At 44.4% G+C, this 72089-nt stretch overlaps 1 protein-coding gene across 1 annotated transcript; it reads right to left on the bottom strand.

The window, feature by feature from the left end:
* Positions 1–13868: 13868 nt before the first annotated feature.
* On the bottom strand, positions 13869–33723 carry LOC147976457 (PRA1 family protein B4-like). Its single transcript, XM_087520865.1, has 2 exons — positions 33621–33723; positions 13869–14521 (listed from the first exon to the last, which is right to left on the bottom strand). The coding sequence occupies exons 1-2, from the start codon at positions 33721–33723 to the stop codon at positions 13869–13871; spliced, it is 756 nt and encodes a 251-aa protein (XP_087376991.1).
* Between the last annotated feature and the right edge of the window lie 38366 nt (positions 33724–72089).

Consider the following 72089-nt stretch of genomic DNA (forward strand, 5'->3'; position numbering starts at 1 on the left):
CAGCGCGAGTCTCCCGTTGTTCCGTGTTGCGTGTAGAAGAAAATACGAGGCTAGAAGAGGGAGCGATTATCGTTAGGCCCACAAGGGGACACATTTCCCTATCGAAACCACGAGGGTTCTTGCGACCGGCTCCGGTTTTTAATAAAGCTTGGCCCAAATTGGCACTGTTTTTACCACGACATATATGTGCCATGACATGACACCATGCCACCTTTGATGACTTTCTGGTGAGATTTGGATTTATGGGGATTTAAAAACCGAGATTCGAAATGTTTGAGGACGAGCCAGGACACCGGTACGGTTGTAATTTGTTCCCATTCCTGGCATGGGACCTAAACATGCACCCATGGACACATGTATAATTTTTCTAGCCATTTCGGTGAACTGGAGCATCTATTTGTAGTTCAGATTTGAATTATGGACATTAAATGCCTAGGAAACTCAATTAGTGTATAAAAAGGCCAAACGGACCCTGAATAAGTTTAAATTTTAGCACGGATATCATGTCGTTCCATGTTGCCCATGGAAGAAAATACAAGGCGAAAACAGGCAGTGATTACGTTTCGCCCACAAGGGGAACATGTTTCCCTATCGGAACCACGAGGCTTCTTTGAGAGAAGCTTTGGTTTGTAAGAGGTTTGTAATAAAGCTTGGCCCAAATTGGATAGTGTTTTTACCATGACATATATGTGCCATGACGTAACACCATGCCACCTTTGATGACTTTCTGGTGAGTTTAGGATTTACGGAGATTTAAAAACCGAGATTCCAAATGTTTGAGGACAATCCAGGACGCGGGTACGATTGTACGTAATTCGTTCCCATTCCTGGCATGGGACCTAAACATGCACCCAAGGACACATGTATAAATTTTCAAGCCATTTTGGTGAACTGGAGCATGTATTTGAAGTTCAAATTGGAATTATGGACATTAAATGCCTAGGAAACTCAATTAGTGTATAAAAAGGCCAAGCGAACCCTGAATAAGTTTAAACTCCAGTACGGATATCCTGTCGTTCCATGTTTCCCATAGAAGAAAATACAAGGCGAAAAGAGGCAGTGATTACGTTTCGCCCACAAGAGGGACATGTTTTCCTATCGGAACCACGAGGCTTCTTTGAGAGAAGCTCCGGTTTGTAAGAGGCTTGTAAAAAACTTGCGCCAAAATGGACGAAAAAAATTCATCGACATATATGTGCCATGTCATGACACCATGCCCCGTTTCACGATTTTCGGGTGAGTTTTGGATTTACGGGGATTTAAAAACCGAGATTCTTCTCAGGAAATGTTTTCAAATAGCACACAGTTCACTCACGAAAGCCATGTGCCTACCAAACCGTGGCTGATGCCCCCCTCCCCCTGCTGTGCGTGCGATCTAAGTCGTGTGTTCTGACTGGCCAGAACCCAAACCCCACGGATCGTATGTGTGCACCGTTGGATGCTCCTAGATCGAGCGACAACCCTGCGCCCTTTCGACAGCACATGCAGTACATGGCTAAGCACTGTGCGCATGCGTCGTGCTAGCTCACGCTTCCTTCTCTACTAGGTTTTCTAAACAGGCTACCGTTTCTCGCCACTCCTCTCACCAGTTTCCCGCCTCTTCTCCCATTGTTTTCCCGCTACCAGTGTCAGTGCTCATTGAAGCCTAACGGCGACACACTGGCCATGTAAATATCCCACACAATTTCTAGAAGCACAAATGTGTGTGATAGGAGGGAGTAGGTCCCATAGGGTGACCAGCGTGAAACGCCTTAAGGGTAAGGAGGCTATTCTTATCAGCAAGGGTCGGCTTCCCATTCGCTAGCCTAGTCTAATAGAACGTAGAAGTTAAGCGTGCTCGGGCTGGAGTAGTCCAAGGATGGGTGACCTGTTGGGAAGTTGCATATCTGAAGCTTCATTTAAATGCCATGACACGGTCATTATAGAGATATATTATATCTCTGTAGTGACCTATCATGGCAATTATACAAACCTTGTGATCCTTGTTTTGCTAATTTGTAGTCTATGTTTTTATGGGTTATTTTTTGCTCTCAAAAATTAAAGAATGATTGACTTGACCTGTCATGGTGATTATTAGAACCTACTAAGTTTTTATGGGTTATTGTTTGCTCTAAAAAATTAAAGAATGATTGACTTGACAGTCCTACCAATTATATAAACCTTTTTCAGAGTTGGATGTAGGGTATAAGGGGCAGGGTGTTCTTCTCGAGCATGTCTCCCTTGTGCGGCTTATAAACGCGGCACATATCTGTGGGCTCCCCGAGGTATATATACTATCCTTTACCGACAATTAGGGGCCCCACACAATTTATCCCTTTGACCCAACAAAGAGAAGGGTTTGACCATGATGGTTTCCAATACTAGTAAGGTATAGGTGCATTGCACGCATGAGATTTGGTAACCAAATTATGAATAAATACCACACTATAGCATGTAAGCTTTGAGTCATATATGCATGATGTAGAAGTTCGTTTAATTCTTATAGTTCATCTCATCCAAAATCAATTAGTTTTATAAAAAAATCTATTTTAAGATTCATGGAATTGTGCATTGTGAAGCATAAAGTAACAACAAAAAGTGACAATTCATTTAGACAAAAAAGTTTGGGCAATTAAGATATGGAAGATTCTAGAGAACAAAGGAGATGTGCTTGTGTTTTGAGGTTTGTGCATTATGCTTAAGTTCAACCATGGAGTCTTCTAGATTGTACATGTGGCAGAATTTGGTGGAATGTAGATGATATCCAACAGCCAGTAGTGCTTGGTTTGCCATCTATGTACTGTCAGATTGGCTTCATCCAACGACCAACTTTCAAAGTTAACACTATATAGGGTATAGATATAGATGTGTCCCATGCTATACCAAATAAAGTTTGAGCGCATGCGTGGGACGACCACCCCCCCCCCATCGTCGCCTCGAAGTTGGGAAACCGACATCGTACGTATTGAACTAGGCTTGGAGTCAGATACGGTGTTCGGTTTGTAATGTAGTTGGTGGCCCATCGAAGTTGTGCATTCGGTATTTAAACACATCACACACCACCGTACCCATACATGTTTTCGGGCCACATGCAGTGTATACGGGGTCTTCTGATCGACCACGTCTCCCTAACGCGGTTTTTTTGTGATGACACACATATTTGTGTGCTCCCCGAGTGTATATATATCATCCCTTTGACCGATAATGAGGGGTATGTGTTGGCCATCAATGGATTCCTCCTAGTTCGTGTTAGGGCATGTCATCGTCACATGTCGCTCAACCAAAGCTCGAGCTCATGCGTTGTCAGGATTCCCTCCCACATGCTTGGATTGCTGGGTTCGACCTACATCATACCATCGTATCTCGTCCTTAACTACCTTGCCTTCATGGTTGTTGTCTATATCGAGAGGTAGGCACCACGTCTAAATTGTACACTATTCTATATTGAAAACATACATCACCCCTTCCCAACGTACATCATTTTGGGCTGCATGCAAGAGGTGCTGGTTTTGTGGTCCCTCCCGTGCGATTTTTATGATGGTTCAATCTATTGGCCCAAGCGGTTTAACGACAACAACAGCTGTCGTTTGACCAAACGATAGATTCATTGGTCCGTTTTATGGTAGGTCATGGCGACATGCATGTATGACCAAAGTATCGATCATTAATTACGTGCATCTGCCCCGCTGACACAAAGTGGGAGGTGGTGGGCCAAGCATCCTAGCTAGGTACGGCATTATGTCATTATAGATATATATATATATATCCAAGGGTGCTTTCGGGTTTGTGAGGCAGGTGCCACCAAAGTTATGCATTGTGTATTTAAAGTTTTAAACATCCCCAATATTCCTACATATATTTGGCCACTTCCGGGTGGTTATTGACTTCTGGCCCCTCTCATCGATCTTTGACGACGCGCCCAGCCATGGGCCCGCGCGGTCAAAGTTGCGCATTGGAATTTTGAACATCACAGACCACCCTTTTCACTCATATATATTTGGGCACATGATGGTGTGGTTGTCTCCTGACCCTCTCTAACATTTTTTTGCTGCAAAGACTCTGATGATGCTCAATGGACATAGGTATAATATCTTAACCGTATGCGATACAAGTGCATTGTGAATCACCACGCCTGTGCAAGCGCGAGCGAAGGGTGGAGGTACTGGCTTAACCGTGTGCGATGCAAGTGCGTTGTAAAATCACCGCCTGTGCAAGCTAAAGGCGGGTATGTTTATTTGGAAATTAGGACGAACCGTGTGCGATAGACCAGCTAGCTAGAAATATATAAAAACTACCCTCCTTGAGCGTTGAAAAAATCGGCGGTTTCATGCCACTTTTCCTTATTATCATACACGCATATTGTTATTGGACTATGCGCGATCTTGGGCACTCCTGCCCTGCATCAATTCCTTTACCCAAATTTTAGTAGCTGTCGTACTTCAACCGTCGCCCACACTCCTCCAGCACCAATCTTATAGTAAAATTGTAGTAGCCGAGGCATTTGAACCGTAGCCCTCCCTCGTACACCACCATCTCCACCCACCATTACTAAAATTTTCAGTACCGTGGTGTATCCTCAAACAACACCCCCCCTCCATAGTCCCCCACCCTCCCCCTCCCCCACTCGAACCCTAGCTCGCCGCTGCCAACCCCTACTGGTCTGCCCGTTCCTCCTAGCTTAGATAATAAAGTTCAGGTTACCCAGCGATTCACATACCGTCGCCCCACTCCCCTAAGTTTTTAGAAGAGGCCTGCGGTGTCCCTCCACGCCAGATCCACATCCCCTGCTCGAGAATGTCGTAGCCTAAGCTCGACCATGTATCCCGGGGAGCTCGACGAGCATTCGGCCAAGAAGAGGTTTATCATGGCTTCTCCGGTGGACGTTGACGAGGTGGCCGCCATTTGCCCCGACCTGTCGATCCCGGAGCAACACGTCACCGCGGAAGCCGGAGAAGATGTTGACTACATTGCCATGCCGAAGGCTTCATGTCAGCGGGCTAGCATATTACTGTATCTCGGGAAAGCTGGCTACAACATCAAGCTCATTCACGGCGATGGCTTCACGCAGGCCATGTCACAGGTTAAGTGGTCCATCCCCAACCTCTCTGGTTCAACCGTCGACGATCTCTTCGACGGCCCTGCCACTGATCTCCTTCGCCAAGCGGTCAGGGAATTGCGATCTTTATACGCCATCGAGCCCATTTTGCCATTTTTGAGGGACATGTTCTTCGACGGCGGCTTGGGATCCTCAATTATCAAGTCCGATCTCATCGACCACGACCACGACCACGAGGAGGGCACCCCCGAAGGTTCTTCCAAGGTGAAACAACCCATCTATGACATCAGAGCGCGCACCATGGGTCTGTGCGCTTCCAACTGGAAGGATCTCGTCCATGAAATGTGAGGCAACATTCTATCAGCAAATCTTACCTTTTCTAGCTTGCCAACCCGTACCCTTTGTTGTAGTAGCATTTGTCGTGTGGTGCTTTAACTGTGTCGTGTTTAATTATTTTAGTTATGCAAAAATGTATTGTTTAATAGGGTTATGTGATGTTTAAGTATGAATTGTCCACTTCAGTTTCACGAATGGCTATATTTGGTTGTTTATAGTGAGTAGATGCCTTGTTTATCTGCTCGGTTGTTAGGTTGGTTGGAGTGAGCATTTTTCCGGTTATCGAGCAGATGCCTTGTTTATATGTATTTGGTTCTTAGTTTGGTTGTAGTGAGCATTTGTCCAGTTATCAAGCAGATGCCTTGTTTATCTGTATTTGGTTGTTAGGTTGCTTTTTTATCATTTCTCCAGTTATCAAGCAGATGCCTTGTTTATCTGTATCTGCTTGTTAGGTTGGTTGCAGTGAGCATTTGTCTAGTTTTCAAGCATATGCCATGTTTATCTGTATTTGCCTGTTAGGTTGGTTGCAGTGAGACTCTTTCTAGTATTCAATCGCTATATTTGGTTGTTATACTGGTCATTTATGCCTTGTTTATTTTAGTCATTCACAATGTGATGTTCATTATGTCCAAGTCAGAACTGTGCCGCTCGACTACATCAATACCAGTTTGAGCAGCTATATTTGGTTCCAGTTATTCCTGGTGTAGTTAACACACACCCTTTATTTCAGTTTTACACATTTATCCAGTGTGATGTTTAAGCATTACCTACATTCTATTCATTTTCAACAATACGAGTTTGAATTGCAATATTTGATGGCTGTTAAGCCTGCTATCGGTAGCATTGCCTTCCATTTTATATCTGCTTTAATAGCATGCTGAAACCAACACATTCAAGCTATCATTTGGAGATGATGTTGTTTACCTTTACTATATTTGTTTGATGTTAAGGTTGTTGTACTTATCATGCCTTTCCACTACTTCTGCAGGACAACAACGGGAGTGGCCACCATTTTCCGTCGAGGTTAGCTTCATCCCTCAGCTTGTACTCCCCCATCATTCCATAATGTAGTGCATATAGATCCAGGCCTGGACACTTGTTAGCTTCTAATATTGAATTGTTGCTTGTAGGTACATATGCCCTTGGCAAGTATCCACGCATTGAACCTTTTTGCGTATGGGGCAATGAGATATTCATGAACAAGCATCATGTGAGGAAACTGATAAGGATTATTAGCAAAAAGATATGAATGGTGGCAAGCAAATTATTTGTTTATGCTCTATCCAACACAACAGTGAGCTGTAGGATGGTAACTACAAACTCTGCAGCCTTCTCTTTTTACTTCCCATAATGAGTTGTTAGACAACAATGTCTGAATCTTTTTCATTTGCAATGGTTCCCGAAGCAGTTCATTCAAGATTATCTGGAAAAGTACATGATTGGTGGACACGCAATGAAGGATAAAGTATTTCATCCAGACTACAATGAGCATCGAGAAATCGTAATGAAGACAGTGAAGGATGGACGGGTAGCCATCACAAGGGGTTGGCCTAGAGTCGTGCATGCATTACGCATGGAGGAGGGCACAATATGGGCATTCCGCTTAACCTTCTCCAGCAACCAGAATATATTTCGCCTCTCTCTTTACAGTCTTTAGTACAACTGTGGTTCATCATTCTTTACTTGGTGCTTCTGTAGTTCTTGAGTATATGTACTTGTGCATCGAAATATGCATTCATGGTTGAACCTATATTTGTAATAAACATGGTTGGATATGAAATAAGTGATTGCCTACTTTCAAATTCAAAACATGTGATTTTTAAATTAGGGATTAATTAGGGATTACAGGGCACACGGTTTGTGAAAGTGAAACGTTAGAGATAGACATGGAGATCAGAAACGTTTCTAGGATCCACTGCGTGTGCGATCAATCTCCACTGCACACACGACATCCTCTTGAAAACTCTTTGCATTAGGCCACCTTGCGCAAATGTTTACCACATAAAACTGTGTGTGATGGATAGCCTTTGCCACACAGTTCCTTCTACGCACCGTGTGTGATGCATTCAATAACGCAAACGATAAAATTGTTAATATCGTGTGCAATGGCAACGCTATCACAAATGATTTAAAGGGGAAAATTGTGTGTGATGTACCTGTGAACGGAAATGTTTTCCTTGGAGTGACTATGTAGGATGTACATATGAACGGAATCGTTTAGCGAGGACTGACTGTGTGGGATGTACTTGTGACCGGATACAATTTCGCCTACTGTGTGGGATGTACATATAATTGTATTTTTTAGCTCTACTGTACGTATTTCCGTATTTGAGCGCTCACCGATCGCACACGACCTCATTTTGCCAAGCGTGTGTGCCAAGAGGGCATATCCCCGATGGTTTCTAGGTTGTGTGGGAAGGACCCCCTATCTCCGTCACTCACTTGGTGAAGGTTCCCAACGCCATCGCGGAAAGGGGTCAAAAATCATTTGTATAGCACCGACGCGTACCAGTGATGGATAATATAATAGCATGGAACAATCAAAAATTATAGATACATTGGAGACGTATCACACGGCTGCCCCAATCACCTCTGATGGGGCCGTGAGGGCGCCTTGAGGAGCCTACATCACTCGCCATGGGAAGCTCTAGAGGATGGACTTGGGGACAAGGAGTGCTTATGCGGTTGGCTCGGAAGCGAGGAATTGGGTCGATGCAGTGAATTAACGCGAGCAATTCTATATATAAAGGGGGAAGACCGACGCTTCGACGTTTCGGCATAAGTTGATTCTCTTCCACGTAAAGGCGTGGTTGCCAAGGCCAGGGATTGGGGCTGCATGCGGCGGGTCAGGGTCCACCTGGCAGGACAGTTGGAATTCAAAGACTCCTTAGAGGGGAACTCGCCTGTCGAGCCGAAGACTCTAGATCCGAAGTCCTGTAAAGTTGTACTTGGCATTGAAGACCCGTTTAGGGGCTACTGGCGGTGTCCTAGATAAGGGGGTACTTACCCAGCAGGCCCGTTCTCCTCAGGTTGGGCCAGCAAGCCACCATTCGTGATCAAGATGGACACCGGAAACCGCACGTAGGAGGCGTAATCAAGACTTCCTCCCCCAAAGACTTGACGTATACACCAAGATCACCATCGTCGCTTAGCTCGTAGCCACGACCTTGCAACCCTAGCACCCTCCCTGGCGTGTATATAATCCATAGGGTTTAGCCCGTAGGGGGGACATCAACTCAAATCCTTCACCTAGCCCTAGAGTTAGACCACACATTACGATCTCGAGATAGATCAACTATGTACTTGATACATCTTCTTCAATATAAACAAGAGCAGGACGTAGGGTTTTACCTCCATCAAGAGGGCCCGAACCTAGGTAAACATCGTATCCTTTGTTCCTATTACCCTTGATCTGAGATCCACAGCTCGGGAACCCCTACCCCGAGGTCTACCGGTTTTGACACCAACACTCGGGTTCAGTTAGCAGCAAAGGGAATGATTGACTTCAGTATGTAGTGGGATGGATCGCTCGTGTTCAATATGTACCTAGTTTGACTTTGTTTTATGTCATGGATGGGCCAAAGAATGTCATGCGGGTGCATCTCCGGCCTGCCCAGGACGAAAAGCCCATTTTCTATCATAATGTTTTGTCATAGAAGTAGGAGCCCACCGCATCTATGATGATATGTGTTTTTGTCATAATTATCATCATGGAAGTGTCATATCTATGACAGAAAAAGTTTTTGTTCAGGCCATAATGTTATAGATGTATCTTTTTGTAGTGGATGGTTGACACGATTGTGTCACCGTAGGTCGGCGCCCTTGAGGATTCCCATGCCCAAGTCTTTCTTGTGGGAATATCCCCAGAGATCAATGGCAAAAGATAGTTGGTCGCTCTAGTGTTTCAAAGTAGTTTGGATTGTGTTTAATTACTAGAATCATGTGTATCATCCAACCCTCTAGGTCTAGTACTCTTTCTGTGTAAACTCTATATGAAGAATACAACTACTTTTGTTTCTCAGTGAATGATTCAAAACTGCACTGAGTATGAGTATGGTGCAAAAATAAATATATCCTCACGAGCTTTTTGATGTAATATGGCATATGGGGAGACATAGGTTTGGGGGTCTAGTTGATTGGAAATTTTCTATTTGGCCATGTTTGGGCTGTCACCCGAACATATGGGGACAAGAGGGGGTTCCGGTTGGAGATCCTATGACAAGCTCCTCTTATTTTTTTGGTTAAAGCCTCAAATGAATAGTGTGCCTTAGTCTTTCTCCTGATACCATTCATGGGATCTTCAAAGTGGTGTCAGCAATGGTATCGGGATAGCTCAATTACTGGTCCAGTCTACTTCGTGCAAAATTATATCATCTCTCTAGGTGGAGATGTGTAACAGATAGATGGGAAAAGGAAACAAGTTATGAAAATGCAACATCTGGCGCCAGATGGCTTTCTCTCTGCTCCTTTCCCCTGCCCCAACCCCTGTCCATATCCTCTCCACTGACCTCCCCACGGTCCTCAGTTCCCCTCTGTCATGCTAGCTCTGCTCTACAGGCACGGCTGTCTTTGCCCCCTTCTCCTTCGCCTTCCTCCTCTCCATCCTTGTTGCCATGCTTGCATCTCCGTTGTTTGTGTCATCTAATCATGTCTGGGCTCTTGATCCCTGTTTCAAAGCTTCTTATGTGGATGAGGTCGACTCGTCGGTGCCTCTTGTGTTGGCCATCGAAGCTGGTCCGTCGATCCTGGGTCGGGTGGTTGGTCGGGTGCATAAGTTTGCCAGGGGTGGGCGGGCAGTGACACGTGCCCCGGTGGTTCACTCAGTTATGGATCTTGGTGGGAAGGCCGTTCACTACAAGAAATATGTCAACTTGTGATCACCACTATTGGTCACTGAATGGTCACAAATTTCCACTTGTGACCTTTTTGTGACCAAAAACATAAGTTCAAAAGTTGGCCGTCATAAACTGACTATAGCGACCTTTCTTCTCGAATGGTCGAAGACGTTTATGACCAAAATACGTCTACTGTGGCGTTTTGGTCACTAGCAACCTCCCCAGGCCATGTAGGCATCCAGCGTGGCAATCTGACGTGGCACAAGATTCATCCCGGTCCAATTCGATTTTCTACATGGGCCTAGCCCAACAATTTAGCCTTTTTAATGTATTTTTTTCTATCAGTTTTTGATCAGCTTCATGGGCCAAGCCCAACATTGCAGCCTTTTTTTATTGTTGGGTTGTGGCCTTTTTGTCTAAACGAATTTAGTTTTTCTTTTTTTCCCAAAAGAAGGGTCCACTAGTCAGATGGGTCCCAGTTGTCAGGTTCTAGTAACATCATCAGTTGGCTGTAGCCTTTTCAGGCGCAGTACAAAGGAATACAATTTTGCCCATATATATTGTTGAGAAATTTTCATAATTTTGTTGTCAAAGCAGCATGTACACAGGAATACAATTTTGCTATCAAAGCAACATTTCAAACATACATCTTCATGACATCGTACATAAAAACCAGCAATAAAAATATTACAATATGCCATTTGGCTCAAATCACATAACATATGACATCCAGGTTCCAGCAACGACAAAAGATAACCACCACATCATACCATCTGCACATTCAAAGAGAACAAACTATATGTCAAAAGAGAACTGAGCAGAAAATTGCCAATAAAAGAAAGAAGATAATATACTCTATAATTACTACAGATTTGCTCACTGGATACACACACACACTTTGCATATACAGATTTGCTCCCCGCAAAAACAATTCTGAACAGTTGGCTATAATAATATATGGCAAAGAAATTCCCAAAACAGAGAATGATGACAAGTTGTGGCATTACTAGAGGATTTGATTAAACCAGCAAGTTGGAGTGTGTTGGATAGATAAAAGAAACTCAATTAATGGGGCAATGCAAATTCTTTACTCACTACCGCACGGCATTCACCTATGATTGAACCCTGCGGGCACATACAAATTATCACTTGACCCGGTTATGGAATGAGCTAGTGCAAGAATGAGGTAATTCCTACTTTACGTTGGACTAACCAAACAGTGTCCTTTAGTATGTAAAACCTTCTGTTCTTCCAAAAGATTCAGTAGTGGGCTAAATTCTTTACTCACTAAAGTTTCAACTATTCTATATGGAAAAAATTACCAGAAAATCTCTGCAGAGAACCATTACCACCAATCAGTTGCGACTCAATTCTTCTTTCTTGACCCAAATGCATTCTTTCAGGCCAAACAGAATTGAGCCTCCTAGTGAAATCTTCAACTTCCCTGTTTGTTCAGAAATGAAGCATGTCATTAATTCGCACGAGGGCTTTTGTACAGGAATATGAGCAGTAAATTCGTTATAGCATTTTCAGTATACATAATAATAGAATAATCAAATATAAACAGTAGTGAGCCCAAGTACTAGCAAATAGATCTTCTACTTAGAACACTACATCTTAGAAAAGAGAACTAGGGGTAGGAGAGGGAGCCGCTCACCGATGAGCTTGTGGTCGCTGCCATACATAGCCTCCGTCACGCCGGTCACCGTGCGCAAGAGCAAAGCACCGCTGCACCAGTGACACACACCGTGCGCAAGAGTAGAGCACCTGCTGCATCCAAATCCAAACCGAACAAAAATTAGGAATGGTTGCAGCCATGCTTTTTAAGGCACACAATACATCAGTTCAGATTGCTGTCATTGAGAGACACAGAGACCAGACAAAATAGTGGACTATTTAACCCTGTAATAAAGAAGCAAAATCTCACAAGATAGTGAAGTCACTAGCAAAAGGAAGAGTAACAGATGAAGAAAAAATCCTGACATACAAAGGTAAGTCATTGTGCATTTTCTTTTTCAATGTGATACACAATAAGCATAAGTAACCACCGGTCATTAACTAGACACGTTCCAACATAGGAAAAACAATTATAGAGGTGCAACTTCAGGTACAAACATAGCAAGGCCACAACAGCCACGCAGTCACTTAACTACAATGAGCTCCCGGAGTGTGGCATCCTTCCATGTGTAAATCCGAACTTCATCTTTTGGCTCCTTCCCTCTCTCAGAAAATTCTTCATTTAGGTGATGGCCACCAACCTAGAAAAAAAAATAACCAGGATCAGTTTTCTGTATTACTTTGTATTTATTCACAAATCTGCAGTCTGTGCTGAGAAGACATCGTTCAGAACTGTTACAGAAGATAAAAGTTGGAGAGTGTAAGGATCTCTACTTGTCTATTTTCTAGATCGCCCACAACAAAAAATTCTCAGATTTCTTAAGCACTACATGCTTACTGCAATTCTTTCTGGCAAGGATTAAGAATAGCCATAGCTGACTTGAAAATTAAAATGCAGAATCTAGTGACTACATGAATAGCATCCATCTTCCTAAAAAAATAATGTCCATTTTTTCAGCCAAAGATGGTGACCCAACATTGGCAGCTAAGTACTTCCCCTTAAATTGAGCTCACAGTTCCAACACCAACACATACTCCTTGAGCAATGAACATATGTGGTGTTTAAATTGTTGGGTTGAAAAATTGTATGACATGTAGTGACTTAAGAGTGCTAAAAAATAATGGAATTTGCAAACTGCACGTCTGTCAGCCATGATAAATAGGTTAGTGCTGAACTTCTGATGGCCTTCACCAAAATTTGTTAAGATTTAATGATTGCGACAGCCAAAGTGTGTGATTTATATGTTCAATCCTTAAGAGTTTATACAGTCAAAAAAATCCTTAAGAGTTTATTACGGATAAATGGGTCTAGCTATGTTTACACGCCCTTTGGCCCCTGATTAGCCAGGTTTCATGTTGAATTAAAACTATACATAAGGCCTATCAAACAAACCAACATTATGATAAATAAGTTTTGGGATCCTCCGTTGTATCACCAAGTCATGCTTGTTATTAGCCAAAACTAGAGTTAAACACCTAATCAAGTGCTGCTCAACTACAGGTGCCATACGGTCGAACCGACCTACACAGCACCATCAGGAACAGAACTTATACATCCTTAAAAAATGCAACAGTGTGAGCACAGTGGTAATGGACCATGTTTTAGTAGCATCATTCGGATAGCACCATACGTTTACGATTACTTCGCTACCGACCATCCATGGACCACAAGATCCAATCAAATATTGCACAAACCAAGCGAATTGAGGATATCATAATGCGCTCTCGACTGCAGGTGCGCTAAAAAGAAGACGAAAGAGTAGAAGAAAAGAGACAACTGGGCCTTACCTTGGTGAAAACTCGGAGCAGGAGGGGGCAGGTCTGCACAAGAAGAATTCAGTCAATCAGTCCTCGCAATCCTCTAAACGCAAAACCGAATAACATGCCTAAATACAGTGCTTACTTAACTGCACACTAGCATCTGCCCGCACGCTAGTATAACAAGTAAAAATGTTAGGGTTGCGGAGGCCTGGCTGACCTTCTCACGGTCGATGGGTTCGGGGCGGGGGCGCGCCATGGGAGGCGGGCCACGGTGCATCGGTGGGTCACCTGGACCAAGCTGGAGGAGTCGCGGAGGGTGAGGAAGGTGAGGCCAGCGTGGGAGCGGCGGAGGGCGACCCAGCCACAGAGCCGGACCCGGCGCCCGGCGTCGCCCGCCCCGAGCTCGCCGCAGAGAGCGTCCCTCTGGGGCCACTCCAGAGGCTGCATCCTCTCCAGCTTCGCCCCGGCCGCGGGGAGGCCGCCGCCTCCTTCGGCGGGGTCGCCGCATCGGTGGGGTCGGAGAAGGTACGGCCGAAGGCGTTGAGCGGGGCGGCGTCGGTGGGGCGGAGGAGGTAGAGGAAGCACCAGGCGGCGAGGAACGCGAGGAGGGCGACGAGGGAGAAGGGGTGCGCGAGGAGGGAGAGCACGGCGTAGTTGACGCGGAAGTAGGCGAGGTTCTTGCGGAGGCGGGCGGTGGCGTCGAAGAGGGAGTCCGGGCGCGAGAGCGCGGCACGGTCCAGGAGCTCGGGCCAGGGGCGGGCGCCTGAGAGGGAGCGCTTGGCCGAGTTGTAGAGGTGGCCCAGGAAGGTGCGCGTGGCGGTCGGGTCCGGGGAGGCGATGGAGGTGGCGGCGGCATCCGGGGCGGCGGGGAGGACAGTCACGGGCGTGGCGGCTGGGACGGTGGTGGGGAGGACGGTGGCCGAGACGGTTGTAGCACCTAGGGTTAGAGGACCTGGATCTGGATCAGGGATTGGGGAAGAGGGAGGCGGCGGAGGAGGGACCTGGATCTGGATGGGGGAGGAGGGGTAGAGACCTAGGGTTTCTCGAGAAGGAAGGGGATCGAGGGAGGAGAGGCGTTGGATCCGTAGGAGGTGGATGGCTTAGATCGACTATAATGGGGTGATCCGTGGGCAGCGTCCTGATTGGTTCAAAATATGGGCCATTAAAAATTACTCTATTTCTTAGTGCTAAAAACAAGGGGGTGTGAAGCAGCTTCCAAAAATATTTTGCAAAATGCCATCACTAAAATTTTCAATTAAGTTAGACCATATTTTATGGATGATCACCAATTTGATTGCATTTTCGATCTTTCTACCTACGAGCGGTCATGCCCGCCGTTTTGACCGCATTTTGAAACAGGTCATAAAAATTCAAAAAAAATGGAAAACCTTCGCATTGTGCCATTATATGTGGCCAAGTTACCGGGAAATGGAAAACAATGTTGCCTAAGGAAGTTTTCATTTTCTTTGGACGAAAAAACAATTTTCCATTTTTCGAGTGCCCAAAAGGAGGTTTTTTGTGAAGGACCTCCCAGATAATTGTTGCAAAATAGGACCAATCAATTTTATAAAATACTAGGACATATTTAATGCACAATTGACCATATGGTTGGGTGTAAAAAGTTTTGATCCACCTGACGTGAAAAAGACAAATTTCCGCCGATTCAGCTGGAAGCGGGTCAAATTTGAACTGTAGCTGCCTCGTAGTTTGCTCTTTATTTTTTCCAAAAATCATTTCTAGGTAATAAGTATATATTTAATCATAGAAACACCAAAAAAAATTGCAAGATTCGACCACTAGCTAGGAACGGTCATTCCCACCGTTTTGACCGCATTTTGAAACGGGCATAAAAAATTCAAAAAAAATCAAAAAATTGGGAAACCTTCGCATTATGTCATTATATGTGGCCAAGTTTCCAGGAAAAATAACAAACTTGTAATACGGCAATTATTTTAAAAAAGTGTTCTCAGAAACGAGCTATCACGTGTGGAGATCAATGGCTTTCAAGCCAAATGATCAATCTTATGGCCACATTCATGGCATATTTGTTCAAATGATCTCATATTGTGCACAAGGGTGCATATTGGAATGACAAAAAATATTGCCTAAGGAAGTTTTCATTTTCCTTGGACGGAAAAACCATTTTCAATTTTTCGAGTGTCCAAAAGGGGTTTTTTTGTGAAGAACCTACCAAATAATTGTTGCAAAATTGGACCAAATCATTTTTCTAAAATATTAGGCCATATTTAATGCAAAATTGACCAAATGGTTGGGTGTAAAAAGTTTTGATCCTCCTCTGGTGAAAAAGATAAATTTTCGCCGATTCAGTTGGAAGCGGGTCAAATTTGAACTGTAGCTGCCTTATAGTTTGCTCTTTATTTTTTCCAAAACTCATTTCTAGTTACATAAGTATCTATTTAATCAGAGAAACACCAAAAAAATTCCAAGATTCAACCACTAGCTAGGAACGGTCATTCCCGTCGTTTTGACCGCATTTTGAAACGGGCATAAAAAATTCAAAAAAAATCAAAAAATTGGAAACCTTCGCATTGTGTCATTATATGTGGCCAAGTTCCTAGGAAAAATAACAAACTTGTAATACGACAATTATTTTAAAAAAGTGTTCTCAGAAACAAGGTATCACGTGTGGAGATGAATGGCTTTCAAGCCAAATGATCAATCTTATGGCCACATTCATGGCATAGTTTGTTCAAATGATCTCATATTGTGCACAAGGGTGCATATTGGAATGGCAAACAATGTTGCCTAAGGAAGTTTTCATTTTCTTTGGACGAAAAAACCATTTTCCATTTTTCGAGTGCCCAAATGGAGGTTTTTTTGTGAAGGACCTCCCAAATAATTGTTGCAAAATTGGACCAAATCATTTTTCTAAAATACTAGGCCATATTTAATGCACAATTGACAAAATGGTTGGGTGTAAAAAGTTTTGATCCACCTCTCGTGAAAAAGACAAATTTCCGCCGATTTAGTAGGAAGCGGGTCAAATTTGAACTGTAGTTGTCTCATAGTTTGCTATTTATTTTTTCCAAAAATCTTTTCTAGGTACATAAGTACCTATTTAATCATAAATACATGGTTTGGTGGCGATACGTCGAGGTTTGGGCGGTGGCCGAGGGCCCCAACTCTAGAGCGCGTAAACTCGCATGCCCGCCGCGTGGTCACCGCATGACCCTGGCATTGCCATGTGTTCTGGGCGGCATAGGCATGTCTAGTGGGTTGGGCACTCCCCAGGTAGGTGCTAGGAAGAAAATTACAACATAAGATTCTCACGAGGAGACCGATCGATGCTCAAACATGAATAAGCAACCAAGTGTTTGATTAGCGGTACGGGAAATGCACATGGCCAATGGGCGTGAGTTTTGGCCGAGGATGATCATCTACTAAGGAGAATGTATTCACAAATTTTCAGCTCAAAAGGAGGATCCTAGGTGGTACTTGCTTTGCAAAGTACCACACTGGACAAAAATATGAATGTTGAAGCTGGGCTCAAAATAATGAATGGATTGAGCTGAAATTTGGTGGAGGATGGTTATTTGGGCATAGGAAAGCATTGTAGAAAATTGATATCATTTTGACATGCCAAAGTAGTACTTCCTTCACAATGCTCTTCTATGGACAAAAACTTGGGAAAACTAGTGAGAGAGATTGGATGAATGAAATGAGCTAAAAATTGGTGTAGGTAAGTTACATAGGTATGGTCATGCGCTGGTAAATTTTAAGATCATTTGGGTAAGCCTAGCTAGTACTTACTTCACAAAGCTTCTCTCGAGGTAGAAACTTTGGAAATTTCCTGAGAAAGATTTACTAGGAAAATTGAGCTGAATATTCTCATGTGGCAATGATTTGGGTATGGAAGAGTGCCCGAAAAGTTTGAGGGTAATAGGAGGGGTCTATATAACACTTGCTTTGCAACGTGCCAATTTGGCCAAAAAATATAAATTGAACCTGGGTTCACATAGATGATTTGACTGAGCTGCAATTTGGAGGAGGGTAATAATTTGGGCATATGAAGGAACTGTATAAATTTCATGTCATTTAGAGATATAAAAAAGGTACTTCCTTCACAATGCTTCTAGGTGGACAAAAACTTTGGAAATTTGCCGAGGAAGATTTGGTAGGCAAATGGAGCTGAATTTTGTCATGCGGTAATGATTTGGATTGGAAAGAGTGCCCAAAAGTTCCGAGGGCAATCAAGAATATATAAATAGCACTTCCTTCACAAAGTTCCGAGGGCAAGGAAGGATTTTTACATATTTGATGAAGATATGCCCCAAAGAATTTATGATATTTTTTGGGAATTTTGGGAATGATAGAAATATAGGTGGCTTCACAACCTAGGGCAAAAACTGCCACATGGACATGACACATAGGCAAAACTGATGAGATGGCGCCTAGTCATCACAACCCACCACAATCTACAAGGCTATGACCATCTATATTGGTCATTAACAACTATAAATAAGGCAGCGGACTAGCACTGTTTGCTTTGTGACCATTTCGTGTAAGGAAATTACGACCTTTCCGACCAAAATGGTCGCAATGGTTTAGGGTTTGGAGCCCCCTGAACAGCTTTTGACCAATTGGTCTAAAATGGTCATAAATTTATGACCAATTCTTCGAGGGTCACTGACAGAAGGTCATAAGTTGACATATTTCTTGTAGTGGTTCTTCCCCGATCTCGCCGCGCCCGCAAGGTGCTTCACCGTGCTCCTTTGCCTGGTCTGTTAGGTGCTTCTCCTCCCTCCTCTGGTGGCACCAAGTTCAGCCATCCCTCTCCCCTCCCCCGTGGTGACTTGCTGCCTAGTAACCCAAGATCCCTCGATGGGGATTTCGGGTTTGGACCACTCTAGGGCTGCTCTGGGTTCTGGGCTGGGTTGTGGCCAGGCCCGTGAGTTGCTTTTCGTCTCTCTTGAGTCATTCCCCCTTCCTTCCGGGCCTCATAGTTCTACCTAGGTCTGTGGCCCGGTTGGCTTTCTTGGCCAACCCAAGCATGGGGCTCAGGGTGGCCAGTATATTTGATTGCACCACGACTCACTTGACCTAAACCTAGGGTTACCCATTTCCTCCTTTGAGCGCCCTCAGATGCATTCGTGTCGTCTCCTTCCCCGCTCCTTTCTCCTCTCCCAATCCCCCACACCTCTATCTTGCTCCTTTGCCGAGGTCCTATCCATGGTGTCTTTGGGGGATCAGAATTCCAACAGGAAATGGCAGCTTGATGGCTCCGAGGAGGCGAGTGTTGACTCCACCGCATACGAGGTGGAGCTACGCGAGAAGCTGTAGCGTAGCGGGAGCATGCTGCTCGTCAGCGTGTAACCATCGACTGGGAGGCTTGGGGTTCATCTTCCTCCTTGTTGGGATATAACTATTAGGTATGAGCCACCTAGGAGGGGCCGGGTCATCCCTGTGAAGATTCATCACAATGAAGCCCAAGGTCACATGGCGATTCATAGATAGGCTTAGTAGAGGGGCCAGACCCGAAGGGGGTTTAAGGCCCATGAGTATAAACCGCCATGTACGTAAACTTGTATTGTAAGGCATATGTGAAAGGTCACCGAGCCGGATACGTTGTATAAGCCGGCCGGGCCTCTGAGGGCCGCAGGGCGTCAACCCGTGTATATAAGGGGATGACCTAGCGACGGCTTAGGACAGAAAACAACAGATCGAGAGCCGGGTCAAGCGTATTCGCTCCCTGCTCATCGAAACCCTAGCAATACCAACTACTAACTGGACTAGGCTTTTACCTTCATCGTAAGGGGCCGAACCAGTATAAACTCCCCATGTCCTTTGTCCTGATTAACCCCTTTAAGCTAACCTCAACGCGATGGCTCCACGACTAAGTCCACACACTAGGACATCTGCCGTGACGATTCCATGACAGTTGGCGCCCACAGTGGGGCTATCGCACGATGGTTTCGAGTTCTTAAAGGGCAACTTCAAAGGGATCAAGGGATACACCATGGGCCGGATGACCAAGAGTCGCCGCGGCAAACTCCACATCGATGACGCAGGCTGGGGCCCGGACACCAGCTCAATTGAGTACGGGTACCGGGTCCCCTTCGGCGGAATTCACGTCTTCATCGGCCAGATCGGCGAACCGGGCCCTGAGACGGACATCTGCACCGACATCATCGAGATGGCTTAGCGTGCGAGACCCGCCCAGGTTCGGCCCACCATGAATCGTGTCTTCGTGGGATGCATCCATGGAGTGGAACCTGAGGATAGATCGGCATCTGGTGGTGAGACCGTCGTTTGTTCTGATGACGAGTCATCTACTGGTGAGACCGAATCGTTGTATCAACTGTAAGAGGGCCGGCTTGGGGGCCGTTCCAATGGCGATAGTATTCCGGACCCCTCTGAGCCGTCGAATCGAGTTGCAATTTTTATGGCCGGTACACAGCCCGTGCAGCACTCATCAACTGCGGTGGAGCTGGTTTCCAGGTCAGGGGCGGCAGCGGCTACCGGGGCAGGAGGCCCTGAGCGCACGCCGGCTCAGGCTTTAACTGATTTGCTGGACAAATTGATGACGCTATTAACAATGGTGGTTAACCCGGCGGATCAAGATCAACATAACACGGTGATCACAAGACTGTGTGATGAGATAGCACAAGCTAAGGAGGAGCTAAATGTAGAAAGCGCTAAGATGGCTGAGGAACGGGCTGCTTTGGACGCCCAGTCACAACGGATTCAGGCAGAGTCTTACCGGCTCATGTTGGATCAGAATGCTTGAAACGATGTCATGAGGAGGAGGCATCAGACCCGTCTGTTGTCGGTTTACGAAGCTAGAAATCTTTTTAACACACAAGGAGCAGGAACCAGTAACCCACCGGGGGTAAACCGGGTCGAGGCACCTGGGACGGGTATGCCAGTTCAACCGCGTGTGGTGCATCCACCTCGTCAGAACAATAACCCGCCACAGCATGTGCCGACGCCGCCGGGTCATTATTCCAACCCATTGGATAACATGATCGCTGCAGCATCTCGATTGGCAGCTATCCCGGTTGAAGGTGAATCGCCAGTGGCAGTTGAGACACGGAGGGCTAGAGATCTTCTTCAGACAGTGATGGTTCAACAGCAGGCTTATTCCTATAGTCGCCATCGAGTTCATTCTACCCCTCATCTGAGCCGGAGTTATAGCAGGCATCTCGATGAGCCGGGCGTATCAAGCAGTGGGCGGAACCGTAACCCGCCTCATGGGCATGACCCAGCGGGCAGTGGTGCAAACGCTCAGGACGTGGTGGATCAAGGTAGAGCTCGTCGAGAGGCCGAGTTGGCGGCTCAGTATGCGGCTCGTCAACCAACTCTGGTCCGTCCGACCACCTATGTGGAGCCAGGTTTAACCTTTAGAAATTTGGGCGTACCATGCTTGGTATCGGATTTGCATAATGAGCGTCCGCCCAAAGATTTCAAAGGACCTCGTAAAGTGCCAAACTATACGGCCGATTTAAGTCCCGGGGCATGGATTGAGAGTTATGAGATGGCCATGGAGTTGCTGGATGTCAGCGAGGCTGCGTGTGCTGAGTATTTTCCCCTTATCCTAGAAGGAACGGCCCGCACCTAGTTGAAGGGGCTCCCTGCCAATTCCATCGGGTCATGGGCTGAGTTGAAAGCCTGGTTTATCCAGAACTTCAAAGATACGTGCAAACAGCCCATGTCGATTGTGGATCTGGCCGCCTGTGTTCAGGAAGAAGGTGAATCAACAACCCATTGGGTGTGCCGGGTCTCAACAATCTTTCACTCGCCGGATCGCATCAATGCCGACTCAGCGGTGTTGATGTTGGAGAACAACTACCGTTTCACGCCCTTGAAGCAGAAATTAGGGCGGCTTAAACGCCATTGCAATGACATGGGGACGCTCATGGTGGCTCTAGTTAAATATGCTGACTCTTATAGTACCAAAGACCCTAAGTCTAATGATGATAAGGCGGGGGAGGGGAAGAGGAGCAGCAATGCTAAGCGGCAGCAGTATAACCCGGGAGGCAATGGTCAGTGCAAAGCTGATAATAGTCTTGACTTTTGGCTAACACCAAAGCACAGAATAATGGTCAGCGCCGTAAGGGTAAACCGCCCCCACAAGCCAACGGATCCGGTATCAATCTTGAGCGTATGTTGAATCAGCCCTGCCCATGACATGGTACGAAAGAAAGACCATCCGAGCATCTATGGAAGGATTGTCACATCATGAAGGAGTACAAAAATTCGAATCTTTTCCATGATAGCCATGGGCTAGGTGGCGGTTCTAGGCCCGGCTCTCATGGTCCGGGTTATGGTGGTGGTAGTTCTAACTCTGGTTTCAAAGGAAATCATGGTAATCACAATAACCAGGGTGGTTACAACCAGCAGAGTAATCAAGGGGGTCAGCAACAGCAACAGTCTGGTTGCAAGAGCAACCCGAAGCAGTTGAATAGTGGGCAATATCATGTGTTTACTACTAGCTTGTGTAAGCAGGACCAGAAGCTTCATAAGAGATTAGTTAATGCTATTGAGGCGGCAGTTCCTCGCTATCTATGTTGGTCTGAGCAGCCCATCGTGTGGAGTCGGGAAGATCATCCACCCCGGATTGATAATCCGGGTCATTTGGCTTTGGTGGTTGCACCGCAGGTCGGAGAGTATAAGTTTACCAAGGTACTCATAAACGGAGGGAGCAGCATCAGTATCCTTTATTATGAAACTTTCCGACGCATGGGGTTGACTGATAAAAACCTTAAGCCGTCAAACACTGTTTTCCATGGCGTAGTGCCTGGTGAGTTGGCGTATCCAGTCAGTAAGATAGCTCTGGAAGTTGTTTTTGGAGATTACGTCATGGCGGGTTACAAGGTTTTTTGCAGCGGATATGGAAGGATTTTTCTAAGTCTTGAAGGTTGACATGAACAAGTCCAAATCAACCTGGGGCCTAATGTTGGGGATATAACTATTAGGTATGACCCGCCCAGGAGGGGCCGGGTCATCCCTATGAAGATTCATCACAATGAAGCCCAAGGTCACATGGCGATTCGTAGATAGGCTTAGTAGAGGGCCCAGGCCCTAAGGCGGCTTAAGGCCCATGAGTATAAACCACCATGTATGTAAACTTGTATTGTAAGGCATATGTGAAAGGTCACCGAGCCGGATATGTTGTATAAGCCGCCCGGGACTCTGAGGGCCGCAGGGCGTCAACCCGTGTATATAAGGGGACGACCTAGCGGTGGCCTAGGACAGAAAACAACAGATCGAGAGCCGGGTCAAGCGTATTCACTCCCTGCTAATCGAAACCCTAGCAATACCAACTACAAACTGGACTAGGCTTTTACCTTCATCGTAAGGGGCCGAACCAGTATAAACTTCTTGTGTCCTTTGTCCTCACTAACCCCTTTAAGCTAACCTCAACGCGATGGCTCCATGACTACGTCCTCACACTAGGACATCTGCCGTGACGATTCCATGATCATGATTCTATGTCAGAAACGTTGACCTTTGAAGTGGTCAAGATCCACAGCCCATATCATGCTCTGTTTGGACGGCCGGCTTATGCCAAGTTCATGGCACGACCGTGTTACGTGTATCTGCAGCTCAAGATGTCGGGTCATAAGGGGACCATTACAGTTCATGGGAGCCGTAAGATAGCTCTGGAGTGTGAAGAGGGGGATGCGGCTTATGCCGAGTTAGTTTGCGCAACTGAGGAGTTGAAGTTTTACATGGACAATGTTGACCCGGCAGATATGAATTCTTTGAAAAAGCCAACCATAGAGCATGATCTGGTGTTAAAATTTAAGTCGGCAGATGATACCAAGATGGTTGATTTTGTACCTGGTGACTCATCCAAACAGTTCATCATCAGTGCTAATCTGGATCCGAAATAGGAAAGCGCGCTCATCGAGTTCATCCATGAGAACCGGGACATCTTTGCATGGAAGCCTTCACACATGCCGGGTGTACCGGGAGAACTCGCTGAGCACACTCTTAATATTTTCCAAAGTTTAAGCCGGTCAAACAGTTTCTTCGCTGTTTTAATGAGGAGAGACGGAAGGCCATTGGAGAGGAAGTAGCCAGGCTCTTGGCAGCTAGGTTTATCATTGAAGTTTTCCATCCTAAGTGGTTGGCTAACCTGGTGCTGGTACTTAAGAAAAATGGCACTTGGCGTTTGTGTGTGGACTACACAGATTTAAACAAGGCTTGTCCGACTGATCCTTTTGCTCTCCCTCGTATTGATCAGATCATTGATGCTACGGCGGGTTGTGACCGTTTGAGTTTTTTGGATGCTTATTCTGGTTATCATCAGATCAAGATGGCAGTTAAGGACCAGGAGAAGACGGCTTTCATAACTCCCTTTGGAGCCTTCTGCTATGTGTCTATGCCTTTTGGGCTCAAGAATGCCCAGGCGACTTATCAGAGGTGTGTGCAAAATTGCCTTCATAACCAAATCGGGCGTAATGTTCATGCCTATGTGGATGATATTCTGGTGAAGTCCAGAGAGAAGGAGACACTGATAGATGATTTGAAGGAAACCTTTGATAATCTTCGGGTTTATAAGATGATGCTTAACCCGGCTAAGTGTGTTTTTGGTGTGCCAGCAGGCAAGCTCCTGGGTTTTTTGGTGCCTAACAGAGGAATTGAAGCTAATCCGGAGAAGATCAAAGCTATCACCCCTCTGGCTAAGCCGACGTGTATCAATGATGTGCAGCGTCTGGCGGGCCATATTGCGGCGTTAAGCCGGTTCATAAGCCGGTTGTGGGAGAAGGCTATCCCTCTGTATCAGATGATGAAAAATACAGATAAGTTTGTCTGGAGTGATGCTGCTGATGCAACGTTTGAGGATTTGAAGAAGCAGTTGATTGAGCCGCCAGTACTCGCAGCCCCAACTGATAAGGAGCCTTTGTTGTTATGTGTGGCTGCTAATAGCCGGGCCGTCAGTGTTACTATTGTGGTGGAAAGAAAGGAAGCAGGAAAGGAGTATCCGGTTCAAAGGCCGGTTTATTATATCAGTGAAGTGCTTATTGAGCCCAAGCAGAGGTATCCACACTGGCAGAAGCTTGTATATGGGGTGTTCTTGGCCAGCCGGAAGCTTAAACATTATTTTTTGGGCCATCCCATCACCATGGTCAGCTCTGCTCCTTTGGGAGATATCATCCAAAATAGAGAAGCAACTAGCCGGGTCACTAAGTGGGCCATTGAGCTTGGACCTCACGGTTTAAAATATGTGCCTCGCACGGCTATCAAGTCTCAAGCACTGGTGGACTTCATCAACGATTGGATAGAGCTATAGACGCCTGAGGAAAAGCCGAATAACACATATTGGACTATTCACTTTGATGGGTCCAGGCAATTGGAGGGCTCGGGAGCTGGAGTTATTCTTGCTTCCCCTCAAGGTGATAAATTTTGCTCCACGGTCTTCGGATGGCCAAGGAAATGAACTTAAGCCGGGTTAGATGCTTCGGTGACTCAGATTTGGTGGCTCAGCAAGTCTCTGGTACTTGGGATTCTAAGGATCCACTCATGGTGGCTTATCGACGAGAGGTGGATGATACGTCTCCGTCGTATCTACTTTTCCAAACACTTTTGCCCTTGTTTTGGACTCTAAACTGCATGATTTGAATGGAACTAACCTGGACTGACGCTGTTTTCAGTAGAATTGCCATGGTGTTATTTTTGTGCAGAAATAAAATTTCTCGGAATGACCTAAAAATCAACAGAGATTATTTTTGGAATATATAAAAAATACTGGAAGAAGAATCCATGTCAGGGGGCCCACACCCAGTCCACGAGGGTGGGGGCGCGCCCCCCTGCCTCATGGGCCCCATGACGCTCCACCAACGTCCACCTTGACTCCATATATTCACTTTCGGGGAGAAAAAAATCAGAGAGAAGGATTCATCGCGTTTTACGATACGGAGCCGCCGCCAAGCCCTAAACTCTCCCGGGAGGGCTGATCTGGAGTCCGTTCAGGGCTCCGGAGAGGGGAATCCGTCACCGTCGTCATGATCAACCTTCCTCCATCACCAATTTCATGATGCTCACCGCCGTGCGTGAGTAATTCCATCATAGGCTTGCTGGACGGTGATGGGTTGGATGAGATTTATCATGTAATCGAGTTAGTTTTGTTAGAGTTTGATCCCTAGTATCCACTATGTTCTGAGATTGATGTTGCTATGACTTTGCTATGCTTAATGCTTGTCACTAGGTCCTGAGTGCCATGATTTCAGATCTGAACCTATTATGTTTTCATGAATATATGACAGTTCTTGATCCTATCTTGCAAGTCTATAGTCACCTATTATGTGTTATGACCCGTTAACCCCGAAGTGAAAACAATCGGGACCATTACCGGTGATGACTGTAGTTTGAGGAGTTCATGTATTCACTATGCTAATGCTTTGGTCCGGTACTCTATTTAAAGGAGGCCTTAATATCCCTTAGTTTCCAATAGGACCCCGCTACCATGGGAGGATAGGACAAAATATGCCATGCAAGTTCTTTTCCATAAGCACGTATGACTATATTCGGAATACATGCCTACATTACATTGATGAACTCAAGCTAGTTCTGTGTCACCCTATGTTATAACTATTGCATGATCGATCGCATCCGACATAATTTTCCATCACCGGTCCAATGCCTACGAGCTTTTCATATATTGTTCTTCGCTTATTTACTTTTCCGTTGCTATTGTTACAATCACTACAAAACCCAGAAATATTACTTTTGCTACCGTTACCACTACTATCATATTACTTTGCTACTAAATACTTTGCCGTAGATATTAAGTTTCCAGGTATGGTTGAATTGACAACTCAGCTGCTAATACTTGAGAATATTCTTTGGCTCCCCTTGTGTCGAATCAATAAATTTGGGTTGAATACTCTACCCTCGAAAACTGTTGCTATCCCCTATACTTGTGGGTTATCAAGACTATTTTCTGGCGCCGTTGCTGGGGAGCATAGCTCTATTCTTGAGTCACTTGGGATTTATATCTGTTGGTCACTATGAAGAACTTGAAAGATCAAAGAACCAAGATTTTTCCCTCAACTACGAGGGGAGGTACGTAAGGAACTGCTATCTAGCTCTGCACTTGATTCACCTTCTATTTTGAGTAAACTTGCGACACCTACACGTGCTATTGATTCCAATAGGTCGCATGTTATTGATGATGCCACTTCTGCTTTGCATGATACTTATGATGAAACAACTTCTATGCTTGATACTACTGTGCCACTAGGTGAATTTCTTGATGAACAACTTGCTAGGGCTAGAGAGAATGAAATTATTGAATCTGATAGTATTGATGAAAGTGATGATGAAGATTCCCCTCCTAGATATGAATTGCCCTATGTTCCTGAGGGTTATGTTATGGATGAAGAAACTGCTAGAGACTTCTTAGCTTGCAATGATAGATCTGATCTTAATAAATTATTAGCTAAGCTTAAAGAAAAGTCTTTGAATGCTACAATGAAATATGACCCTGCTTTTGCTACATCACCTATCTTTATTACTAATAAGGATTATGATTTCTCTGTCGATTATGAGATAATTACTCTGGTTGAATCTGATCCTTTCTATGGCTATGAATCTTAAACTGTTGTGGCACATCTTACTAAATTAAATGATATAGCCACCCTCTTTACACATGATGAGAAAACTCACTATTACTTTATCCTTAAGTTGTTTCCATTCTCATTAAAGGGTGATGCTAAAACATGGTTTCATTCACTTGATCCTGGTTGTGTGCGTAGTCCCCGGGATTTGATTTATTACTTCTCTGCTAAATATTTCCGCGCTCATAAGAAACAAGCTGCTTTAAGGGAAATATATAATTTTGTGCAAAATGAAGAAGAGAGTCTTCCACAAGCTTGGGGGAGGCTTCTCCCATTACTTAATGTTTTGCCTGATCATCCTCTCAAGAAAAATGAAATACTTGATATCTTTTATAATGGACTAACCGATACTTCCAAAGACCACCTGGATAGTTGTGCTGGTTGTGTTTTCAGGGAAAGAACTATTGATCAGGCTGAATTGCTATTGAATAATATGTTGGCTAATGAAAATAATTGGACACTTCCTGAACCAACTCCTAAGACAACTCCGAAGAAAAGGGGTATTCTATTTCTCAGTCCTAAAGATATGCAAGAGGTAAAGAAATCTATGAAAGAAAAAGGTATTAAAACTGAAGGTGTTAAGAATGTACCACTTATTGAAGAAATACATGGTCTTAATTTGCCGCCTGTTGAAGAAATACATGGTCTTAATTTGCCGCCTGTTGAAGAAATACATGGTCTTGATAACCCGACACAAGTAGTAAAGGTAAATTCTCTCTATATGTTCGATAAATGTGAAATCCCATTTACTAAGTTTGCTAGCCCATGCTTGGATGAGTTCGATGACTTTATGGTTAAACAAGAAAACTTCAATGCTTATGTTGGTAGACAATTGAAACACAATGCTGATATGCTTGAACACTTGGGTGATTATATGGCTAATGTTAAAGGTGAACTTAAACTTATTAGTAAACATGCTTCTATGGTTACCACTCAAGTAGAATAAGTACTTAAAGCTCAGAATGATTTGATCAATGAATTAAATACTAAGAAGAATGATAATGTTGTTACAGTTATGACTAGAGGTGGTAAAATGACTCAGGAACCTTTGTATCCTGAATGCCACCCTAAGAGAATTGCGCAAGATTCTCAGAGAGCTAATGTAGATGTACCTAGTCCTTCTAAAAGGAAGAAAAAGAAGAATGATAGGACTTTACATGCTTCTAGCGAACCTGTTGTTGACTGAGAATCCCAATGATATTTCTATTTCTGATGCTGAAACACAATCTGGTATTGAACATGAACCTAGTGATGATGATGATGATGTTCATGTTGATGCTCAACCTAGCAATGATAATGATGTAGAGATTGAACCTGCTGTTGATCTTGATAACCCACAATCAAAGAATCAACGTTATGATAAGAGAGACTTTGTTGCTAGGAAGCACAGTAAGGAAAGAAAACCATGGGTTCAGAAACCCATGCTTTTTCCTCCTAAACCATCCAAGAAAAAGGATGATGAGGATTTTGAGCACTTTGCTGAAATGATTAGACCTATCTTTTTGCGTATGCGTTTGACTGATATGCTTAAAATGAATCCTTATGCTAAATATATGAAGGAAATTGTTACTAATAAAAGAAAGATTCCTGAAGCTGAAATTTCCACCATGCTTGATAATTATACTTTTAAGTGTGGAATGCCAAAGAAACTTGGAGATCCAGGAGTACCAACTATACCATGCTCCATTAAAAGAAACTATGTTAAAACTGCTTTATGTGATCTTGGAGCCGGTGTTCGTGTTATGCCTCTCTCTTTATATCGTAGACTTGATTTGAATAAGTTGACACCTACTAAAATATCTTTGCAAATGGCTGACAAATCAACTGCTATACCTGTCGGTATTTGTGAGGATGTGCCTGTTGTGGTTGCAAACGTTACTATTTTAATGGACTTTGTTATTCTTGATATTCCCAAGGACGATAGTATGTCTATTATTCTTGGAAGACCCTTTTTGAATAATGCAGGGGCTGTTATTGATTGCACCAAAGGCAATGTCACTTTTCATGTAAATGGTAATGAGCATACGGTACACTTTCCGAGGAGCAACCTCAAGTCCACAGTATCAATTCTATTGGAAAAATTTCAACAATCACTATTAGAGGTTTTGAATTTCCTCTTCCTACTGTCAAGAAGAAATGTGATATTCTTATTGTTGGGGACATGCATATCCCCGTTAAGGTAACCTAGTGTTATTCGAAAATTCTCCGGTTTCATGTTATTCGAAATGAGTTTGTTAACAAGACCTGATCAACCTTGTTAGTGGATTCCTTTTGATGAGTATGAGATGGATGAATTTAGAAAACACAACTCTCTGTACCCTCTTTTTACTTTCTGTTATTTATAATAAATAAAGCAAAAATAGTATTTTTCGTCTGTTTTCTGAATTATCCATGCAATAAAAAAATACCCCAAAAATAGAAGTTCTCCTAATGCCCTGAAAATTAAATATGTTTTTTACTAGAATATTTGAGAATATCTGGCACTGAAAACACAGCAGGGGGAGCAGCCACGTGCCCACAAGGGTGGAGGGCGCGCCCACCCCCTGGGCGTGCCCCCTGCCTCATGGACCCCATGTGGGTCCCCTCCACTTATTCCAGCCACCACACACTCCTTCCTCCCAAAAAAATCACTAGCCAGCTCAAACCCGAGTTCTTGCTCATCTTGCGGCCATTTTCGATCTCCTTGCTCAAAGCTCCATTCATGGGGATTGTTCTTTGGTATGTGACTCCTCCAATGGTCCAATTAATTTTTGTTCTAGTGCTTTATTTATTGCAAATTTTTGTTGCTTAGGTGACCCTGTTCTTGAGCTTGCATGTCAAATTTATGTGGTCAAAAGTAGTTTTAATGCATGATATATCCTCTAGGAACTTGTAGGAGTAGTTGCTATCAATTTTGTTGAGTTTGGTTCACTTTTATTTTAAGTTACTAAAAATTTCAGAAATTTTCAGAAAAATATGAAGAGATTTTTGATGGGCTCATCGAGCCGAAGCTCAGAGGATAAGCAAGATGAATAGAACAAGAAGCCCAAGCATAATCTCCCTCGTACTGCGGAGGTTCGGCCATGTGAATGGCCTTGTGATGAGTTCTTGAAAGAGGCTGGGATTCATGAAGATTTTTATCATTTGGCTAGGAATGCAGGCCTCACCGCCTTCCTCCACGACCAGTGTGAACAGTATCTCTTACTCACCAATGTCTTTGTGCAAAATTTTCATTTCCATGCTAGGAGATCACCACCTTCGGTGGAATTTTATTTATATGATGTGCATAAGGAGATGTCACTTTATGATTTTTGCCAGGTTTGTTTGATACCCTTTGAGGGTAGCATAGAGGAACCACATTATAATGATGTGGAGGGATTTATTGATATGATTGTTGTAGGGGAAACAAGGAAAGTTTCCGATGCGAGAATCACTAGCATACATTTTCCTGTTTTACGTTATTTCACAATATTTGCTAGTAGATGCTTAATTGGTCGCGAGAACTTTGGGAACCTCAGTGCTCCGAATATTGCTATTTTGCGCCATGCCTTGTTTAATGATACTACTTTCAGCATAGGCGCTATTGTTGCTAGATGGTTAAATCTGAACCGCACTAAGGGCCCCGTCCTCGAAGGCATCTTTGCCTCGCGCCTTGCTGCACACTTTAACATACGTATCAGGCATTATGAGGAAGAGGAAAAGTTGCTGCCTCCTATTGCTCTAGGTTATAAAAGTGTGGTAGCACATGAGTTTATTGTTAAGGATAGGAATAAGACACTCAAATACAAATTGATATTTAACAAAAATTATTGTGAGTTTATTACCTTGCCTGCGCCTTCTTTGTTTGACATATTTTCAGGCAAGTACCTTGTTCTGCCAGAGGACATTCTTGCCTACCGAAACCAGATATCAGCTGCAGAGCCGGAGCCACAATCTGACCCTCACCGTCAGTCTGTTTATCAGTGGAATCCGGAGGAGATCGCTAGCCAGTGGCAATATGAGGATCCTTCTCACTACAACCCCAACTACAACTTTGATCCATGGGCATAGACCAACTTAGGCCAAAAGCCTAAGCTTGGGGGAGTACGTATCTCTCACCAACATTACATTTATGTTCACACGCTCATGCCAGTTGTCAGTGCTCATACTTTTTCATTGTATCATCCATGCTAGTTTATTTTCATTTTCTCACTTTCTTCTTGTGTGTTTGAAAAACCTTAAGAAAAACCAAAAAAGTAGTTATAGATTTTAGCTAGTTTACTTTCTATGCCTGTAGTAGTAGTAATTAAAAACAAAACCCAAAAATATTTCTCATTCTTCTTTTGCTTGTTGGGAGCTTTCCCATGTAAATAGTGTTGTTTATTTTCTTTCCTTTGGGGGTCGAGAGGAGAAGACCATAATGAAAATGTTGAGTGGCTCTCATATGCATTATTATTAATCTAACAAAGAGCCCATATTACCTTGTCTTCTCCCATGAATTGAATGCTTGCAAATTCCAGCTTAGTCCAATCCACATGCACTATTATTAGTATCCACGTTGTTCGGTCGTGCAAGTGAAAGGCAGTAATGATGATTATATGATGAACTTATTGAGATGAGGAAAGCTGGTATGAACTCGACCTCTCTTGTTTTTGTAAATATGATTAGTCCATCGTTCCTGATTCGGCCTATTATGAAAGAAACATATTTGCAATGACAATTAGAGATTGTAGTTGCTTATGCCATGCTTAATTAGCTAGGAGTTTATAATGGTTTACCTTGCGTGCCAACATGCTATTAAAATGGTTGTGATGTGGTATGATAGGGTTGTATCCTCTTTTGAACAATTTGAGTGGCTTGACTTGGCACATGTTCATGCATGTAGTTGAAACAAAATCAACATAGCCTCCACGATATTTATGTTCATGGTGCATTATATCCTACTCATGCTTGTATTAGGTGTTGATTAATTTTAATGCATGTTCATGACTGTTATCGCTCTCTAGCTGGTCGCTTCCCAGTCTTTTTCTAGCCTTCACTTGTACTAAGCGGCAATACTACTTGTGCATCCAATTCCCTAAACCCCAAAGTTATTCCATATGAGTCCACCATACCTACCTATATACGGTATCTACCTGCCGTTCCAAGTAAATTTGTATGTGCCAAACTCTAAACCTTCAAATAAACATTATGTTTTGTATGCTCGAATAGCTCATGTATCAACTAGGGTTGTCTGTATCCTCCATGCTAGGCGGGTTATTCTCAAGAGGAGTGGACTCCGCTCCTCATTCACGAGAAAATGGCTGGTCACCGGGATGCCCAGTCCCATGCTCAAATCAAATCAAAATAATTGCAAACAAAACTCCCCCAGGATTGTTGTTAGTTGGAGGCACCCGTTGTTTGGGGCGAGCCATGGAATGATGCTTGTTGGTGGTGGGGGAGTGTAACATCCCAAAATTCTAAATTTTGGAATGTTATAATAAATAGATAGATTGATTGATTGTTGGCTTGTTGTGTGATTGATTGAGTGAAATTCAAAACTTTTTGAAAGTTAAATGAGAGGGAATAAAAGGACTTTCCCAAACTCTCACCTTTTGCATTTTGATCTCCGTGAATTCAAATTCTTTTTAAGTACAAAACCCTCGAGAGAAGATGACATGATTTCTTCCATTTAAATAAATGAAAAGGGTTTTGAAAAGATTTGAATTTCATTTGGAAATATTTCTTAAAAATTCAGAAACTTCAAGCAACTCAATGATTTTCATGAGCGAAGATAAAATGACTTCTTCAAAACATATGAAATATGAGTTGGGAGTTTCAAAGAATTAAATTCAAAGTCCCATTGAATTTATTTTCAATTTGGAGTTATTTGGGTTTTATTCAAATTATTTTTCTCCAAAAATAAAATATATGGAAATTAGGGTAAAATGATTCCCTACATCAGAAAATTGGAGAGAAATAAATTTGAATTAATTTTGGTGTTTTTAAAATGATTTTATTGAGTTTTTATTGCACCAGTAGCACTCTTTGAATTATCTGAATTTGTGGGAATTTTATTTAAGGCTAGGAAAATGTTCACGTTGTAGACAATCTTTTTCTGAAAATTTTGATATATTATATGCCTATATAATATATTTGTTTTATTCTGTTTTTATTTGTCTGAGAAATGTTTTATTAAACCTCGTCGGACCGAGTGGGCCGAAGCCCAGCCGGCCCAGCGCCGCGCCGGCCCACCCCGGGTCGTCCCCAATCTCCAGCGGGAGACCGAACCCCGCACGAGTCCACCGGCCGCCGTCGTCTCCTTCCCGGAGTCCGCCTCCCGCACTGCCTTGCCTTGCCCCCTCCTCCACGCCTTCGCCTCCCCTTCCCTCCTATAAATCCGCCCCGGACCCCCTCTCTCTCCTTGCTCCGCGCCGCCATCACCGCATCTCGCTGCCGCACCCTAGCATCGCCTCCTGCCGCTGGACTTCGCCGCCGCAGCTAGCACCGCACCACTGCCAGCACTGCCGCCCTGCCCGCACCGCCGCCGCCGCTGCTGCCTGCTGTCGCGCCACTGCTCGCTGCCGCCGGAGACTGCCGCTGCTGCTCGATCCATCGTCGCCGCTGGTGGTCTTTTCGATGAAAACTGCTGAACCGGTAATTAACCGCCCGGTCCGGTTTAATTTATTTTTGGTTTTCTCTGGTTTTCTTCTAAAGCCGGTTTTATTTATTAGTTAGGTTAATTAGTGGATGTTCGCTAGTTTAGGATTTGTAGCGAACGGTTTTCGTCCTGTATGTCTCTGTAGCGAACGCTCGTTCGATAGGAATTTTCTTTTTCCTTTAATTTCGGCCAGGGACCTATCGGTGATGATCTTATTTACAAATTAGTCCCTGATTTTCAAACGATCACTACTTTTTACTCGTTTGTCCAAATCCAACGAAACCAACGCTCACTTCTTCGTTATGATCTCCTCTATCCAGTAATCCAACTCAAACATGTTTTTGAAAGCTTAAAATTTGAATTAGACCAGATTTGAATTCAAACTTCGTTTGATCGTAACTTGAGTTTTATAACTCCGTTTGAGTTGATTCTTTTTGCAAATTAAAGCTCTTAACCTAAACTTTATGATAAGGCCAAATTCATATAATTTTGGTACTGTTAGAAATTGTTTTATGTTGCAAGAGTTATTTTCTTGGTTTTGGTGTTTTCCGAATCGTCTTCTTCGTTCTTTCTGATCTGTTGAGTGATTTCTTATGTGTGGTTCTATTGCTTGTGTACGATACATTGACCGGAGTCTGCTGAGTAGAACTATCAAGAGTTATGAGTGCGAATCATCTTCATCAACATTGCAGGCAAGTTCACACTTTGATCATACTTTTCATTACCAAGTTTTTATGCATTAGTTCCAATCCTCAAACATTGCATGGTTAGGATGTCATTAACATGTGGGTTGGGAAGTAGTTGATGAGGTAGATCCTATTGCCCTGTTACATTCAAACCCTTGGGAGTTACTTCTACGCATTGCTTATATTGCTATGCTATGCTCGTAGACGTGGTTTGGGTGAGTGAAATCCATGACAGATGTGAGATTGTTAATTAATGGCTCAACTTAAGGTGGCAACTTAAATACACATCTGGGTGGATTGAGGCACCTGGAGTACCCAGTGTTGCCTGTATTTTTTGGAAATCCTGGAGTACCCGTGTGATTTTCCTATGGACCGCCACCCAGGCTCAAAGGGATCATAAGATTATTCATGCTAGAAACTTCAGTGTGCAGCCACAAGCTATTATGGGCTCTAGCATAGTTGAGTAAGTTACGTGAAGCTCTTGAAGAGGTGGATGAGCAGGTAGTGGGTTGTAGGTTTGGTATGGTCTGCCCGGAGTAGAGTTAATGTTCCTGAAAGACTGTGTCTCGGTCATCCGTTTCTCAAACACCATGTAGTGCGAGAAATTCAACGGAGGCGATCGAGTCTTGTGGGGAAAAGTGTGCAAACCTCTGCAGAGTGTACAAACTAATCATGGTTAGTCGTGTCCCCGGTTATGGACATCTTGAGTATCTTGTTCTTGGATTATCATATTGATCTCATCACGTTACTTAAATAATTTGTTGGGTTATTGATGTTAATTTGGGATTGAGTTGGAGGAACCTTCTCAATATTTTTCAACCAACTTTGTAGTTAAATAAAATATATTCCTTTGAATTAGGGAAAAATTGGCTTTTTGCAAAAACATTATAACCATAGAGCTTTTCCACCAGCCAAATATGCATGTAGTGATAGCTTTATTCAACATTATCCTATGGTGTGAATTTGCTAGTACATTCAATGTACTGACCCTTTGTGGCTGCAATGTCTCATGCTGTAGGATTATCTTACGACGAGTAAGTGATACGTTAGGGTTACGATTTCTACACTCAACTTTGTCGTTGGTGTTGATGGGAATCCACAACCTTGTTGTTACTTCTGCTATTTGGATTGAGGTAATAGTATTTTACGTTACTTTATACATGTGATTTACCTCTGTTATAAATCCTCGAGTATTGTGCGTGTTAGCGTACCGATCCAGGGATGACACTTAAGTACAGAGACTTGACCGTCTGAGGTCGGGTCGCTACAGGGAGTATAAACTTTACCATTATGCTTGGGAACCGCCTATAGTGTGTGTAGCATGGAAGATATCGAGATCTCTTGGTTGTTATGTTGACAATGAAAGTATACCGCTCAAAATATTATTCATATCTATTTCAAAACCGAGCTCTGGCACCTCTACAGATCCCTGCTTCCCTTTGCGAAGGGCTTATATATTTACTTTTATGTTGAGTCATCATCCTGTTATTAAAAAGCACCAGTTGGAGAGCACCTCTGTCATTTGCATCCATTACTATTAGTTTACATTGAGTATGACTGTGATTGGATATCTTTTACCATGAATTACAGTGTCTAGTTAGTCCTTGATCTTTAAAGGTGCTCTGCATTTATGTTTCGCGGTCTCAGAATGGGCTAGCGAGATACCATCTTATTATATCATATCATGATTGTTTTGAGAAAGTGTTGTCATCTGAGATTTGTTATTATTGCTCGCTGGTTGATTATGCCATTGATATGAGTAAACATGAGACCTAAATGTCATTGTGAATATGGTTAGTTCATAATCTTTACTGAAAACTTGAATGCTGGCTTTACATATTTACAACAACAAGAGCAAACAGAGTTTGTAATAGTTTTTCTTTATCACTTTCGGTTTATCAACTGAATTGCTTGAGGACAAGCAAAGGCTTAAGCTTGGGGGAGTTGATACGTCTCCGTCGTATCTACTTTTCCAAACACTTTTGCCCTTGTTTGGGACTCTAACTTGCATGATTTAAATGGAACTAACCCGGACTGACGTTGTTTTCAGCAGAATTGTCATGGTGTTATTTTTGTGCAGAAATAAAAGTTCTCGGAATGACCTAAAAATCAATGGAGATTATTTTTGGAGTATATAAAAATACTGGAAGAAGAATCCATGTTAGGGGCCCACACCCTGTCCACGAGGGTGGGGGCGCGCCTACCCCCCTGGGCGCGCGCCCCTGCCTCATGGGCCCCCTAACTCTCCACCAATGTCCACCTTGACTCCATATATTAACTTTCAGGGAGAAAAAAAATCAAAGAGAAGGATTCATCGCGTTTTACGATACGGAGCCGCCGCCAAGCCCTAAACTCTCTCGGGAGGGCTGATCTGGAGTCCCTTCGGGGCTCCGGAGAGGGGAATCCGTCGCCATCGTCATCATCAACCTTCCTCCATCACCAATTTCATGATGCTCACCGCCGTGCGTGAGTAATTCCATCGTAGGCTTGCTGGACGGTGATGGGTTGGATGAGATTTATCATGTAATCGAGTTAGTTTTGTTAGGGTTTGGTCCCTAGTATCCACTATGTTCTGAGATTGATGTTGCTATGACTTTGCTATGCTTAATGCTTGTCACTAGTGCCCGAGTGCCATGATTTCAGATCTGAACCTATTATGTTTTCATGAATATATGAGAGTTCTTGATCCTATCTTGCAAGTCTATAGTCACCTATTATGTGTTTTAACCCCGAGGTGACAGTGGACGTTATTGCTGGTCACTTCAAAGGTTATCAAGTTGAGCATGTTGATCGAAGGAAAAATGAAGCGGCAGACGCTTTAAGCCGGCTGGGATCTCAACGTAAGCCGGTACCTCCCAATGTCTTTCTTGACGTCTTACATAACCCGTCGGTAAGATCCCTACATAGGAGGATTTGGATATTCCTAACTCGGAGGCTCAGTTGGTGGCGGCTCTTCACGTAATCCCAGATTGGACAATCCCTTACTTGGCCTATATGACCCGGGGCGAGTTACTTGAGGATGAAACCTTAGCCAGACAGATAACCCAGCGGTCTAAGTCAATGATGATTGTCAATGGAGAGTTACATCATCGCAGTGTCACAGGGGTGTTTCAGCGTTGTGTCTCTCCAGGAGAGGGTTGTGAGATTTTACGAGAAATTCATGAAGGAGATTGTGGTCATCATGCCGGTTCAAAGTCCCTTGTGGTTAAAGCTTTCCGTCATTGGTTTTATTGGCTAACAGCTCATGCTGATGCAGAAGAACTCATTAGCAGGTGTGATGGATGCTAGAAATTTGCACATCGAGCCCATGTGCCGGCTCAAGAATTGAGGATGATTTCAATTACTTGGTCGTTCATCGTTTGGGGGCTTGATATGGTTGGGCCTTTCAAAAGATCCAAGGATAAGAAGACCCACCTTTTGGTGGCGGTTGATAAGTTCACTAAGTGGGTAGAGGCAGACGGTCAGTAAGTGTGATGCAGCAACAGCGGTTCAATTCATGAAGAAGGTGATCTTCCATTTTGGCTTTCCACACATTATTATAACAGACAATGGCACTAATCCTTCTAAAGGTGCTATGGAAGAATTTTGTCAACGTGAGCATATCCGGCTTGATGTATCATCAGTAGCTCACCCTCAATCCAACGGTCAAGCTGAGCGAGCAAACCAAGAGATCTTGAAAGGCATCAAACCCCGGCTCATGGTTCCCTTGCAGAGGATGCCGGGTTGTTGGGTGGAGGAGTTACCTTCCGTGTTATGGAGCATCAATACCACCCCAAACAGATCTACGGGTTACACACCTTTCTTCATGGTTTATGGAGCAGAGGTAGTTCTCCCTAGTGACATCCGTCATGACTCGCCTCATGTGGCGGCCTATGTTGAAGCTGACAATGAAAGAGAACGACAAGACGCACTTGATCTGTTGGATGAGGAGCATGACATAGCAGTAGCTCGATCAGCGGTTTACCAGCAAGATTGCATCGTTATCATAGCCGCCGGGTTAAAACCAGAACTTTTCAAGAAGGCGACCTGGTGCTCCGGCTTATCCAGGATCAGACGGATATGCACAAGCTATCCCCACCTTGGGAAGGACCCTTTGTGGTCAGCAAGAATATAAACAACGAGTCATATTACCTTATTGATGTTCGAGACCACAAGGACTCACGCACGTCGGAGGAGGAGACCCACCAGCCCTAGAATATTGCTAAGCTTAGGCCGTACTACACCTGAGCCACCGGCTCATTCAATGTACATATTTTGACGATGTATATATTATTATTAAAATAATAAAGCCGGCACCCCTGCTAAAGCAGGGCCTCTGCCATTTTTTCTCTCTAAATTGATGAGTCTTCGATTACTTGGGGGCTTCTGCTTTATACAGCAAAGTTATAATTACCCTTTGATCCGGCTTATAGGCCATATATAAAAAACTTGGGAACAAAGAGAGTCTGTGGCAAAAGCACGACTCAAACATAGGTACCCCCTGAGCACAGCTCAAAATGTCACTTGGGGGCTCTTTTGTTCTAAAGAACGAAGAGTTCATAACCTTGTGATAGGCTATAAAAGCCAGGCTTGGAAGCCAGGTGTATTCACCTAAAACCCCGGGTTATCCTGCCTGTATGCCAGATGCTTCTCCATTAGGCAATCCTAATTGACTCGCCGAACTCTTAACAGTCAATCTTTTAAACAAGACCCTGAACTCGTTAAGGTTAAAACGCCGGTTTGTCATGAGAGGGCACGGTTTTACGGATAGCAAGGAGAAGCTCAGGCTGTAAAGCCACCTTCCTTGAAACTTGGATAAATCGGCATGTGATGCATGATGCTGCTCTAACCCCGTGTACTCCTGATAAGTCTATCTTTAAATAAGAACTGAACTTATCCGGGTTAAAATGTCGATTGGATCAATGAGGGCCGGCTCACGGAAAGCGCGTACCTTCTAGTGGCTAATGCTAGTTTCATTGAAGAAGATATTTTGGCTAGGTGGCCTATGAAAGCCTCGGATTTTTTCTGTTGTTTTGATTTGAATGTCTTTTTTGAGATTTTTTTTCTTCTATGACATCGAAATACGAGGTTGGAAAACAATAAGGCTTATAATGCCTTCTGGGTCATATATGACATTAACCGGTGTTTATTAACCCGGCATGTTCTTCGACTATAAGTCACCGGTATAAAATAAAGGTAAATATCTGGTGTTTATTAACCTGGTCCGGTTTTAGTCATAAGCCAGCAATCTCTGATAACTACCAGCATCCAAGGTCTTGGGTTATCACCCTTACTATACTGGCTTGGTAAAATCAACAAGTGTGATCAAATATCACAGGTATGATATATTTTTTCATATATGATTATTATTTTGACCAACCTTGGTTATGAATAATGATAAAATTCATGTTGTGGCATTATAACCCGTCCAACGGTAAACCGCCAGGACACTTTTAAATGTTGTATGCAGGAACAGATTCCAACTTGTTAATGCCATAAGGGATATATAGCATAACGGATAAATAAGTGTTATAAGCAACACAATATGCAGGATGGCATAGCAGAGCAAGAAGTTTAAAGTTAGCCTATTACAAGGCGCTTGGAGCCCAAAATTATAAACTGTTTTCGGTATTCCATACAGCAGATGATAAGCCGGAGCCGGTTCATGAGTCTTGGCCTGGCTGACTTGATGGTTGTGCTTCATCCCTTGCCGGTTCGTCCTCCTCCACCATCTGGAAGTTGGGTTTGGACCAGTCAAAGCCATGAAGGGCGACAAATTCAGCCTCATCATCAATCAGACCAGACGGGTCAATCTCAGGGGCAAAAGTGTGCTTACGAATCAACGGGATTAAGTCCATCACTTTATAGGAAGGAGTCGCCATCTTCTTATTGTCTGCATCAAAACCCGGCTGATACTTAGTGAGGTTGGTTTCTTCACCAATGATGGTAGCATGAGGACGAATTTCCTTGACACAAGCAGCAAAATCTTCTTGGTCGAAAGGTGTTCCATCTTCTTTAAGGCTGGGGTATCCACGGGCTACGTCCGCCGGGTCTAATTCTGGCACCCAGGCTTTGCCATGACTTAAAGCTGTTACAGCTCTGGCTCTAGCACATGATCGCTTGATTTCTTGGAACCGAGCGGGCAAGATGGACAGCTTCTCCAAAATGTCACTTAATAGAGTTGGCCCTTGATTCAAGGGGGAGATAGTGGCCAGAGTCCGTTGAGCTCCGGTGTACAATTGTTGAACCAGCGTGTAAACCGCCTTCAGCTTTACCACAGTATCCCGGCTCCGATTGTTGCTCCTGGGACCTGTACAGCTTGCACAATGGGTTAAGTGGCGGCTTATAATGGAAAATACTTACTTTAAGTACGTAACAAGGTGACTTACCGAAGATTGCAAAAATCATCTGAGACACACAGTTCTTTAAATTGGTGAGTTCAGCGGTGACTTCTCCCAGAGCCGCCTCAGCCTTCTCCACACGCTATGTCAAAGCAGTATTTTCATTGGCCCAAGCCTCTTTCTCCGCCGTGAAGCTAGTATTCAGCTTTTCGGCCTTAGACACACTCAACTAGAATTTGGATTCGGCTTTATTTGTCTCAGTCTCTTAAGTCGCAAGCCGAGACTTGGCCTCGGACAATTGGAATTCCAGTTCTGCGGTCGCAGCCTGCATACAGCATAAGATTGTTTCAATTTCATGGCAGATTATAAAAAACAAGTCCCAAGTGCTTTGCAAGCTATAACACTTGACACTTGGGGGCTAATGTCTGTCAGCGCAAAAAATTTCAAAGGACATAGTTCTTTCTAAAAAAAGTCCCAAGTGTTTTGCAGGCAATACCACTTGGCACTTGGGGGCTAATGCATATTGCTTGACCTTTTTCTACAAATGAGCCGGATAAGCTGTCAACAGTCTCAGCCGGCTCAGGAGGGCTATACGGTTCAGATCTATGCAATGACTAGGAGGACCGGCTCATTCATACTGATTAAACCGGCCCTTGGGGGCTACACATGCAAATTCAAATACTATAAGCATCCGGTTTAGTTGCAAACTGGACTTGGAGGGAGTCTAAGACATATGCTTTTAAGTATGTCAAGTCTACAGATCATTCCATCTTATCATAATCAGTAGACTTGGAGGCTGGCAGGGTATATAACTTATATAAGCCGGAGAGCGTACCTCATATTTTTGATGCATCTATTTGACCATCTCAATTTCTGAGTCACGGCTGGAGTGCACTTGACTGAGATAACCAGATAGCACTTCACTAATACTCAGGTGAGCATAGTGGGAGACGTCAAACCTCACCTTCTTCCTTTCCATAACTTCTTGTTTGGCAGAGTGTCTTGCCAAGACAGTTGGGTTCCCCGGTTCAACGAATCTGGTGCCAGTGATTAAAACGTCATCAATGTGCCTCTCCGGCGGGTTAGCTGAGCTTGAAGGCTCAATACTTGATGGATCAATAGCAGTTTCATCCGCAAACGGTTCAGGTAAATCCGGTTGAACGTTGAAGGCGGGGTCCTTTGGGCGTTTAGCGTGTTCGGGCACAAAAGTTGACTGCTCCGGGTCTTCAGGATGTTTCGGTACAAGGGTTGGCTGCTCCAGTTCAGTGGTTTTCAGATTCTCAGCCGGCTTTGTCACCTTTGCTTTCTTGGGCTTTGCTTGACCGCTAAAAATGATTTAGACAAGTCAGTACAATGATACATATATAAAGGTATATAAGAAGGGTAGTTATCTTTACCCGGGGGGCGGTCTTGAAGGCCGGCAATTGAGTTTGTGATGAATCTCCAGAGGAGGAACGGGAAATCTCCTGTAAAGATGGAATCAAAAATAAGTGAGGAAGGTAATTCATTGAACAAATACAAGGGTTGAAGGTCAAAAAGAACCTCATTCTGACGTTTCTGAGGAGTTTTAAGTAAGCCGGAGGGTAAATCGTCATCTCCACCGGTCTGGGTCTGCCGGCGGCTCTCATGTTGCTGTCGTTTCAAAAGAAAATGAGGATCTAAATAAGCCAAGGGGTGTGAAAACCTTACTTTCTGGGTTACCCGCCAAGTTTCTGCCTTGGTAAAGGTTCTGAGTCGGAGGAAATAATATTTACCTCTTCTTCAACTGCCTAGTTGGCCCCCGTGTCATCCTGGCAATAGTCAATGTCAATAAGGTGGTTAAAAAATAGGCCAAGAGAGTCAAGGGCTACCTCCGACTCGGAGGTGTCATCCAGCTTGAGTAACTCAGAGGCGGTTGGCTTCTTATTAGACTTTCTTATGGTCTTCTTGGCGGCTATCGCAGCGGCTCTAGCTTTTTTGGCAGCCTGATGGTCATATTTTTCTATCCAAAAGTCAGATTTGGACTGTGGAAAAATTAACTTGTTGAAATTCACACAAATGCTTAACTGCTGAGGAAAAAGAAGTTAAGAAGATTTACCTCTGGCGTCGGGTTAAGCTTGCAGAAAGGATTCAACCCTACTATGCTGCAGTCTTCATACTTGCTATTGACAAGAGTGGTTTCCATTTCAACAATAGCCTCTTTAGTCAAACGCACAGAACTATGACGTAAAGGGTCATCAGTTCCACCGGTGTATGAACACATCAAGCCGGATCGGAGGCTTAAAGGTATGATCCACCATGCGACCCAGCAGCGGATCAAGTCAACTCTGGTCAAGCCATTTCCTAACAAAGCTTGGACTTTTCTGATTTTGGGAGAAGTTTCTTGCGTTCGGCAGATGTGATTTTATCAGGAAGTGGGTGCTTTGCGTTAAGACGATCAACTCGATAACCCAGCATCGGATTTTCATCAAACGGCGAGGTATCTTTGCAGTAGAACCACGTTTGATTCCAGTCCTTGGGATGGCTTGGTAGGACTACTAGAGGGAAGACGACATCTTGTCTGTGTTGAATTGAAATCCCGCCAAGTTCCAAACTGGGACCATTGGTATACTCATTCTGGCGGTTCAGGTAGAAGTATTCCCTGAAGAGTTCAATGGTAGGTTCTTCTTGAAGGTAAACTTTGCAAAAAACTTCGAAGTTACAGATATTAGATACGGAATTGGGTCCAATATCTTGCGGATGGAGTTTGAAAAAGTGTAGAACATGCCTGAAGAATTTTGAGCCAGGCGGTGAGAAGCCTCGGGTCCTATGGTCAGTAAAAACAATGATTTCACCATCTTTTGGCTGAGGTTTCTCTTCAAGGTCAGGAACACGAAAATGCATAACACTCTTCTCTGGTAAGAATCACACAGTGACAAAATCCTTCAAAGTACTCTCGGTGACTGTGGAAGGAACCCAGTTGCAAGTTGTCATCGTCTTCGATGGCATGATGAAAGGACAATCTAAAAAGAAAATAATTCGCCGGTTTAAATCAGTTGATGGGATTTCAAGTTAAACAATTACAGTGCATAATGGCGGCTTAAGCAAGGGCTAATGATATATGAAGAAAAGATAAACCGGCAGGGCAAGCCACCATGATTAAGGTATTCAAGAGTTATCGAAAACAGAATTTGTTAAGTATTGAAACAAACAAGTTCCGCACATGGGCGTTACAAATTTGGATCTACCATTGTTTAGAAAAAAGGATAAAATCATCTACAAAAGGGGACAGTGGAAAAACATAGAAGCCCTAGAGGAGATCTGTCACGGTGGGGATATGATATAGTATTAAAACAAGTACTAAAATTGCTACCGCACAAGATTCCTATAGCTTTTGGATCTAATCTATGAATCTAAACAAAGAAAAAGGAAGGGCAGTGATGAACACTGACGAACACCGAGGAGCACTAACAAACCCTAATGGTGGATCCATGATGAAGAACGGAAAGCTTATTGATGTTGTTCGGACAGTGGGGTGGTGCTGCGGTTTTCTAGTCTACTCAGGGCGATGCAGCGGCCGGAGTCGAAGACAAGGACGGAGGTCGACGGCGGCAGGGTTCGTGTGGGACGGTGCGTTGTGAGGAAGGAGAAGGATAAGAATGGAAGATAGATTTCGGGTCCTATTTATAAGGAGACAGGAAACAGGTAGGCGCAAAAAACGAGGAGGCCAAATGATAGTTATCCGGCTAATTGGACGCCTCGATTTTCGGGAAGACATTAAGATGAAGATCTGTTAAAGATGATGTCACGGCGGGTGTCCGAAATTCCTGGAGATGATGTCATGGCGGGTTACAAAGTTTTTTGCACCGGATATGGAAGGATTTTTCTAAGTCTTGAAGGTTGACATGAACAAGTCCAAATCAACCTGGGGCCTAATGTTGGGGATATAACTATTAGGTATGACCCGCCCAGGAGGGGCCGGGTCATCCCTATGAAGATTCATCACAATGAAGCCCAAGGTCACATGGCGATTCATAGATAGGCTTAGTAGAGGGCCCAGGCCCTAAGGCGGCTTAAGGCCCATGAGTATAAACCACCATGTATGTAAACTTGTATTGTAAGGCATATGTGAAAGGTCACCGAGCCGGATATGTTGTATAAGCCGCCCGGGACTCTGAGGGCCGCAGGACGTCAACCCGTGTATATAAGGGGACGACCTTGCGACGGCTTAGGACAGAAAACAACAGATTGAGAGCCGGGTCAAGCGTATCCGCTCCCTGCTCATCGAAATCCTAGCAATACCAACTACAAACTGGACTAGGCTTTTACCTTCATCGTAAGGGGCCGAACCAGTATAAACTCCCGTGTCCTTTGTCTTGATTAACCCCTTTAAGCTAACCTCAACGCGATGGCTCCACGACTAAGTCCTCACACTAGGACATCTGTCGTGACGATTCCACGACACTCCTAGCTCCAGGAGGAGGAGCACCGCGAAGAGCAGTGGGCGTTGCAGGAGGGGGGCTTGGCCACTGCTCGGTCGTATGCGTCCCCTGCGCTCCCCTTGCGCACGGGTCCTTCGTCTACGGCGCTTGATCCATGGGAGGCGGAAACTTCTGGTGGCGCTGTGTCCAACCACGGGGCGCCCTCATGTCCGCCGCCGCCGACCCCTCCCAAGGTGGTGGCTTTTAGGGGCAGTCTCATACCCGATCCGTCTTGTTGGTTCTTCCTTCCCTCCTCCCAACAATCAGCCCAATAACTTCAAGAGGTTCAGATTTGAGGTTGACTCGGGTGGTTCGGGTAGGTCTAGTGATGGGATCCTTCCTCCGCCCCCTCCTTTGTCTGGATCCATGCCTTCGAGTGGGGGTGCTAACATCAATAGTTTTGTGTCGGGCCTCACCTGCTTTGTGTGTCACAGACCTAGTCACTTTTAACATTGCTACACTTTCCCACCATTATGTATCATTTTCCATGAGGGACATCTTACTGTCAGCTGCACCAACCATCTTAGACCTCCGTTGATCAAGCACTTTGGTTTGGGTCTGCCAGATTGTGGTTTCTTTGGGTTTGAGGGATCTCTTGGGCCAGTGGTTGTGGCTCCTCAAGCTTCAACATGAAGATCATCTCTATCTAGGCCCAAGGTGTTTCCTTGCAGATGCTTGCTGATGAACTGAAAGAGTTGGGGCTTGAGAACTGGGACTGACAGTTGCTGCAGTCACCCCGCCCCTTTGAATTTACGGTGGTCTTTCCCTCTCAACAGAGCTTGAGGATGCTATCCAAAAGCACGAGCTTCACTTCATCGCTCAATTAGTTGGTTTTGTCTGTCAAGAAAGCTGGAGATGGGGTGCGATCCTTCGTCCAGTTAGTCGATTCTTGTGTGATGTTGGATGGCGTTCTCCCGATTATGAGCAACAAGGCTTGTATGCTAGCTTTCTATGAGCTCATTGGCAAGCCTATTATGGTTGATTAAGAATTTCTAACTCCCTTGGGCCCGGTGCGCCCTAGAATCTGGTGTTCTGCTTTAGACCATGTCCATGGTTTCATTGAGGTGTACCTCGAAGTGGTGGCTTTCAGGATTAAGGTGAGGGTGGAGGGAGCTGCATTTCAATTTGTCCCTCCTCCTGCACCTTTGTCTTCTCCTCCGGGGCCCGATGACCGTAGCAATGGTGGTAATACAGATGGTGAAGCTTCGGTCCCTCCTTTCTCCAAGCAAGAGTGGGATGCTCTGGGTCCTAACCTACAAGCGCTCTATCCCAACAAGAGGCCTGCTAATGATAGTGCTAAGGATTCTAGGATGCCGGTTGATGTTGCGCCGGGCTTGCTCGATCTTGCTGCCACCCCCTTGACCTCCACAGTTTGTTCCAATGTCCCGATTCATCCCACTTCTCCTCCTTTATATGGCATCAAATATTCTCTTGAGCATGGGGGCTCAAATGCTGATGTGGAGAAGCTATCGTCCAAGAATAACAATGTTTTGATTGGCGTTGGCTTCCGGTGTCAGGGCACTCTAGTGGTATTCTGTTGGTGCTAAAATGGATGTTCTTGACACTATTCCTTTTAATGCTGGGCTTTTCTTCGTGAGTCTAGTTTTGTGTCACCGTGAGCTCAATTGCCTATGGGAGATTATTATGGTGTATGGCCTAGCTGACCACTCTTTCTCTCAGTTGTTCCTTGATGAGTTTTCCTTTAAAATTGCATCTGTTAACTTGCCTTTGATTGTTGGTGGTGATTTCAATTTGCTTCGTCACCCTTCTGAGTAGAGCAACATCAACTTCTCTTGGTTGCGGGCGGAGGCCTTTAACAATCTTGTTTGTAAGTTTGCCCTCCTCTAACTTCCAGATCTTAAGCTCTCTTTACTAGGTCTAATCATCAATTAAATTCGATTCACTGTGTCTTACATAGGGTTTTCTCGTATTCTCGATGGGGTGACCACTACCCTCACGATTCTCTACTCGCTGGATCTCGAATTGGCTTGGACCACACTCCCTTGGTGCTGGATTCTGGACACCGTTCATCTAGGGTTTTTTCTCGTCTCCACTTTGACGCCTCCTAGTTGGAGGTGTTAGGTTTTCATGATTTGGTTTCTTCCAAGATCAACTCTATTCTTACTTCTATTTATCGTTCGTTTGGTCCTTTGGACCACTGGCGCCTTCCCTCGTGTCTCCTGCGCCAATTTTTGAAAGGGTGGGGTGCCAATCGCGCTGCGGAGGCTAAAAGGGAGAAGGGTGCATTGTTGCACATATTAAAGCTCTTGATCTGTTGAGTGATTATGTGGATTTGGATTCTGATGGGTGGACCAATATGTATGCTCTTGAAGCTCTTTTGTGTGGTACACATCCAGTGGAGGAGTCATATTGGAAACAATGTGGCCATTCGAACTGGATTTTGAAAGGGGACTCGATTACAAAGTAATATATTTTTTGCCCTAGCTAACGGTAGGCGTCGTAGATGCTTGATCTCTTATCTGATGGTGGATGGGACTTTGATTTCTAATTCTAATACTATTATGTCTCACATTGTCGTTTTACTCTTCCTTTCTTGCCGCACAACCTTCTTCTCCTCTTGTTCTCTGTTTTTTTGGTCGGCTTCGGCTCTTATCAACTCTGAGGCTACTCTTGCTCTCTGCCTCTCTCTTGAACTAAAATTGAGGACGTTGTGGCCGCATCTAACTCTAACTCTGCTCCTGGTCCAGATGGGTTCTCGATTACTTTATTTAAGAAATTTTGGCCTCTTCTTAAAAATCTTGTTTACTCGATCATTCAGGGCTTTTGTCTATGAACGGTGGATATCTCCAGACTTAACTATGTGATTCTTCCCTGATTCCGAAAGTTGAAGTGGTGGATTCAATTCGTCAATTCATACCTATTCCGTTGATTGACAATCTTGCCAAGTTCCCTTCTAAAGGTTTTGCTAACCGTTTATCTCCTCTTTCCCATCGTGTGATTTCTCCTATGCAGTCAGCATTTATCAAGGGGTGGTCTATCCTTGATGGCATCTTCAGCATACATGAGATTGTTCATGACCTGCGGGTCAAAAAGCCTCAGGCTCTGATTCTAAAACTTGATTTCAAAAAAGTTTATGACTGTATCAGGTGGTCTTTTCTTAGAGATATCCTTCTGTCTATAGGCTTTGATGGCCTATGTTCATCGTGTCATGCAGCTGGTTTCTGGAGGTCATACTATTGTGTTTGTGAATGGGGAAATCAGCCCCTTCTTTTCCAATGGTAGAGGCCTGAGGCAAGGGGGTCCTATTTCCCCCCTACTCTTTAATTTTATTGTTGACTCTCTCTCCTATATATTGGATCATGTTGGTCACATCACTCCGATTTTGACTGGCCTCCTTCCTCATGGGGTTACCCCATCTCCGATATGCGTATGATATGGTCATCATAGTTGAGGATAACGATACTTGTATAGCTAATCTTAAGTTCCTTCTCTTATGCTTTGAGTCTATCTCGGGTCTGAAAATTAATTTGGCTAAGAGTGAAGTTTTGGTGACGGGCACGTCCTATGAGGAGGTTGTGAGAGTTTCTAACTTGCTAGACTGCCAATTGGGGTCCTTTCCTTTCATGTATCTCGGGATTCCTATTTCTTCCTCCAAAGTTTAAAAAAAGACTCCCCCCCCGGTTCTTAAAATTGCTCATCGAGTTATGCCTGGGAGGGGCGTGTACAACTCGATGGAGGGAAAGGTTCTCATCACTAACTCATGCTTGTCTTCCTTACCTATGTTTCTCATGGGATTTTATCATCTTCCAAAGGGTATCCATGAGGGCTTTGACAAGCACTTTAGTGGGTTTTACTGGAATTCTGCTGATAACAAAGAAAAATATCCACTACAAAAAAATACACTTCTGTGATGATACGTGTTTGTCACAGTAGGTCACGTTTTCTGTCATGCATGTACATCCATGACGATTTTATGAAAGAATCAAGATAGTCATACATGTGCTGTCATAGAAGTGTTCCATGACATTACCAAAATTATCATCACGGAAGTGTCCACTTCCATGACGATAAATGGCGCGTCATGAAAGTGCTTTCGTCAAGGGTGACTGACATGTGGCATCCACCGTAACAGGTCGCTGTTAAGCTATCGGGTCCGGTTTCGGATCCGTTAACCCGTTAACAGCCCGGACCAATGGAGATTTTCCACGTGTAAAATTTTCATTGGCCGGAGGAAACACGTGTTGGCTCACCATTGGGACAGATGTCATTCACTCATTGGACAGGAGGCGCCTATGATAAGTCGACACGTGGCACGGCCCAACAGTAGCCCATTCCGGTGAAAAAGGCCGCCCTAGTAAAAATTAGCAGGTCGGCCCATATAAGGCCTACTTGTGTCAGGTCCATTTAAGCCCATAGCCCATACGAGATGTGCCAATTCAGCTCGTCAACGGCCCGTTAAAGATTTGATACCATTGCAGCCCATCGTCAGTTCGAGCCCATTGACAGCCTGCTATATATTTGGGCTCAATATCGGACCGATGTGATTTCGGCATGTTAACGGCCCATTCAAGGGATGGGCCAATTTTCAGGATGTACATCTTTCAGCCTTTTAGCGACCCATTTAAGTGTTGGGACAATTTCCGGCCCGGTGTGTTTTTTAGCCTGTTGACGGCCCATAAATGAGTTGGGCCATTTGTAGTCGGACCTTAGTTTTGGCCTTTTAGCGACCCATTTAAGTGTTGGGCCAATTCCCGGCCCGGTGTGTCTTTCAGCCTATTGACAACCCATAAATGAGTTGGGCCATTTGTAGTCGGACCTGAGTTTTGGCCCTTTAACGGCCCATGCTCTTCATGGTCCAATACTAGCCCGGTTTTCTCTTTCGGCCTGCTAAAGGCCCACTACATAGTTGGGCCATTTACTGTACGACCTGACTTTCGGCCTCTTACGGCCCATGCTCTTCATGGTCCACTACGAGCCCGTTGTCTCTTTCGGCCTGCTAAAGGCCCACGATATAGTTGCGCCATATGTAGCCCGACCTTAGCAGCGGCCTGTTAACGGCCCGTGAAATCAAATGGGCCCACTTGTCACCCGCTTCGATGTCGGCCTGTTAACGACCCGGGAGATAAGAGGGCCGACCATTAACTTTCGGCCTGGTAACAGCCCATTAAGTTAATGGGCCCACTAAAGTTCGTACATGTCTTTAGGCCCAATTAGATAATTTGAGCCCATTACGACGAGCAATTATGCACAGGACCAAAACCGATCAAGCAAAGGTACGGCATACAGGGAAAAACGTAGCACATCCAGCATATATTACAAGAAATTACATCCACTGGGCAATCAAAGGTTGATGCCAGTGCAAATAAATGAACAGAACCTCAGCGCAGATGATGCCCATAAGCATGTGGGCAAGTTCTTGCTGCTTTGCTACACTGTCTCTGAAAACATTGATCAGTCGTTGTTGCGCATGAATGTGCACCTCTGGTTCCTCCACCATTTCCATCATTGCTTCAGCCATTAATTGGTTCACAAACATACATTTTTTCCGTTGCATTTGAGATAGAGGAAACTAAATAGATTCAGATGGCGATTTTGGCAGGCTTGTATTATTGATAGTGGAGAGTGTCTCGACCACTACATCATAACATAAATTTGGAGGGGAACCGAACATATTAATCATGAGTTATTGTCATATTACCTGGCCTAGATTTATTGGAAAGAAACAATGGGGTTGCCTTGCTATCTTTAGAGTTTGTCTTCTTATCTTCAGCAGCCTGCACCAAATTAACACACTAGCATTGCTATCATTGGTCTGGTCAGATAATAGGAAAGCAACATTGACACGGCAAACGTTTGGGCCACAAGCCTACACCAAATTAACACAATATGGCATAGCTATCATCAGCCAGGTAAGGTAATACGAAAGCAACATTGACAAAATGAATGAATGGGAAACCAGAGCAGCACTACAATTCAGTAATGTGCATGATATGAGATAGTACACTCATGCAGCTTACTATGCAAAACTACGAGGCAGTTTTCCAAAAATCAACATTGGCGCCTTTAACATTTTGCTACAACTAATTTTAGATTAGATAAAGGTTGGATTCACGCATATTAACAAAATACATGCTGATGTAAAAAATATAGTGATATACAACAGGTACTTACATCAGCATTGGAGCACAGAGAATTCCCGCAAGATATTTTCCTCGAATATGATCCCAATGGAGGAAGTCTTTTATCGTTTAACCTTATTTTCTAAAAGAGAGATGTGTAAGAAACATGTAGAAAATATGATCAAAATGCTATAAAATGTCATGATGCGAGGATACGCACACACTTCTTAGAATAGAGTTGACATATTTTTGCTGGACTGGAGCGGACTAGTTCTTTGGCCACTGGAATCTTCTTATTATCAGTGGGAGTTGGGTTTCTCTGTGCTGGAGCAGTATCTATGAAAATTGGAGTTGGTTTATTATCCCTTGGCATTTGGATCTTTTGCAAAGACCTGGTTTGTAACCCTTCAGATTCTAACATAGATGTCTTCCCCTTGCATGCCTTATATAGAAGAATGGTGCTTCAATTATAAAACATGCTACAACAAAGATGGAATAGGTACTGAAGAATAGAAAGGCATGACATATTGACATGTATTCCCTCCATCCGGAAATAAATGGATGGGTCTAGGCGTATTTCAGTTCTAGATACATCCAGTTTTATCCATTTCTGCGACATGTAATATGGACGGAGGGAGTATGATGTAAGAGCTAGGGATACGACAGGACAACAGTGTAAAAAAACACTACTTGAATGTAAAACTGTATGCTAGCGGAATACATGTAGAAAAACACTAAGGCAACATATGCGTGTATGATTGGGAAACTAAGATGTCATTGCAAGAGACCACTAGAACAGCACTTCAATGTAAAAAAACATGGTACGGTAGACAGATGAAGTACATACTGATGAATAACAATGCATAAGATATTGAGAAGCATGATGTCCAAACTAAGCAGATGGCATTGCGATAGAGTAGAATTACAGTACTTGAATTTGAAAACATGTTATCATGAATGGAATAGGTACTGAAAAACAGGAAGGCATGCCATATTTACATGCATGATCGGTAGGCTAAGCACAAGGCACTACAACAGAGTAGATCCACTCCAGGACATTATATGCATGATGTACCCATATCAAGGGCCAAGTTAGAGCAAGGACCTTATGGGGTGAATAGGATTCATCATCTTTCTGCAAGTCTTGTGAAGAACTGCCTTTACATGTTCCATCATATTGGGTATCATTGATGTCAAGTTTGTTGGTCGTTACATTGCTCCGTGAGGTTCTTGTGGATAAATCAGTGTGTACAATTATATTTGACATGCATGGAAGACAATTAGTAGTTAGATTTATGTAATGAATACCTGTAGGAGACGACATAAATAGTAGGACTAGGCTTAACTAGCAGTAACAGGTCTCAAAAACTAAAGGGAGAACATAGATGAAACATATAGAATATCTATCGTTTGTACTCGAGATTAAGTAGATGGCACACAAAAGTATTATGGAACAACATAGGTTATACTAGATGTGGTATAGTACTATAATCACCAGCCTATGGGATAGCATTGGCTGATGGATGATAACTATGGAACAGCGTTACCTAAAGAACAAGTCTCTTAGCTGAACTATGGAACAACGTTAACTCCTGAACAAGACCCATAAGAGATCAGCATGAATATACAGTGAAATGTGATAATCTATTTTCCATGCTTAGATGAATAACAGAGCCATAAATGTTGCACACAATTAAGATGATGGTACAACCTATCTGGCCTCCATCCATAGGAGTGAGCATCATGTGCTGACTTGTCGATGGCCCTGCAGTTGTTGTGGTTGTCCATGTCGGGCACGCGCATTCGATGTGGGGAACTATTGAGTGGGGACTATAGCTCCTTTCTAGTGTATGCTTCCCTTGTTGGAGCAATTGCGGTGAGTCGGAAGACAGTGTGGCTGAAGATGCAGAAAACACATAATGTTAAGAACGACACATATCTCTGATCTGAAGAAATACCCTAAGAGATCAACAGCAAGGTACAAGAGTGGTCACACGATTTTATTTTATTTTGGTACTGTCCGATCTATGCCGGTTGGCTTGATGGCCATCTTCTGCCTCCCGGCTAACACTATTCGGAATCTTCCCCGAAGAGCCAACGACCACCGGCAGAGCAGCCTGCCTCCGCCGTCCATGGCCCCGACCAAAACCCCGCTCCCCGCCCCACCGCATTGCCGTGGTTGCACCACCCCCGAGCCAATCCACAAAGACTCGCCGTCATCCAGATCCGGCGGCGGAAGTACCTTCAACCCACACAACTCTAAGATAGCCATCTAAGCGTTGCTTCCGTGGCGAACTTGCGCCCCCGCACCCTTACGTTAGACACCATCCAACCGGTAGCCTAGGAGCTCCGCCGGCTTGAGGGGTGCTGCTTCCCATTGGGAATCGATTGGCCCAGAATAAAAATTCAGACAACTAACTCCTAAATAAAGTGATTTGACATGAGGGTGTGACCTATCTGGTGGCCCGGTGAAGTATGCAGCTCCAGCTTCCTAGTCGGTGAGGCATGCACGGTTGCGGTGGCTAGCGGTGGCAGGGAATTAGAGATGTTGCCATGGTCCATGGCTACGGGGAAGCAGCGTCGGGGTTCTAGACGGGTCCAAAGTTGGAGCCACTCTAGCGCCATGAACAACGGCGGGGGTGAATCGGCTCCCGTACGGTTCACGCGGCCGTCGTCGAGGAAGCTCCGTCAGCACGGAGTAAGAGGCACACGGCCCAGTGCACGACGGCAAATGGGCAGCATCTCCGGGATTAGAGAGGAGGGTAGCTGTGAATTTGGTGCGGTGGAGGGGCGCCATGGAGGAGGGCTGAGGTTTCGCAGCTCGGGAGAAGGGAGCTTACGGGGAGAAGGTGATTTGGCGCCCATGAGGTATGAACGGGGAATTGGGAGGGGAAACCATGTCTTACAAACGCATTTGTCTGAAATGTGGGGGGAGTTACAGTTCTACCCCTGCCTTTAGGCTTCTCGGCTTGGGTCTGTGTACTGAGGGTCAGGGATAGTAGAGTAAATTTGCTTCTCCCAAATAGTGGCCACGAGCGATTTCGGGCGAGGAGGGCGTGTTTTGAAATATAGTGGGCGCGAGCGATTTCGGGCGAGGAGGGCGTGTTTTCAAATATAGTGGGCGTGAGCTATTTTGGGTGAGGAGAGCGTGTTTTGAAATAGTGGGCGCGAGCTATTTTGGGCTAGGAGAGGGTGTTTTGCCGACCATGGTTTATGAATTATTCGGCACATGTCATTTCGGCCGAGGAGAAGGCGCGCTTGGATGAAGTTACGAACCTACCCTCGATGTGCAACGGGCCAATTGATGTGTGTCCCACATAGGCCGGTAATTTCGCGTCTCCCATTTATTTGCTCGGGCGAATTCCACCGAGCAGAGGGTGTTTAACGGTTCGTTCAAATTTTGGGAGAACGAGCATCCACGTCTACCTTACCAAGTCGATTCGAATCAAATTTTGAAATATTAGCTTGCCACTTCTTTTTTAGATGGAGAGATGATGCTCGAGAGTAATGTGTTTTTACATGCTTGTTGCTAGCGATTTACTATATGACAAATAGTTGACCCACTCAAAAACAGGAAACAAACCCAAAATGAAATATCTCGATTCAATGAAATAGCTCGTTCACCAGGTCAAAATAGTGAACTAAATCCAAAATTGAACACCTCAATCGAGTAGCATGTTGTACAGTATTATAGTACTCCATGAACATGTTGAAAGTCAAATTAATGAACTTGTTTGATATACGCATATCTCCATTCATGTGTGGATTGCAGACAACATGCTCTCCAATTTAAATATTTGAATGCAAGTATATATCGAAACATGGTTTATATCAGTCTTTGATGCATAAAACGCGACCTCCCCCTCTTCAGGACTCCTGCTCCTCTCTCTCTCTCTCTCTATCTATCTATCTATCTATCTATCTCGCCGACAATCTTCAATTATGTCGCATGCATCCAACACACAAACCTTTTTGGTCCCTATCCCTCTCTCTCCGTCTCTCGCTCTCTTTGTGTGTGGGGGAGGGGCTTTCTAGTTCGCATGCATATATACTCCATCTATAGGTCTCTCTGGCACACTGTATGATTCTCTAGTCCAAGCTAAATATCTTGGGTGCACTCATCGTACACACACAAATTCCTTGGCTCGTTGCCCGTAACTCTCTCACGCACCACTCTGTCATCTCGGAGCTCTTCCCTCTCTCTCTCTCAAACTCTCCATCTACCTGGGTCACACATACACATGCATATCTCACTCGCACTCGATAGACCCATCTAAAACTCTATCTCTCTCCCTCGTTCTCTCTCCATCTCACACGCACACACACAATCTCATGCCTAGCCAAGTATGATGGTCTCTCACTCAAATATAGGCACACGCAGTCCCTCCTATATGTGTATGACTAGCTAATCTTAGTCTCCATCACAAACATGTGCATGGTCTATCTCGATTTCTCTCGGGGCATCTTTCTATCGCGCACACACCTCCCTCGATCTCCCACCCATATAGTGCCCTCACGATCTCGAGGGGATCTCTCTATCACAAACACACCCTCTCTCCCTCCCCATGCGTCCATGTTCTCCTTGTGTCCCTCTTGACCTTTTTTCCTTGTTTGCCAGACCTCTATTGGACATGTGCTATAGGGGTGTCTCTCTCATTTGCAAACAATCACGCACTAGCTATCTTCGTGTATCTCCTCAGCTCGCTTTTCTATCTTGGAGATGCATGCAACACACACTCTCTCTAATTTATCGTTTGTTGTCCCTTTCTCTTTCACACACATACTCTTTTTGCACACTCACTCATTCTCCTTCACACGCACTTGATCTCTCTCGACTTAGGCACTCTCTTCGGTCCATAGCATATAGATTTATTGAAAATTCAAACATCACAAAGTTGGACCATGTACGTGGAGAAAAACATTTACATCTAGAACGGCAAACATATACCATTAGATTCATCATGAGATGTAGTTTCGTATGATGTATCTTTGGTATTGTAGATATAAATAACATTTGTGTAAACCTGATCAAAGTTTCCAAAGTTTGACTTCTAAAAAATTTACATGCACTGCATTATCGAGTGGATGGAATATCGTTTTCCCCCTCTCAGCTATCTGACGCACCACTCAGCCTTATCGGGGCTCCTCTATCTCTCTCAAACTTTATATCTCCCTGGTTCACACATACACATGTCTCGCTCGTGCTACATATAGGCCCATCCAACACTCTCTGCCCTTGTTCTCTCTCTATGTGACACGCACCCCCCTAAGTACCATAATCCCTCACTCCATCATAGGCGCACGCACTCCCCCCTAAGTATGATTATCTCTCACTAGCCATCTGGAACACATGTATTGTCTCCTTCCATCCATATGTCTATCTCGATATCTATCGAGCACACACCTTGTCACTCGATCTCCCACCCATGTAGTCCCATCACGATCTCCAGGGGATCTCTCTATGACAAACATACACTCTCTCCTCCCCATGTCTGCATTTTCTCCGTACGTCTCTCTCGACCTCTCTCCCTTGTTTGTCAGACCCCTCTTGGCCGTGTGCTAGGGGTCTTTCTCTCTTGGTTGCACACAACCACTCACTATCTCCTCACCTTGCTTTCGTTGTCGAAGATGCATGTGTGATATGTTTGCATAAGACACACGCCTTTTCTCTACTTCTATCGTGTGGTGTCCATCTCTCTTTCACACATGCACACACACTTTTTTTCACTCGCTCTTTCTATTTCACTCTCTCTCTATCTCTCTCTAGTTAGGGACTCTCTCACGTCCATAAGCATATGGATGTTTTGAAAAGTCAAACCTCATAAAAGTTTGACCAGGTATATGTGGAGAAAAACATTTACATCTGGAATGATCATTAGATTCATCACAACAAGTACTTACTTCATACTATGATTTATCTTTGGTATTGTAGATATAAGTAATTTCTTTATAAACTTTGTCAAAGTTTCACAAGTTTGACTTTAAAAAAATGTTGGCACTACATTATCGAACGGAGAGAGTAGCTCTTTCTCTCTCTCTGCTATCTCTCATGGGCTCATATACGGCCAGAGACTCAAAAATTTATTTGCCCATTAGTGACTTGTCAGGGCGGTGGATTTTAGTTTGTACGATAATGCTGCATCCACCTAAAGTAACGAAAGTTCTTACGTAAACTTCCAAGATTCCCTCTTCGTAGGTGCAGCATTACTCCTAACATTTGTAATATCAGTTTGGAACTTGTAATATTGCCGTGTCCTATTCCTACGTTTTCAAAATCCTGTAAATCAAAGAGGTCCTGAGTTGGTGATGTGTTGTGCCTGCCATCTTTCACCAATAGCCGTCGGATCTAGATCTGACGCATACAAACCAAACTTCTCCAGTTTTGCAAAAAGATGCCCGCACTTGTTCCCTATTTACAAACAACTCCTTGTCTCTCACAATCAGCCTTATCTCCTCCCACCACATCTAGAAGGCCATGAAACAATCTGGCGTGATGGTCGCTGCCAACGCCGTCCACCCCCAATCTTGGCATTCCGTGCAATGCACGGGCATCTACGCACGGGAAATTATGTCGAACACGGCTAGTTGTAAGCAGGCTAGCTCTATAGCCATGATGATAGTGACTGCAGACGGTGAGGCTGACTTATGTGTTATGCCGAACACAGCGCCTATACTCAGATGTCATCTTTGGCGCAGGGTCTTGTCACTTCACTGCGACGAGCAGCATGTAATAATTTGACATTCGGGTAGTACAATGCTACTACATTGGTAGTACTACTACTAGTACTGGCACCACCGTATGGATTTAGTAGTACTACCACGTCCATCTGGATTTAGTATTTGACTAGCAATATCTAGTAATGCATGTCACAAAAAATGTACTACTCGCTCTGTAAATAAATACATGGTGTATTGTTTTATTCCTTCCGGTAGATGGCTCAAATCTGAACTCTCATCAATCAGACTACTATTGTACTCACCGAGCGCTCAGCTTTGTAAGCTACCAACAAAAAATTGCTATCAAAGACTACTATTGTACTCCCTCCGTACTGGTGCATTAGTCACGTTATGAAAACCAAATAGTAATCCCAAAACTTTTAGGCGCAGCACATTAACTACCCACCTCATTCCTTGTTTCTTGCCACGAAAAAAGAAATCACCCAATACAAATACGAGAGGTGGGGTGCGTATGCATCCAATGACTTGAGACTACTCCCTCCATCTAGGTGTATGACTAGCCACAATGAAGAGTAACATACACTAGTACTACCTTTCATAGTGGGTAGTAACATAAGTATGGTAACATGCAAAGCCTCATTTATTAGGTTATAGACTCATATTGCATTGGGACATGTGATGTTACAGTAATAACTAGCTAAGTTACTCAAACTACCTCTCTCCTCATTAACTCATTGCCGCATAAGCATATTTGTTGAGTTGGACTCGATCTTACTGTTGAAGTTACTCCCACTGTGGCTAGTCTAAGTCATCTTAGAGCAAGTGAAAAATAGGAGTGGGCTATCATGCAAGAGCCCAGTTATATGCGGATTCCTAGGCCGATATACAATAAATATTGAGAAAGAGAGAGAGAAGATGAGAAAAAGTAGTACTCTTATAGCCAGCCTTATAGCTAACCTTATTGTATGAGTGGCTACAAGTGATGGCTCTACTATGACATGGCAACATCATATAGCCATCATCTGGCTATACTATTAAGTATTAACCATGCTCTTAGGTTGTGCATCGTGACCAAGACAAAGGGGAAAGTGAGAGAACTTAATGTCTTTTTGCTAATTAATAGGATTACATGCAATGAACTAACCATTGCATGTCATGTTTGGTAGTCTCAAGTCATTGAAAGCATGCACGGCCCACATCTCTCATTGGTTGATATGTCACGAAATAAGAAACAGGGAGGGAGTTAATGTACCATGCCTCATTGACTTACTGCACCCGCGTTTGGGTGAATGACTCATGGGCCCAACAGGTGGCTGGCCCACCTGTCATACAGCCAAAGGCAGGTGCAGTAGAGGGCCGAGGAGTAGATGGCCAGCACACACGTGAATGCAACGCAGTCTGCACTTCTCATATAAGGCTAGCCATAGTGGGGGTAACATAAGTAGTAACATGCACTTCGGACTCACAAACATGCTTATGTGGCAGTCAATTAAAGAAGAGAGAGAGATGGTTATAGTAACATAGGTAGATATCGTAATATAATAAGTGTTATGCTACCATGTGTCATGCATGGCAATAAATGAGACCACCTGTGATACTAATCTATGTTACTATGCACTATGAATGTAGTATCATACACTAGTATCATATGCATGATACTAGTATATGATACTCCCCACTATGACGAGCCTAAGGCTCCCCACCAGTCTAACGTATGAAATCCTATGAACCTACGCACCCTAACCAAGGGCAAGCGTGATCACTCCAATCGCAAGATCAGTTGACTAGAAGCTAGACCCATGGAGGCAATGAGCGCGAGCATCAGCCGGCTGTGCCAGATGGTCCACGACACCGGCCTACGGCCCGGCACCGAGGAACGTCTCCAGGTCGTGCTTGAGTCCGCCAGGGCAAGAGGCCTCTTGGACGACTGCTTCGTCTCCTTGTTCGACAAGGTCCTTGTTGGCTTCCTCGACAAGTTCACCGTCGTTAAGAAGCTCGCGGACAACCTTGATGTACGCCTCCAGCCCACGCGCCCAGGCTCTGCGATGCCCGCCACCCTCAACGGCCTCTATGGTGGCAACCTCTTCGACGCATTGGTGGCCCTGTGACTGCCCGCTGTCACTTCAGAGAATGTCCACCTCGAGGTCGCGCTCGCCGCGCAGCGCCTGGCACAGCAAGACACCGTCGACATAATCACCAACGTCTACGCCCAAATCGTCCACAAGGACTACTACGTGCCAGAGGAGGATGATAGGTTGCTGGCCTTCTTGACCCGCAGGGCAACCTTGGACGACATTGTTCAGAAGCACGTTGAGCACGCCGCCAACGCCGCTGCTCCTCACACATCGGTTGGTGAACCAGCGCACTAGGGCGTGAGGAAGTCCTTGATGGATCCGTATGTATCTTTATCTTTCCGTCAAATCCATGTAGTAGTATATTGTACTACTAGTAATTATCTTACCTTTCGCATCAACTTCATAATTTTTGTACATACTCCATGCATAAACCACGCCAGAACCAAACTTCTCATTACTCTAAGGAAAATCGTTATTTCTACCTATCGGTCGCGCCATGGAGCAGAACCAAATTTTACAAGTTACAAGTTCAAAAGGAAAAGCACGCTGTGTTCGCGTACGTCGCACCGCCACATGGTTGGTCCGGCACGCCGCTGAAGGGGGAATGCATGCTGTGTTGCATTTTCACTTACAAGTGGGACCGCAGTTGAGCAAACCGACTATCGGCAAACCCCCACCCCTCCCACCGCGTGATGGCTAAGAAAACAGGAGGGAGAAGAGATGGTTGTAGCATGGACTCCAAGAAAATTGGTGTCGTATGGGACTCGTGTGGGTGGCGTGTGCCGTACTGCTAGACGTGAATGCTAGTTATGGCCCATGCCACCCCACTATATCGAGCCTATATCGAGGTGCTGGTTACGTAGAACAAATTTCCTGGAGTCCGTGCTTAGCCCTCCTCTATCTCTCTTCTCAGCCAGCCAGCAAACATGTGGAGCCCATCGTCTGTTTGCTCACATGCGGTTCCACATGTCAATGCAAATGCAAGAGGACCCACTGAACCTGCACATCTTTCACCTCGACATGGTGGTGATTAAAAACAAATCCAATAAAGAACTTTGGTGGCCGCTTTTGGAGTTACTCAAGAGTAGTAAGATTCTATTTACAGTTTAACCCAAGATGCACATCACGTGGCTTCAACTACCACTGCATTTTCTTGCATGACACTACCTGGATGCTGGATGTCCCACGTGTCGGCAAAAGGAGGAAAACCTTGACCAAATCTTCTCCACATTTAGACCGGGGGAGTAGGAAACATGGCAAGCCCTATGCCTACATCATACTACTACGTACAAGCCCACCTCACACAGTCACGCTATCACCATAATTCTCGGCCTCCGTGCGACACCTAGCTCTAGTTGTTCTAACTAGAACTAACTACTGGTTGGCTCTATGTGATGTGGCAACTTCATACTACTACGGATGCTGGCTATACTACTACGGCACTAACACTCCAAGAAGTGAGTCGAAAACCATTTATAAATTGAGATTATGACATGCATATGCAAATGTACCATTCATTACATACACCAAGTCATCAACACACAACGACAACGAGGATACATGTTGGATTATAGATTAGTTCCAACAAAACATTCTAGTAAATACTAAAGTTTTCATCACCCAACAAATAACAAGCAATGAAATGAACTTCATCTCAACCACTCCTCGGCATTGGAAACGCTTGCTTTGAACCAGAAGAGTTTGTCTCGGAAGGGCCAGCTACTGTCAATCTCGAGACCAATGCAGGACTGATCATCCAGGCTGAAGTGGCCTATTTCATGACCCATATTGTGATAGCTACGGTAGTGAAGCATAGCAATGTCCTAGGTATAGATACAATTGCTTCTCATAAATGGTAGTAATGTTCTATCAACAGCAGCTGGATCGCCTTTCACCATGATTGGATAGTTTCGTCCAAGGAAGATCGAGTTTCCTCCAAGAGTATCAATACTAAACTAGGAAGAAGGTGTTGGCGCTAGCACAGTAGTATCCATCCCGAATACCCTGCAACGGATGTTGGAATAGGTTTAGAGAGTGTGACCATGGGAGACAACACCTGCTTCCTTAGTCACATCAGCGGTGCCCTGTATACAGACAAGAAGAGGTGATCCATCGGAATAAGTTGCCAGGCGCCACTGAGTACTCCTATATGGGTCCTCATGCTCATGATCATCAGCATCGTCATCTCCCCCTTGGTTATAAAAATTTTCAAGTATAGGTGGTGGAATGTTCACAGGACCTTGGAAACACAAGAAAGTTAATTAGTAAAGGGAAACTAGCTAACTCGCATGCATGTCGATGAAACAATTATGGAAGACAAACATACCAAAAGCATAAGGATTCCATGCAAAAACAGTGCCATGAGTGGTGGCAGCAAACACAAGACCCTCGTATTGAATTGCATCACAATACTCATCCTTGTATAGAAAATGATTTTTGAGCAATATCCATCCAGTCAAACTATGAAGGAAGGCAACAAGCTTGTCGAAGATAGAAACAACTGCATATTCCATAAAATCCCAAGAGCGGTCCAGAACTTGACAAATTGCTATCTTTTGTATACAATAGTCACCATGACCATAGTTGAAAGTGCGGTCATAAACGGTGTGCTCAACCTCTGGGCAGTCTGAGATTTTTGGAAGTGGAACCAGGTGACGAGTGTACACATTCACAAGTTCCCACTCGCAGTTGGACCCAATATAAACAACCCAATCTCCATTTGCGCATGCCTAAGCCTTACCCTCAAGCGATGGCATCTTAACATCACACATATCATTATCAAGCGGCACCAACTTGCACAAGGCGAGGCCTCCGTCGTCCACGCGCCTGTGAGCAGGGTCACGGTGAAGAAGATAGGGGAGATCAAACCGCTCATGGACCCTTGGGTTCGTTGTAATGATGTTATTAGTTGAGTCGAGAATGGTCTTGAACGAACCTTCCATGCTAGTCAAGGTGATGACGTCGTACCGATCAATTAGTTCCTCCACCATGTCATCATTCAGATCGGGGCAAGAATAACGGGGTCGTTTCTGGTCTGTTCCCTTCATGGAGAAGACGATCGAACAATGGAAGAAGGAATGGTGAAGGAAAATGGAGGAGGGAGGAAGAGCGTGCGACAGCAATTCCAAATCGAGAGGGAAAGGCGAAGAGTCGGTGGACGGTTGCCACAGTACACAAAGAGGTGCCCCGGCCTACATAGACGTCCGTTCGTAAATTGTACAAAAGGACTCGCCGTCGTCTCACTGACATGTGGGAACGGGACCACATGTCAACGAAGGGGCTAGTGGGGAGCGGACGGTTGCCACAGAGGTCACACACTGACAACAAGGCCGTCTTGTCAGACCTAGCGCCCACGTGGGATGGCTTCCGTCCCCCACACGAGCGAAGCCACTTGGCACCCCCACATGGTTGGTCCGCCACGCCGCTAGGCCAACTGCAGCGCATGCAGCTCGGACGCGCGCTCGCTTAGCCCCCTTTCCCTCGATGCCCCGGAGCTACCCAACCACGGCTACGTGTTTTGCGCACCCAGCGGCCGAATTTGGAGTGGATCCGGTCGGGCTTGAGCTCTCTCGGCTGTCGGAGGCCGCGCCGCACCATGGACTGGCCGGGCACCGGGCCAGAAGGCCCCGGCAAGGCCGCGTGCAGGTACTGACTCCTCCTCTAGCCGCTCGGATCTACACCGTCGGCGGTCCGCCAGCAAATACATGAATGGCGGTTGGCCGGTCTCGGTGCTGGCCAAAAGCTCATTGGCGCACCGTTGCCACTCATTACGTGGGACGACTGCCCAAAGAAGGTCTTGCGTCGTGTGTCTACAATGCCGGAACATCCCGGATGGGTGTTCATCAAGTGCTCAACCGATGGGGTATGTGCTACTTTAGCTTCGGTTGTGCTCTCGTATTAGACTTGTTGTGCTAACTTAAAATTTTATTGTGTAGAATGGATGCAAGTTTTGGTATTGGGAAGAAGAGTACATCGATATATTGATAGAGCGCAATTTAGTAGATGTTGTAGCACTTTTAGCTAGCATAGACGCTAGAGATGAGACTAGTGCACTTGTTGATAGAACAGAGGCTACACATGAGACTAGATGCGAGGAAGCAACGCCTACTTCTTTACACTCGAAGAACTAAGAAGCACGCAAGATCGAGCCTCCGCAGATCAACAATGAATGCATCAAGAAGGCACTAATCCAACTTACAGGAGCAGTTATGGAAGTTGGATATCTTCTAAAATGTATTCTTGTGGTTCCTGTTTTCTTTGGTCTTGATTTTCTAGTCAAATTTTGGTGATGTATTTCCATGTACCAAAAATCAATGATGAAAAAAAGATATGTGTTTGCAAAGAAAAATGTACGCGGGCGGGATGCGTCTGCGCGTTGGGCGCACGGCCACCGCATCCAAGAAATGGCCCGGACACGACCCCATTGCCCTACCCAAACGGACAGAATCCAGGCAAAACAGAGGCCCGTTAGGGGTCGTGCGTTGGGGTTGGCCTTACAAGTGGGACCGCAGTTGAGGAAACCGACTAGTATCGGCAAGCCCCCACCTCGCCCGCAACGCGATGGCTGAGTTAGAGAAACGACGAGGTTGAAGAGATAGCTGTAGCACGGACTCCAAGAAATATGGTGTCAGATGGAAGTCGTGCTGGTAGCATGTGCCATACTCCTGGATGTGAATGCTTGATCTGGACCATACCACCCTACTATATATCGAGGATTCGAGGTGCTTCTACATACAGCGAACACATTAACATATGGCCCACCTCACACTGTGGCCAAATTTCCTGGAGTTTGTGCTAGGTTAAAAAGTGTTCTTTGTGAGGGTGGGTGGCTGGTCTCAAGTTTAAAAACTTGTTGTATTACGTATACGTAGACGTAGAGATAGTGCAGCAGTTTTGAAAGTTTGAACCCAAACATCAGAATGCAATTTCTGCTGGACTCATCCGAGGACCTAGGATGATGGGATTCGCTGCTACAGTAAAAACACCCACTCGACGCGCGAAGCATGTGAAGCTAGTACAAATAGTAGTAGTACTATTGTTGATTGGACTCATCCGATAACCTGTTGCAACGCACGTACAATTATGTATTCAGAAAATATTTTTTCCCTCGTCGGAGCATCCACTCAGAGAAGCGACTCGAAAGCCATTCATAAATTTAGTAAGTTTATCACATGCATATCATTTTATTACATACAACAGGTCATGAACCCACAACGACAACGACGATACATTCTAGTAAATACTAAAGTTTTCATCACACAACAAATAACAAACAATGAAATGAATTTCAGCTCAACCAATCCTTGGCGCTGGAAACGATTGCTTTGAACCAGAAGTGATTCTCTGGGAAGGGGCAGCTACTGTCAATCTCGAGACCAACGCGGGACTGATCATCCAGGCTGAAGCGGCCTATTTCATGACCCATATTCTGATAGCCATGGTAGGGAAGCATAGCAATGCCCGAGGTATAGATACAATTGCTTCTCATAAATGGTAGTAACGTTGTGTCAACAGCAGCTGGATCGCCTTTCACCATGATTGGATAGTTTTGTCCAAGGAAGAGCGAGTTTCCTCCAAGAGTATTAATACTGAACCAGGGAGAAGGTGTTGGCACTAGTGCACTAGTATCCATCCCGAATACCCTGCAACGGATGTTGGAATAGGTCTAGAGAGTGTGACCATGTGGGACAACACCTGCTTCCTTAGTCACATCAGTGGTGCCCTGTATACAGACAAGAAGAGGTGATCCATCGGAATAAGTTGCCAGGCGCCACTGAGTACTCCTATATGGGTCCTCATGCTCGTGATCATCATCATCGTCATCTCCCCCTTGGTTATAAAAATTTTCAAGTATAGGTGGTGGAATGTTCACAGGACCTTGGAAACACAAGAAGGTTAATTAGTAAAGGCAAACTAGCTAACCCGCATGCATGTGCATGAAACAATTATAATTACGATGGAAGACAAATGTACCGAAAGCATCAGGATTCCATGCAAAAACAATGCCACGAGTGGTGGCAGCAAACACAAGACCCTCGTATTGAATTGCATCATAGTACTCATCCGTGTATAGAAACTGATTTTTTAGCAATATCCATCGAGTCGAACCTTGAAGGACGGCAACAAGCTTGTTGAAGATAGCGACAACACAAGCATTCCTATAACCCCAAGAGCGGTTAGGAACTCGACAAATTGCTATCTTCTGTAGATGACAGTCACCATGATCGTAGTTGAACGTACGTAGAATACCGGTGTGCTCAACCTCTGGGCAGTCTGAGATTTTTGGAAGTGGAACCCGGTGACGAGTGTACACGTTCACAAGTTCCCACTGGCAGTTGTACCCAATATAAACAACCCAATCTCCATTTGCACATGCCCAAGACTTACCCTCAAGCGATGGCATCTTAACATCACACGTATCATTATCAAGCGACACCAACTTGCACAAGGCGAGGCTTCCGTCGTCCCCGAGCCAGTGAGCAGGGTCACGGTGAAGAAGATAGGGGAGATCAAACTGCTCCTGGACCCTTGGGTTCGTTGTAATGATGTTATTAGTTGAGTCGAGAATGGTCTTGAACTAACCTGCCATGTTAGCCGAGGTGACGACACCGCACCGATCAATGAGTTCCTCCACCACGTCATCATTCAGATCGGGGCAAGAATAACGGGGTCATTTCCGGTTTGTTCCCTCCATGGAGAAGATGGTCGAACAATAGCAGAAGAAAGGGTGAAGACAAATGGAGGAGGGAGGAAGAGCGTGCGACAGCAGTTTCAAATCGAGAGGGAAAGGCGAAGAGTCGGTGGACGGTTGCCACGGTACACGAAGAGGTGCCCCGGCCTACATAGACGTCCGTTCAGAAATTGTACAAAAGGCCTCGCCGTCGTCTCACTGACATGTGTGAACGGGACCACATGTCAAGGAAACATGGTGTGTAATTTCTCATGCAAAATGTGATCTAGCCGCGTTGGCCCGAGGTGCTGCATTAGTTATAGACCTTTTATTTTTTAATGGTGTGCCATTCAGTTTTGAAGCACGACTAACTGGTACTGTATGCATAGAAAATATAAACTACTCTACCACTACTCCACCTCTAGTACTAGTAGTATAAAAAAGATATATAGGCTGGAGCTTCGGTGCTTTCTTGCTAATGGCTGCCCACTTGCTTCTGACACTATCACCCTCTCTCCAGATCTAAAAAAGACGGCCCCTCTCTCCCTCCTCACCGGTGGTCATAGATCCGCCGGGGAAGAAAAGAACGTGCAGCATTGACGCACTCGTCGTTGGTGAGTGAGGTCACGCACTGATGACAAGGCCGATCTCTAAGACCTAGCGCCCGCGTGAGATGGCCTCCTTCCCCAAGCTCGCTGTCATAGTGTGTGTGGAGGACGACGTCCACGAGCGAAGCCACTTCCCACCGACCCTCAGGTATGCTACCTCTTTTCGAACCATACCCTTGTTCTATTGCCCCATCTGCCACGTCGCTGCATGTGGATCTTTTTCCACTCCACCGTCTTCCCAATTTTCTATCATCTGCTCTGCTGGTCACGCAGATGAAAACCTTAACTTGCACTATTAAAGGAAACCCTACTTCATGCAGACTAATCCATTTCTGGGTTGAATAAGGAAAGGAAGGAAGACTGTACTGTCCAAGAGCCTAGGCATCGAACCCACATCTAGGTTGAAAAGGGGGAAATCAGTAGCTAAAGAGAACAAAAATGGGACGTAATCCACATATTCTGCCTGGATATTTGTTGCTCTGGGCAACCATACCTCCCTCGCCACTCTATGTGTCCGTGGAGATACATCGTACTGGTGCGCCCACTATCTGAATGGGCCTCCCATGTTATTATTGCCACTTTTTTGCTGTTAGTATAACGCCGGCGGTCAAGTCAAGCAATGCTACTACTAAAGTGATGCCACATTTAACTAATGCCGCACTCAGTATAATGTCACCGATAAATTTAAGCAGTGCCATTTAATGTCAGTGGATTATTTCAGGGTTAGCTGTTGATTGTGGATGTATTAAAGATTTTTCAGCTAAGGCATTTTAATGTTGTTGCACGGCCAGTATACCAACGATGAATCATGTTACTACCTTCAGATTTTTGCACTGTTAATGCTTATAGATTACATACCTCGAGTTAGTTAATAATATTTACCTTGAAGGTACATGGTTTGCACTTTTTTTATACTATCATTAGTTAATAATGCTAGTTACCTTCAAACTTTAGTATTTGGTTTAATGCTCTTGCACTGCTACTATACCAATGTTGAAACTTGTTACCTTAACATTTTGTACTGTTAATTCTTATAGAAATCTTCCAGTGCTAGAGCTTATGGAAATCTATTCAGTAAAACCATTGTACTGCACCCTGTAATAAAATAACTACTCTACTATTGCACTAGCCACTGGATTAGTCTATATTTGTACTATTCGAATGGTGTTGCATTAGCGTATGGACATATATAAAGTCTGGCAAGCTTTCCCAGATATGTGCTCAAGAAAACTACTACCTGTTTTTCTAAATACTAGACATTTGGCTACTTTAAATTGAACTACGAAAACGTCTTATAGTAAGGAACAGAGGGTGTAGAGTTCACTCAAATTATCCTGGTAAAGCTAGTTACACCTTTGTTAAAATTAATGTCCATTATGTTAACGGCGGAGGTCTGTATGTTCGTCTCTAATGCCTATCGACTACATACCTGACATCATGATGTAATGTTAAGTCATTTCCTTTTGTACGGTGTCACTGAATTGTTAAGGTGGTGATGGCATTTTATTTTAGTTGAACTACACAAAATATGCTTAAAAGAAGAGGAAAGGTCAGGAATGGCTCAATTTTTTAGAAAAAACTATATATGCCTTCCTGACATCAGCCGTTGTTGCCTTATTTATTCCTTCAAACAGGTGGTTAGAAATAGTCTTGCTACCTTTTCTCATTAAGAAATTGGAGTGCTTATATTTGTGAGTCTATGCTTCAACTAGTGACACTTTTATAGTAATCACACTTTCAATATCTATGTAAACAGGGATGCTCGATTTTAGTGGAACTGCACAAAATGTCCAAATGGTTCAACATTAGGAGCATGTTTTCTTCCAAACCTTTATATCCAATTGGTGGCACTATGAGCTGTTCATTACGAAGGTACATGGTTGGCAGGGTGGACCTACATTGGAGGTGCAGGACAGGATTCAATGGTGTTGGATGCTCAATTTTGGTTGTATCAATTTCACCGCTTCCATCACTGCGAACATGGATATCCTTGATCTGATGAAGAATAGGTGCTATATTTCTGCTCTGAACGAGAAAATCAATTCAGTATGAAATTGTCCAGGGCAAAACATGACTGTATCAAATTGTCCAGTGCAAAACATGACAGGTGCTAAGCGGAAGAGACGTGTTTAAACTGAAAATACAAGGTGAGGTATATGTTTACTAGCTGCTTGATATTTGTGCAGACAGAGATGTCTGCCCTTTTTCTAGTTGGCAAATAAACAAAGTGACCGCAATTTTGGTTGAACTGCACAAGAGAATAGTATAGTCACTGCATGCAGTGCCATTTGAAAATAGACACAGAAAGATTGGATAGTAACTTCATGGACTGCAGAAAAGTAGTACTATACTATTTATTGGCCAACACTAGGTGCTTCATTTCTTTGGTTTGATTATACAATGGGCATCATTTTGCCTAAGTTAAAGTTTGTATTCCAAAAATAGTCTCGTCGCGTGATCGAGAGAAGACCAAATCATATTGCAGTGGATGTTCCTCCATCATGCGTGGTTCATTCTCATGGTTCCAGCTGTTGGTGAAACCACTTACGTTTGCAAGAGGAATTGTAGACTTCACAAAAAAATTGTCTTTCACTCTGTACTGAATGTTGTCCAAGAGAAGCATCCATGTTAGTAGGAAGAACAGATGTTTTTTCTAGATCTTTGCTTTTGGAGCTACATATTTGTATATGATCTGTGAATCATTGAGATGCATTCACATGTTGATCTTATGTATGGGAATCGTACTAGTTGGTTTTGAATTTGGGCTACTAATGTGAACATATTACAATGCCAGGCATGTGAGTCTCGTGTGAACATTTCGAACGGATCGGCTCTTACTGCTATGCACAGCATGATCCTTATTTCTGTGTTCTCAGTGTTTACAAGTTACTAAGAGTTCCTTATTTATGTTCGCTCAGTGTTTACAAGTTACTGACCAATCACTACCTATCCTACTAATGCGCTCCTGGCAGTTTTAGTTGCGACGCAAGATCCGAAGTGGCAGTTTTTTGAATAAAAATGCCTACCTTTGAAGAAACTGACAAGCTGCTCTAAAGAAAATGCCATGCGAATCTGAAGAAACTGCCAGCAAAAACGTTCACAAATGCCTTATCTCCAAGTGGGACGTTCATCAGCTAATGCGATCCTACACGTACACCATCCAACCTACTCGATCCTACACATACACTATCCGACCTACTCGATCCTACACAGATAAATAGCGGATCACGCACGTACTGAAGGAAATATGCCCTAGAGGCAATAATAAAGTTATTATTTATTTCCTTATTTCATGATAAATGTTTATTATTCATGCTAGAATTGTATTAACTGGAAACTTGATACATGTGTGAATACATAGATAGACAAACAGAGTGTCACTAGTATGCCTCTACTTGACTAGCTCGTTGATCAAAGATGGTTATGTTTCCTAGCCATAGACATGAGTTGTCATTTTATTAATGGGATCACATCATTAGGAGAATGATGTGATTGATTTGACCCATTCCGTTAGCTTAGCACGATGATCGTTTAGTTTGTTGCTATTGCTTTCTTCATGACTTATACATGTTCCTATGACTATCAGATTATGCAACTCCCGAATACCGGAGGAACACTTTGCGTTCTACCAAACGTCACAACGTAACTGGATGATTATAAAGGTGCTCTACAGGTGTCTCCGAAGGTACTTGTTGAGTTGGCATAGATCAAGATTAGGATTTGTCACTCCGATTGTCGGAGAGGTATCTTTGGGTCCTCTCGGTAATGCACATCATAATAAGCCTTGCAAGCAATGCAACTAATGAGTTAGTTGCGGGATGATGTATTATGAAACGAGTAGAGAGACTTGCCAGTAATGAGATTGAACTAGGTATTGAGATACCGACGATCGAATCTCGGGAAAGTAACATACCGATGACAAAGGGAACAACGTATGTTGTTATGCTGTTTGACCGATAAAGATCTTCGTAGAATATGTGGGAGCCAATATGAGCATCCAGGTTCCGCTATTGGTTATTGACCGGAGACATGTCTCGGTCATGTCTACATAGTTCTCGAACCCGTAGGGTCCGCACGCTTAACGTTCTGTGATGATTTGTATTATGAGTTATGTGATTTGATGTACCAAAGGTAGTCCGGAGTCTCGGATGAGATCGGGGACATGATGAGGAGTATCGAAATGGTCAAGACATAAAGATCAATATATTGGACGACTATATTCGGACATCGGAAAGGTTCCGAGTGATTCGGGTATTTTTCGGAGTACAGGAGAGTTACGGGAATTCGTATTGGGCCTTAATGGGCCATACGGGGAAGGAGAGAAAGGCCTCAAAGGGTGGCTGCACCCCTCCCCATGGACTGGTCCGAATTGTACTAGGGAGGGGGCGCCCCTTCCTTCCTTCTCCTTCTCCCTTCCCTTTTCCCTATTCCATATGGGAGGTGGAATCCTACTAGGACTAGGGAGTCCTAGTAGGACTCCACACTTGGGCGCGCCCTATGAGGGCCGGCCTCCTCCTCCCTCCATCCTTGATATATTTGGCCAGGGGGCACCCCATAGACACACAAGTTGATCTGTTGATCTCTCCCAGCCGTGTGCGGTGCCCCCTCCACCACATTCCACCTCGATCATATCGTAGCGGTGCTTAGGCAAAGCCCTGCGTCGGTAGCAACATTATCACCGCCATCACGCCGTCATGCTAATGGAACTTTCCTGTGAAGCTCTGCTGGATCGGAGTTCATGGGACGTCATCGAGCTGAACGTGTG

The sequence above is a fragment of the Triticum urartu genome, chromosome 4A, assembly GCF_056163025.1.
Source record: "Triticum urartu cultivar PI428250 chromosome 4A, HENAU_Tu73, whole genome shotgun sequence".
Lineage (NCBI taxonomy): Eukaryota > Viridiplantae > Streptophyta > Magnoliopsida > Poales > Poaceae > Triticum > Triticum urartu.

Excerpts from the sequence above, each read along its gene's own strand:
- LOC147976457 (XM_087520865.1), bottom strand. The coding sequence starts at position 33,723 with ATGGATCGAGCAGCAGCGGCAGTCTCCGGCGGCAGCGAGCAGTGGCGC. Across the intron at positions 14,522-33,620 it reads GGGCGGCAGTGCTGGCAGTG|GTGCTACAACCGTCTCGGCC; the intron begins GTGCGGTGCTAG and ends CTCTAACCCTAG.